Source organism: Rhipicephalus sanguineus, chromosome 7, assembly GCF_013339695.2.
Source record: "Rhipicephalus sanguineus isolate Rsan-2018 chromosome 7, BIME_Rsan_1.4, whole genome shotgun sequence".
NCBI classification, from domain to species: Eukaryota; Metazoa; Arthropoda; class Arachnida; order Ixodida; family Ixodidae; genus Rhipicephalus; species Rhipicephalus sanguineus.
Genome location: NC_051182.1, coordinates 96,503,564 through 96,559,105, shown reverse-complemented (window position 1 = coordinate 96,559,105; position 55,542 = coordinate 96,503,564). Strand labels below are relative to the sequence as shown.

Below are 55,542 nucleotides of genomic sequence, written 5' to 3'. Positions count from 1 at the left end.
TGGTCCAATTTTTTTTGTGTTTCTGTCTATATATCTTTAAACAAAGTTCTATTTTCCTGCAGAGGCCGACGGTGGCATAGTGGCACGTGCACTTTTCCCTAGGTAGAAAGTACACAAACTTCAATGAAATAAAAGTTAAACATAGTGTGCAATGACAGCTTGCGTTGCATCACTTGTATTGAGAATACTAAAAGTTTCAAGAACATACCACAGATGGCGTTACTAGCTGCCATTGATAGAGATACCGTGTATGCTACCTTGAGCTGGCAAGTTGCGCGTAGGTTCGGCTATCAACGTAGGCGTGCGCAGGGTTCTCCTTCAGGGGGGGGGGGCGGGGCGAAGGCGGACGAAGGTTCATCGCAGCGTCCCCCCCTCCTTATTAAATTATTGTATGGCGTAGACATTCCTCCCGCCTTTCTTAGGTGACTAGGGGAAGCGACTGCCCCCCTCTCCCCCCTCCCCGCCCCCTGCTCACGCCTATGGCTACCAAGCGGTGCGGCCAAGTCGCACTTCGTTTTTGCAGGCGACATGCCTAGCCTGTCGCCGACCAAGATGACGTCTACTTGCATTAGGAAGTGTTAATTTATTTCGCTGTAGCGTTGCCGTCGGGAAATACAAAAATTGGCGTGAGCATCACCTTCTCCGCAAGAGACAGTTGCTAGCGGCTATTAGAAAACAGACGCGCAACTATACTAAATAAAAGCGGCACGAACATGACCTCCAAGAGGTGGTCCTCACGAATTTTAATTGAAAATGTTCCAAAAGCCAGGTGAATTCATGATTCTAAAATATTTACTCCGACTTAACTCAACGGGTAATAACAAAAATTACACCATCTCCTACTAAAGGGAACTTTGTGGGGATGCGAAGCGGCGCATGGGTCGACTTAAAGTTCCGTTCATCACGGGCACCCTGCCCGATGTTAACGCGTCCTTGCAAGTGGAGCACACCAAGAATTCACTGTAGTTGCTGTTGCTGTTCGCCATCACGTGATTGCTGAGAAAGTGTAAGGGGGAGAGGCCACAGCGTCTTACCCAGCCCCTTACACAGGCCCGAACGTCCTAGCGCGTGCCAGCGCGTTCTGACTAGGATACAACGCGTTGGTTCATCACGCGTCTGCAGAATCTCGTTCCCCGACGCAATCACATAATTGTTGAGAGACTGTAAGGGAAAGAAGTCACAGCGTCTTACCCAGCCTCTTACACCGGCCCGAATGCGCTAGCGCGTGCAAGCACGCATGGTTCCCGAGAGCGGCGCGGCTGCATCACGTGGGAAAGGCCGCGGCTGCAGCGCGGGAGTGGAGAGAAGAGAAGGCAACCGAACACCTGCGTAAAGAAGGAGAGTGGGAGAGAGAGTAGGAGCATGCGCAGTGGAGCGCGGACGCCACCGCCGGACACAGCCCCGAGCAAAAGCTGCTTCGCATCTAAAATAACATAGACATTTAGCCACCTATGCAGGTGGCATGCTTAGTATGCACTGGCAACAAATGAGCGGAGGTCGCCCAGTCTACTACCGACCACAAACTTCCTTTTAAACGTCGGGTAGGGGGGCGCTTGTTGTTGCAAGCGGATGTGTCGCGACGGATGAACCACGATTTCAGAGCTTTCTTTTACACCAGCTTCATTCACGAGCCAGCGGCGTCGTATTGTTCAATTCGAAGGTATGCCCTGTCGTCCAGCAGAGTTCAACGAGCTCCGTTTTAGAACACGTGGAATGGCTGGCTTTAGCGGCATCCCCTCTATGTTCTTTAAGCCTCGTTGATCTTTTCCTGCCCTTATCGCCGATGTAAGGTCGATATTAAATAGCGCATTGTGCTCTGTAGACGGCACCGCTTTCATCGTTCGCAAGTGTGCAGTCTTTGGCCTTAGCGAACGCGCGCCCAAATGCGTAACGGGCCTCAAAAACGGTTCGTATACCTTGCATTCTGACTCGCATTTAAATAAATACCAAACACAAAAAAATAAAAACTTATGGTAGCTTCGCACTAGTGGTGCCAAGCTCGAAGGAGGAGCGGAACTAGGTGGCCTGTCTTTTTCTCTCTATTTTTTCCTTTCTTTCTCCCCTTTCTTTCTCTTTCACTGTGTTTCTTGTACCTGTTCTTTCTAGCTGTTGCTTTGTATTTCTTTGTTTCTATTTCTTTCTTCCTCTATCCATTTCTTTCTTTTTCTTGCGTTTTCTTTCTCTTTCTTTTATTTCTCTCTCTGCTTCTTTGCATGTCCTTATTTGTTTCTCTTTTCTTTCTCTTTTTGTCTATATCTCTGTTTTATTTATCTCTTTCTGTTGTCTGTTTCATTCTATCTCTTTCCCTCTGTTTCTTTGTTTCTCTTCATTTCTCTCTTTCTTGCTATTTCCGTCTTGCTCAGTTCTTTTACTATCTCATTCCCGTTTCACTTTCTTCACCTGTCTTTCTCTCTTTTTCTATGTCTTTTTCTGTCTTTCTATCTTTATATGTCGTTATTCACTTTCTTTCGATAGCTTTCTTTCTGTATTTCCTCCTCTCTTTTTCTATAATCTGTTTATCTTTCTTATATCTCTCTCTCTTTCACGTGTGTCACGTGCTTCACATTGCCGAGCAGGGTTTTTGTTCACCGCTCGAACCTGCTGCACTCGGTAGTGGGGTATGCCCAATTCCTGTGGCGCATACCCCCACCTGTGGTTTTCTACGAACACCAAAGTTTTCACTGCCGGCATACACAGCTCCGCTGTCAAAAAAGTGCCCGGATAGCCGAGTAGTTAAGACGCTGGTCTTCGGATCACGGGTACTCAAGTTCGAACCTCACCTCGCGAAGAAATTGTTTAACACGAAACATTTTATGCAGGGGTCCACCAAGATTCACTGATATCATTTCCGTCACGGACGTGACGTCGGTGACATAAACACGAGCAGATGACAAAAAAGCAGAAGGTTTCGGCGATTTGGATTAACGGATAACCTGAGAATCGCACTCACCTCTTGACCTGCGATGACTTACTCGGCCCACTGCGCCACCGACGAACATGCACGAGGCTTTAGAAGCACGCCTTATATACCTCACACCTTCCTCTCTCATTGATGATGGCGCGGCTGCGTCGCCGTCTAGACGCGGTGAAGTAATGTACTTCATCATGACATTAACGAGTGCCGACAGGGAGCGCTTGGGTAGTTTCAACGTAATGGATGTTGTTGAAAATAGAAGACAATGACGGCCACGCTCTGCGTGGCTACAATCATCATTAGGATGAGTTGGGATTAAAAGGGGGAAGAAGAAGGCCTCCATGCCGTCGGTCTCTGTTCTTCATATTTGGTGCCGTGAAACCCGGGACTACGATTCCCGCCTGAACTGAGACCGAATCGGCGACTCATGGATCGATGAGGCAGCGTCCGTCGCTTGGAGGTTCGCGAGGCGGGAGCCCTTCACGTGTACTTCGGCTCTGGTCTGCCCTTGCCCTTCAAGACGACGGCCCGAGGTTCGCAAGGCTAGGATGTCCTTGAAGAAAGAAGATTTACATCCTGTCAGCCCAGCCCTCGGAGCAGCTAATGGTATGTCTGCCCATCCACTACATTTTTGCTTCGGCGACAACTACGAGGCTCGCGAGGCCAGGACGATGAACTTTCGCTGCGATGACGCCAGTCCTGCAGGCCTAGCCCTCGAAGCTACCGAATGTTCCGTAGTCCATCCACAGTGCTCATGTGACGATAGTCATTTCAAGGGTCCCGAAGTCGAAATGCTGAAGCCTTTTAGTGAGAGTAGATGCGAAGGCCCTACCCTTGGAGCGGCTAGCGCCACGCCATCATCGTGGATATTGACGCGTAAGAACTATGGAATCACGACAGCGAACGAGACAGACATTATTGACGAGAACATGAAGCGACTCCAAGACATTCGGAAATCATTGCGAACAGCCATTGAACAAGTAATGAAAAAGAGTGACGTGGTACTTTCGTCCAGATCACCGAGAATTTGTGAGCTCAAGGAATTGCACTTAAACCTCGAATTAATGAGACAGGACTTAAAGAAAATAGACCGCCAGATTCATGACACTATACCTCTTGAAGACCTAGAAAGCGACGTCGAAAGTTGTGAAAATTTTGACTGCAACATCTTAAGGCTGGCATCAGACCTTCAACTGCTATTAGCGGAATTTGAGAATCGACCGTTGTGCGCACTCGCACAACTAACACAAAGTTCAGCGACAAGGTCTAAGCCGAGCTTGACTTACTCGCAGGGCGAGACAATAACCGTCGACGGCACTGGAGAAAAGACTGTCAGTTCAAGAAATTCTGCCACCAATGCCCAAAATGGCCTAAGCTACGAAGCTGTAATAACAACGAGTTTCAATAATGAAGCAATAGAACCAGCTGCGTCGGAGCAGGAAGCAATTGAAACATTTCCCAGAAATTCTGCCGAAAGTACAGTTTTAGGACCTGGCGCAATGTCGTCTCTCTGTTGTGGGAGCCCTGAAGGCATTTCTAGCTGTTTTGTTATTGGAGCTCACGACAGATCCGACTCCACTGCGACAGAATCGTCAAACGGGTGTCACGCAGACAAAGGGAAGAAACAAAGGAAAAGTCGAAGTGCACGAAAGGGAAAACACGCAAATGATGTTAAAGACGACTTATGGAAATCGCTATTAGCCATACGAACGAGGATCTTGGCTATCAGGACTACAAGCCTAAAGGAGAGAGTGCGTTTTTGATGGGAGGCAATCGAAGAGACGCAGCCATCATGCTCAATGCGTACAGGACAACAGAACCAAGCGAAAGCACCCGGCAGCTTGGAACGACACAATAACGCCATCGAAAGGAAAGGAATTCAAGGAAAGAAGGAAAAAACGGTCTTCACATGTGAATGCCAACGACTGCCTGAAACCAACAAGAGTAAGAGCACGCAAAGACTTCCACAGACATGACGTTATACCAAGAACGGGAGAGGCAGAGACTAACCGAACATGCAATCACAGACTGACCGTATATATGCAGCGCGGTCATGTCGGAAGAGCGACTCTAATTGGAAATCGCTTCAAGCAGCTTAAACATCGATGGAAGAGAAAAAGTCCTCGCTAACATCCAGAAAGATCTGACTTGGCTGCGCGACCCCGGACTGAACAAGGACGATTGCGAACTGCGTTTGATTGACTACACCGAACTGAATGATCGCCAAAGTACGTGCGGGACTAATCTGCGAACGCTAAGGGGGGTGAGTGCCGGACGCTGAGTGCATGGCGCAACGACCTATCGGCAGCTAGCGAACTAAAAGATGGCGCAACATGTTCAAGTGACGTGAATTCTAACTACCGCCCATTTATTGCTGTGGGTTGGCAGAGTTTTGTTGTATTGTGCCATCCTTTTCTGTTCGCTTATGTGCCATCCTTTCTTTTTCGTTTCTTTGTCGCGGGCGGGAAGATGTTGAAAATAGAAGACAATGACGGTCACGCTCTGCGTGGCTACAATCATCATTAGGATGAGTTGGGATTAAAAGGGGGAAGAAGAAGGCCTCCATGCCGTCGGTCTCTGTTCTTCATAGATGCTTTCAATGCATGATTGTAGGGAACTATACAGTCGGTGGAATGCGCCGTACGCGATGATTCGCTTTTCGCGTCGTCACCTCTGGCCTTAGTGACCTTTCCCTTTCTCGTCATGTGAGCGTGACGACTCGTCGACAGAGTAGTGCAGCTTCCACATGCACCAAGGGCGTTTTTCTGCCACCTACTGCTTCGGGTGCGATAGCACCGCCTAAGGAAACTGCTGCAATAAGCTGCACAGAAAGGCAATGACGTCGTCCGCTGAATGTCCTGCAGTGAGCCATTGGGTGTATCAAGAGAGACGCCAGCGGTTAGCGGAACGCCTTCCCGGGTTACCGGCTCTGCTTCTCGTGTTCCTGAAGCGCTGTGTGGTATATGCATGATCGCCGGCGTAGGTTGCCCTCTTAGTGGGGAGCGCACGCCTTGGCTTCTGTTTCGTCAAACGACGCTTTGAGTAAGTGCGTACCGATTACCAATGTTCATTGTGTGTTTGCTGATGCCATCTTTGCGCGGGATTCACCATAATCCTGTGCCCGGGTGTACGTTAAGTTGTTAACTATTTCAGCTTCCACAAGGGTTAAGTCAAGATCATAGACGTTAGTCCTCGGGATGGATATGTGCCTCTAGGCTCCAACGTGGGTGCATCGACGTCCAGCAGTGATATAGCTTTACTTACCCTTTGCAGTATCGCCCTGCCAAACCCGAGTACGTCTTGTCACTGGAGGCCTTGTATGCAGGTATTGTAGCCACTCACGAATTGCAACAGCTAACCACCAAGTACAAAACATTATCCCATATCACACATGATATATCGCATGGGTGGCCGCGAGCGACTAAGGGATGGAGGAACCGCTGCTGGCGTTTGTGACCGCAAGATAGTATTGTGGTGGGCACACAAGCTAGTGTACTAGGGAAGTCGGGTTGTGATACCATCTTCAGCAAAACGAAAGATGTTACAGCTTCTACACGAAACGCACCAGGGCTCATCGTCCATGAAATCGGTCGCACGGCCATTGCTTTGGTGGTTGGGTGTTGACAGGTACATAGAGAACGTGTCGGTACAGTGTAAAACTGTAAAAAGATGGTTGGTTGATCCCTCCGTCATAGGAATCGGTATAGGCACCGCACACTGACCAGATGGAGCTGCGTTGCTCACACTGCCCCGTCTCAAAGTCTTCGACATTCACCGTTAGGGGCACGCAGAAAATAGACGCGTGCTCGCGTCCCCCATGTATCCCGGCTATAGTGTACTAGAATAATTTATAATCCCGGCCACAATCCGCCGACAGATGCAGGGCGCGAAACGCGCGCGTCGCGTTCCAATTTCATTGAGGCCGTCTCAAGGCTGCTTTTTTTTATCCGCTAGGCTATGTATTCTGGCGCTGCAGTCAGAATGGCAAACTCGACTGAACGGTGCCTATAACACGAAAGTGAAACGTGTCGTCAATGAAGTAGTTTATTGTTTTATAGTGCATTGGTATATGAGAGCTTGTACAATGTCGACTGTTGTTTGGCAGATATAGCACCGCTTGATGTGGACACATCGCACTCACTCTGACGCCTAGTGGCACATCTCCGTACCGACGACAAACGCCCACGATCATGATTTAACCCTTGCGTTAGCCGAAGTTCTTAACATATACGTGAACTCCGCATATGGTGAATCCCGCGCAAAGATGGCATCAACAAGCACATAATAAACACTAATGCTCGATATGCACTCCTTCAAAGCGTCGTGAAATGCGAAGAGAAACGCTACGCGCGTCGTGTCTTCCCTCTAGCCAGGCCGTTACTTCTCACAGGGCGAGCAGCGAACGCGGGTGCGACAGCCAGGCGAGCGTCGGAGAGCTATTTGTCGATGTGGATGGATGCTATGAGCGAGCCTTGCGCTAAAGCCGCCACCTCATGGAGTAATAAAACGTTGACGAAATGAAACTTCTATTGGAAACGCGCCGAATGGGACAGACCAGAGCCGTATGGACAGACGTTGCCACGGCGCGTGTTTTCTTTTGTTTGTTTATTTGTTTGCGAGCCTGGTGGCACAGATGTCACGGCCCCGTTATAAATGGGACGCTCATAGCGTCCATCCATGCAAAGTCACTGTGAGAGGCAAGTGTGAAAGATAAAAGGCGCGTTCATATCGCCTCCGTAATGTGTTTGGCGGTAGCTCAGTGGACTAAACGCCTGCCAGCCACGGTCGCGGACCGAGAGGTCATGGGTTCGATTCCCGTCAACGGAACTTTTTCTTATCGATTTTTTTTCTTTGCCATCTGATGGCATTTATTTTGCTGGCGTACTTCCGTGACGGAAATACGTCATGGAAGTCTTGGTGGACCCCGGCATAAAACACTTTCGTGTTAAAACAACATGCAGAGTCCACCCATGCCGGCAGAAGCCCCGCCAGTAAGTTGGCCCGAAAGATGCCAGGTGGTCCCGGATCAACACCGATCTTGCAGGGCCAATAGCAGGATAGATGATACTTGTGACGGTTGATGCACACACTAAGTGGATTGAAGCGGTTCCTATAACGCATGCGAACACAGCTTGTCATGTTCACTGTTTGCGAAGCATGTTTTGCGGTTTCGGAGTACCGCACACCGTCATGCCTGATTATGATAAAGGCAATCGTATCACAAGTCAGGAGGTCGCCACATTCGTTGCAAGAAATAACATTCTGCATCTGCGGATAGCGCCATTCCATCCGCAGTCGAACGGAGACGCCGAAAGAGCGGTTATAAACGGGAAGGATGCGTCGCGCAAGATGACAGAACTGGCGCTGGAAGATAACCTATTGTAACTGTCGCTTAATTACAGGTGGACCCCCCAAAGGGAAGGAAAGTCTCCCTTGACTTGACTGGGCTGTCTCGCCACGCAGAAGTATATATGTGCGGAATTATGGCGCCAGCCCAAAGTGGACGCCAGGTCGCGTGCATTCTACGTCCGGAGTCAGGATGCTAAATGTGGAAACGCCAGGCGAAATAGTGCATCGCCATCTCGAACAAGCCCGTCACCGTCATGAAGGTACATTTGGAAGGCCGGCTTACGAAACCCCGGCTAGTGAAAAAAGGGACGGACGAGCTGACAAAACTAGTACTGCCACTTCAACTGGCGCGACCAGCGTAGGCTGAGTGATTATCTGGTGCCCTCAAGCACCAGATAATCACTCAGCAGACGAGGAAACGACCGCAGCTGAACAGCCATGGACGGGCCACCGTGAAGACCCAGGTCGATCACCGCAGCAGGTTCCTGACATCGACGCGACCGCAGAAGCGGCTGACGTTGCACAGCCTCCACTGAGGCTATCGAAACGAACTCGGTAACCGATACAGCGGTTCTAAATTAGGAGGGAAGGAATGTTATGTTTTCGTTGTTTGTTTCTGCGGACCAGCCAAGGCAGCGGTGCGCGTGCACGCTATTGCACCACCTTTCCTTGATTCTGCTCCTATCTGAGATATAGTCTGCTTTTCCCTTGCCCAATCCTTTTCACCACTGCACGATATATGTCGAAGTGGTTCGCCCAATAAATAGCTCCACGACAGGCTGCGGGGGCACCTCCTGGTGTTCACGGACGGGTCAGTCCGGGACAGCCCCCGCTCGGCCGCGGCTGCCTGTGTCGTACCAACGACTGGGACGACCATCCGGTGTCGCCTTCCCTTCCACGCCAGCTCCACTGCAGCAGAATTGGCTGGCCTTCACTTGGCAGCTGACTACCTCGCTGCTATGCCACCCCAGCTGCCCGTGGCGATCCTGTGCGACTCCCGGCCAGCCCTACAAGCGCTGCTGCAGCCAGACCAAGCCGGCATTACCGTGGCGTTACTGCACGCCAAGCTAACCGCCATCAAAACTAGCGGTGTGCGTCTGTCCCTTCACTGGCTTCCCTCGCACGTTGGGATAGCCGGTAACGAGGAGGCCGACGCCGCCGCTAAGGCAGCACACCACGGCGACACCCCAGTCACCAAGGCGATAGCCCTGTCGGACTACTCCCGGCAACGACTGCGGCAGCTGCTTCCAGCGGCCCACCCTGACACGCGCGTGGCAAGCGGCAAACCACCGCCACCCCTACCAGAGAACGGCCTGGAGAGACGCGAGCGGTGGCTACTGCTTCGCCTGCGGACCGGCAGTGCTTGGCCTGCGGCACGCATGTTTTCCAAGGGTCGCTGCTCATCGCCTGCGTGCCGCAGATGCGGTGACGACGAAACTTTGGACCATATAATTTGCGCCTGCCCTGCCCTGGCCGCTGAACGACGCTTGATGGTGCGCCGCTATCGCCTGCTTGGGCTCCTTGCCACAACGGTGGAGGACTTTCTCTTTCCTGCACGTTCAAAGCTGCAAGCCCTGCGAGCCTTCCTCGAGTTTGCGGCTTCTGCGGACCTCGCCACCTTATAGACGAGCCCTTTGGCTTCGTGCTCCCGCCTTCGTGGACAAGACACACTTGCCACGCTAATCACTCCTTCTATCTTCCTTTCTTCTATCATCTTTACTTCCCCTTCCCCATTCCTAAGGGCGCTGAGCCGTGCCCCCGCGACGGGAGGCAGAAAATAGCGCCCCTTTTCATTTCTTTCACGAATCACTCTCTCTCCAATAAACGCTCCAGCACAAGCTAGCGTGTCGTTTGTACTGCTGCCCGTCGCAGGTTACTACACTATCAATGCCTAAAAACACTTTAACCATCATGTTCGTGTCCCTCTCTAATCAGAGGAGGTCTTATGGAGTCACAAGGAGTTGACGACGACGCATCAAATCAACAAAAATCGATGTTTATTTCGGATTAAGTACTGCGCTGAACGGCAGAAATGAGCAGAAAACGCAAGAAACGTAGGAGTGACAGCAAAAGTTGCTTCACTGTTCTCACTTTGGCAGCTGCCACGCAGGCTGACGTGGCCGAGGTGAGAATTGAGCACCGATTGTGTCCCCGGAAAGCGACACGAAGTAGCGTACGTTGAAGGCGGAAGCCTCTCTGCGTTCACGTTTTGTTCATAAGCAGCTTGTTCAGCTCTCCGCACTTTATGCAAACGCGCAAGGAAACGTCTTCTTTCTCGTTCTACGTCGTATCATCACTCTTATAGGTCTCTCCTCCGATCATTTTAGTCAAGCTCTAGCCCGTTAGCCCGAGGCTACCCTGGTGAAATCGAGAAGTACCATAATGGCGAAAGTTGAGGGGAAGATGGAAGTCTGAAGAGATGAAAAATTATTGAACACGGGGTGACGCTGGAGCCAACGTTCCGACAGGCGGACATGCCTTCTTCAATTGCAGCCTTGAAGAAAACAAGCCCCTTTGTGGAAACGCTGGCTGCAGCATGACTCCGTGTTCAAGAACTTTTTATCTCTGAGAAGTAGGCTGACACATTTCCAAGCCATCTTCTTTATCACTTACACTCTCATTCGGTCGTGGCGGTAATTAGGTCCATAAAATAGGTCCCTAATAACCTGTTAAATGAACCAATATCTTTGCCGACCCGGCAGAAGATTAATGCAGCGAGGAATCAGCCTGCCATCCCGTTCCACAGCGCGGTCGCACATACTCAGTGAGTTGTGAATTAAATTACGTCACTTTCAGGCTTCCTTAGTCAAGTTTCTTTCCAATGGCAGCGCCTTCAGACGAAGTACATGGTTTTTTTCAAATCCTGGGAAACGCTGACAGCACGCACATACTGCTCGGTGGTGACACTGTCGCCTCCTTCCGAACTAAAGCTGCTGCCGCTTGAGACGTTGCAAGCGCTAGCAATGTGCTCCTTGGCGCGGAAAGCAGCCAAGTGGGCGTAGTACACCGGCGCTGGAATGCTCACACTTCTTGCGCAGCGCGCGTATGTGTGGCAGAGGTAGTAGCTGAGCTTCTGGAGCTCGTCAGAAGTAAAGTCTGCGTCATCATGGACAACGTAGTAGTGCGCGGGCCTGCTCGTTCCTTGTATCCCGGCGTGGCTGCAGAGGAAGAAGTCAAAGTCGACCGGATGGGTCACCACCGTGTCCACGGTCGTGCCGGGAGGAATATTTTTGTCTTTACCTACGCCATCTTCTGAGTTGACTGGCTTAAAGCGAGTATGGTGCCGCTTCTGGACAACGACAAACGTAACTGCAGGCTTGTACGAGCCGTCCGGGTTGAGCTTGAGGCAGGCCTCCCTGATGGCTGACAGTTCTTGGTTCCGCACGAATCCAAACTGGCCCTCGCTGACTCCGTCTCGGTAGAAGATGATCTTGCCTGGCTTATGTCCTGTCTCCCGAAAGAAAGCTATGAGGAGCTCTGTAACCATTGCCTGCGATAAATAAGGGGATGGATTAATGAATTAATCACATTACAATGCCCCGTTTCAGGACAAGTACTACATTCTGGTCATGACGGTTTGTTAGCAAGGCAAAAGGAAGAACGAAGACTGTATGGTAAGAAATATGACGAAGACTACGCCGCATCAAATAGCTTCATTTCCCTGCAATCGATGCCTTTGGGTTACTCCAACAGAACCTTCGTTATCGCCGAGTAAAGTCGCAAGGCGGGCTTGTTGATACGGCATTCTTGAATAACTATGATAGCACAAGGTGATGAGATATGAGAAGAACGCAGAGACACAAACACAACGCTACTTCTTTTTTTTCCTTTTTATTTTTTTTGGTAAAGGGCGACACATTTCCGCCAAGTCTCCTTCTCGGAAAATATTGCCCGAGACGGTACACCATCCCTATGTGCTAATGTGCTATGTGCTATGCGCTAATCAAGGCTTCCACGTAGTAGCGCAGTGTGTGTGTCTCTGTGTTCTTCTTGTGTCCCGTTACTTTGCGCTACCATAGTTATTCGTTATTGCTCCCGGACCTCATCGCATGAAAACAGTTTGAAAGTCAAAGGTCGCTAGACATAGTTGGCTGAGCTGTGCAAAATAAAAGTAGGGCAGGGACTGCACACTTTCGATGTGATTGCTAATAGAGTGTTTGAGAATCGGGGACCCAAGACGCTGGGCCCCCAAGCTGCGTTGGGCAGCCTGCTCTTGCGTTCGGATGATCAGCAGAGTTTGAGAATTGGGGCAACGCAGGCTGCGTTGGGACAAGCGCACGGGGTGCCACGCGTGACGAAATTAAAATCATGCGAGACGCGGGCCATACTGCGCCGTGGCCCGTGTTGCGTCTGTGTCTTCTCACTGGTGACCCAAGACGCATTGGGGGCCCACGCTAGTTCCCGATTTTTGCGTCTTGGGTCAACGCGAGCGCAAGAGCCCAAGAGTGCCTTGGGTCTGCGCATGCGCCCTGGCGGCTCGCAAGCTTCTTGGCTCCCCAATTCTCACACTCTCTAATATGGCAACCCTCGCTTTTTCTTTCCTTTTACGTGATATACGTCTTGATGTAGCAACCTACGCGACGTGACCAATGTCAGTGTATGAGGAATGCTTTCTGCGCGATAGTATCAGCCTATCATCCCCGCTATATAGCACCAATTTGACGTCGACACACACCTCAATATCACTAAGGCAGATTATCGTTATCACAACGTTCTGTTGACAGCGACTGCTTCTATTCATTTCGCTTAAATTGCATGTACACTTAACACAAAAAATATGTACACGTACTGACCTTCAAGTCCTCGATTATTTCCACTCGGGCCACTGCCTGTTCCTGCTGGATCTGGACACGAATGGAAGCCCGGTAGCGGGATGGGATGGCATTCATGCTCGCCACGCACGCAGCGATGGATGGCTTAACCCTGTTGGAAATAGTTGTAAAGCACGTGTTGCCACGTATTCCCATGACCCGGCATAAAATCGCACTTCACTAAATAGAACAGATGCCGCACAAGGAATGCCGCTTGAGTTTTTTGAACATCTGTAAGTGTAATCAATTCTAATAATAATGTTGAAGTTAGGAATGAGCCTGCTAGAGTTATTTTTTTTTTCGTGAAACCTAACACACCTCATTAGAGAGTTTGAGAATCGGGGACCCATGACGCTGGGCCCCCAAGCTGCGTTGGGGAGCCTGCTCTTGCGTTCGGATGATCAGCAGAGTTTGAGAATTGGGCCAACGCAGGCTGCGTTGGGTCAAGCGCATGGAGCGCCACGCGTGACAAAATAATTTAAAATCATGCGAGACGCGGGCCATACTGTTCCGTGGTCCGCGCTGCGTCTGTGTCTTCTCGCTGCCTTGACCCAAGACGCCTTGGGGCCCCACACTAGTTTTCAATTTTTGCGTCTCGGGTCAAGCGAGTGCAAGAGCCCAAGAGTGGATAGAGTTCTGCGCATGCGCCCTGGCGGCTCGCAAGCTTCTTGGGTCCCCAACCTCCCTGGGGCCCCAATTCTCAAACTCTCTAGTATGTTTGCGAATAGTGACAGCTTCGCGAAAGAATTTTCTCTCTCGCATATACGCACGTACCATGCACTGAAGGCGTTGCAGCGAACAAGGAAGCTTGCGGAGTTTATCAATGTGCGATGAGCGATGAAACGAAAAATGTTAGACATAGCGTCAAGAGACTGGAAGACAGTCGCTTAGATTTTAAACGCGAAAGGCTGTGACCAATAACCCTGCTCCCTTTGAGAGAAAAAAAATGAAGCTCGGAAAGCAATTTAGTTCATAAAGCAAATCACCGGTTGTCTGTTACAGAACTGGTGCCAAAGCAAAACTTCATTTGTGGATGGCATATACTGAATGGTGAAATAAAATTAATACGTAAGTGTTAGGTGGTGTGTTCATTTGCTAGAAAATACATAGATGCGTAATTCTAACGACCCCAGTGTTTCCTAGGCTGCGCTGAAAATGCGACGCTATGCACGAAAAAGCCATGTGCTGACGATATGGTGCCGCCACCTGGCAGTGGCCCTGGGAACAGCATCACGGGTGGCCGCGGATGAGACCAGAACTCATGTAGTATGGCTGGCAGAAGACTATCGTCTTTCGACGATATTTGCAGCGAAGCACACAGATACGCAGCCATTTTTTTTTTCAGTGTGCCGCCAACGTGCGGACAGACACTGTACCGCGTGGCCAGTGCCTCCCAGTGCGCTGTAAGACACTAGCCCACACTGAACACTATTCCCAGTTTCTTTCAGCGCAAAGGGCGGCACTGGCCACGCAGTACAGTTTGTCCCAGTGCCGCCCATTGCGCTGAAAGGCACTGGGAGGCACTGGAAACGCCGTTATTTTCGCTAGCGATGCGTAAATTAATTGCCTAAAGGACACCACGTATCCATGAAAGTGTCAAGCACTCCTTACCTAGCTGCTTATTGTGAAAACTGTGGTTTGTATTGAATGTTTTATGAAACAGAAATTATTTTTCAGCCTAAGGATCAAGTTGCTCGCGAGATAGCGGAATAATGACACGTCTGAAACAGAAGCCATGACTGCATTAGTCAAGCCACGATTACTCTGTAGGACAAGGTGTATGCTTTTATAGAGACGTCGTGTGATAACTAATAACTGAGATGATGTAATGTAACGTCTCAATGTGCTTGTATGGGCTTGAAAGCTTTTGGCTGCGTCCTGCTGTGCTACAAATGTACGATGATTTCTGTATCTTCTTTTAAAACAGTGAGCATCCGTTCTCCCGATGCCAATTTCGATAACCGCGACGCTCGTGGTTAATTTTCGGTCACTCTAAGTGAGGGCATTGCACTTCAAAATGTTTTTCTTAATGCGGCTAAGTACAGCTGATTAGGAACATCTCAGGCGCGGCAGCTTTTCCACGCTTTTTAGCTAGACACTGCCTTATATACCGCGTTCATTTACTCACTTGTCACCTGGTGCTGGATGGCTCACATCGGCACCAATGATGATTACTGGCTCGTCGAGGACACTTGGCATCTCCCCGTTCAGGAAACTGTTATTTGTGCCACCAAGTTTTGCATTGATCTTCAAGCACAGATTTCTTATCAATGAATCGCTGCACTTCGTCGTATTCGTGAAATTGAGTTCCTTGATGCACTGGGTGCGGATGCCAAGCTTGACTTCAGCCGCCTCTTTGATGGCCGCATAAGAAGCCTGCTGTCCGAGTACGACAACGACCAGCACAATGCCTCTGGATTTCATTTGCTCAAGGACTTGGAAGATTGGCCTACTGTCCCCGCTCACCACGCATACCGGATCACTTACTCTCATGCCCAGATTACCGCCGATCCTCTTAAGCATGCCTATGAGGTTGTCGATCTTTTGTGGATGGAGCCGGCAATTGACACCGAGAAGAGCCCAGCTTTCTATGGGTTTCGCATCATAGAGCTTACTGTTCTTTAAGTCCCACGCGCCATCACTGGGTTGCACTAGTGGCTGCGCGCCACCAAACTCCAGAGATGGCGCAGTCAGAACCCGGCCGGTAAGGCACGTCGGCTCGGTGCTGACTTGAATATCAAACTCATTCAGATATGTCGCGCTTCTTAGCACCATATCGTGAACTGAGTTTTGGATAACGTCAAAGCGTTTCTTGGGTGCTTGTGAAGTGTCCCGTATGATTTTGGTCGTCATCGAGCCACTCAGTTTTTTCCTGTACGGTTGTCCTTCCACGATGTGGCAGACTTCAAGTGGTAGATAGACGGGTCTCTTTGTGTCAGCCTGAATGCATGGCAAATTAGGGTAGCGAGTGAAGTTTGGATAATGCTTTCGAAAGTACGCTGCCACTGAAATTATACTTCCGTCTTCGAGTGCAAACCTCAGATCCTGAGCTGGTACTTGCGTGACTTTTCCGACACGATATTTTCGAGGGTATTTAAGGTGCAGCACCTTGACACGTACGCCTTTGAGCTCCTTAGACAGTTGCACGCACTCTGATGAGCTCAGGTTTCGGATGCTGTCCGGATGCAGCGGACCCTGAGGTCCAGACAGCAGTTTGCACATAAATTCGATCACAGGGATGGCTTCGTAGAAAGCCGTCGCAGAGCTGTCCACGTTGAGCAAGGGTTTCCACTGAGCCAGACGCACACTGGTGTGGTAACCGAACCACACCTCGTGACCTCCCCCGATGGGTCTCTTCATATTTGGTAGTGGTGCTTTGAACATAGATCGTCCTACAGGTGTTAGCGTTATGCAAGGACCGTGCCTCATGATGATGTCTAATGCCTGGATCACTTCTTGAGGTACTACGCGCGCTCGTTCCTCATACACCGCATGCAGTGCGTCTAAGTTCACTGTCGCTGCGTATTGAATGTGAACAATGAACATTTGCTCACGGTCATCTTCTGTGAATGGTACGTTGAATGTCCTTTCCCTGAATGGCAGCCTCCCTTCGTGTGTACAAGTTTTTTCGCCCGTCAAATGCAGGAAGGCATTTGTTAAGCTCGCCGCGATACTTAGCCACTAGATTTTCAATGACAAGCCGGTTGACACGTGTGCTGAGACATCGAATTTTTTTCTGGGCGGGGGCCCTGGCCTCTTCCTTCTTGGAAGGAGGAATGATTGTCACGTCGTAGTGGTAGACGTCCCCATCGGGCAACTGAATCGCAAAGTGATTTGCCAGAAGTTCAATCGGTTGCCCCATCTTTCCGTGCTTATCCGGCCGTACGGGAAATGTTGTCTAGCCGTGAACGACGGCTCTTTCCAGAGCAACGGGCAACGCTTCCTTCATAGAAGCCATGCCCAAAGGCTGCCCAGAAGCCCCAGGAAACACGCGTTGTAGCTGAAGCTCAGGTGCCACTTGCTCCGCGACAGGAGAAGGTGTTTCGTTTCCGCCATGCCCAAGGCCAGCGCTGCCTCGCTGTGGCCGCGCCTGCGTAGAAAGTTCACTTGTCACGCATTAATCGAGCGGTAAAATGAACAACAGTTAATTCGCTAGTAAAGAAGCAGGAGAAAATAAATGGCGCGCAGGATCCCTTCTACGCGACAAAGTGCTTTCACAGATCTAGAGCTGAATTTTTTTAGCAAAACTAATCCACGCGCATTCAATGTGAGCCCCCTGCTAATTTGGCACGAGTGCTGTCAGAGAAAAAAAATGCCTGGCCTGCGCGGAACGCGCAGCACACTCACAGTGAAAGCTGTAAGAGCGGCCTTTATAGATCCCGCTCTTAACTCCCTTGGAGCAACTAATGCGAGTACTCCATGCAGGGTATCCACTACGCCAAATATCATAAGTTTTGTGAAATAGGGAAGCATCCACTATGATATAAGCGAAGTGCCCGCTACACATGTGTAAGGCATTATGTGCACTCTGTTGATGCTGTGGCTGATGACGATGAAGAATTGTGGCTGAGCATCGTGTAGTGGGTGGAAAGCTTTGAACCTCACACTCGTTGCGCAATTAGCATTCTGTGACTGCTGGTTGTTATTTAACTCTTTCGACACGCTATATTTCATATGCGATTCCTCGCTAGAGGACCCGGGTTAAAGTTCTATCCTATCATGTATATCTTTAGAGCGCAGCTCTTAGACGTCCATTCCTGCATTGAGTGCTGTCGCTGTCGGCGTTGCCGTCGCCGTCGGTGGCGTAACGGATATAAATGAAAAAGTAACTGATATACATGAAAAACACAAAATGAAAAAAAAAATACCCAGGATTAAGGGGATTTGAACCCACGCCCTCTGCGTAGCAGTTAAATATTCTACCACACAGCAACGCTGGTGCTTCAAACTCCTTTGCAAAAAGACCCTATACAGGAGTCATGTCGGGCAAGGAATCTAATAACAACCAGTCGTCACACAATGCTAATTGCGAAACGAACGTGGGGTTCAATGCTTCCCAGGCGTAGCCAATGGGGGGGGGGGTTGGGGGGTTTCAACCTCCCCCCCCCCCCCCCGAAATTTCTCAAGTTTGCTTGCGTATATACACGCACACATACAACCGTACGCACGGACATACATACAGTATAGTTGAACCCCCCCCCTCCCCGAAAAAAAATTTCTGGCTACGCCCCTGGTGCTCAGCCATAGTTCTTCATTGTCTTCAGCCACATGCAGCATACACAAAATGCACATAATGTCATACAGATGTGTAGCAGATGCATCGCTTATCCACAGAAACACGAATAATGGTGCAGTATAGGTGGTGTTCTGCTTTATTAAAATTAATATTTATGACGTAGTCGATACCATGCAGAAAGCCAAACCTTCAAACACAGTTCGCCTTGCCCCAACACGAAGCTGCGCTCAGAATTCGCATTCCGCAGTATCGTAATCGTCGCTGAATTTTGTTTGCTCATTTCATTTTTCCTCTCTTCGCGCGATAGCGGCTATGTACACCGGCGGCGGTGGGGGACAACTACAGCACTGTTGTTGTGATCTCATAACAGCTTTCGCTGCAAAAAACTGAGGACCATCACACCATGTCACTGACAAGGAAAGCTGTTTAGCACACCACACAATGGCGACACTAAATTTCCGGCCCCAGCCAATCATACACCCTGCAAATAAATCCGGAATGTGCCTCTAGAGAGTTCCTTTTGAATTTAGCGTCCGTCGTTTAAAGTTTTCGATTAGAACAGCATGCGTCTTTTCGCCGCGGTATGGGTGGGCTTGTCTCGTTTGCACCGAATGCGCTTGGCAATTCACGCGCGACACGTATTGATGTTTGCCGCTCATCTCTTCCTGTGTTCATGTTTAGGGGACCAGTGGGAAGTAGTGGAGCCCAATTATTGTTGCGCACACGTTGATGGTTGCCGCCCTTGTTTTGCCTCCAACATTTTCAGGAGGCCAGTTGTGAGCAGTGAGGTTTCCCAAATTTCTGTAGCACATACGTTTTTGCCAGCGGAGGACTCCTTGATTTTTGATGGGCTATTTTTAGAGGGGTTTGCCCAATTTTTGAGGCACGTACGCTGGATGCTTTTGCACGCACACAAACGGATTCTCCCATAGCCATTTACAGCCTCAATGAAAAATTTGACTAGGGCGCAGTCACAAGCACTTTTACATTTCCGGAAAGTAACTCCCTATTAAGAATTGTTTGTAACATTAGTAACTATTTACGAATTTAATCAAGCAAAAGGCACTTTAGCAAGGCCGGCAGCTGGTCTGGTTGATACGATACCATTACTATTCGCTAATGTTACTATTTGCGTTGGGGATTACGTCCCAAAACCTCGATATGGTTATGAGGTACGCCGCAGTGGAGGGCTTCGAAAATAATCGACCATCGGGGGTTCTTGTACGCGCACATAATCTAAGGGCCAAACAACGAAACGTTCCTTTCCTCAGTAAAGAAGCCTTCATTTTGGTGAGGCCGCCTTATGTCACTCTGAAAGCGTCCTCACTGAGGAGCCCTCGGTGAAGGCTTCCTTGGCGCTTCCTCAGCTTAAGGTTGCTTTGGGGCTACCTTCGTGCTTCCTTAGGTCCGCTCCTGGCCCTGAACGAGCGCTTCATCTCACAGCTAGCCCACGTGATGAGCTAGACCACGTGATGCTTGTTTCCGAGGCAACTCTCCCACACCACCTCTGCGGGGAGACACGAGCGTGCGTGCACAGTGAAGCGCGTTTAGACTGACAGCATTTAAAGAGGCGGGCGTTTCAGTGTTGCTAGAACGCACCACGCTTGGCGCTCGACTACGGTGGCTTTTCACATTCAGTAATCGCAGTTGGAAGAAAGCGTACACGCGTCTCTATATTAACACTTAAATTTGGAAGTGGTGTGGTGACCCAACTTTTTTTACAGAATATACGCTGGTGAGCAAAGCTTACATTCGATAATCTCGAACGCAGGAGCGCGGCAACCATTCCTCCCGCGAGGACGGGTGAAGGGAGCTTTCAGAGTACGCTTGCTTCCTTCGTCGGTACTTGGCTGTAAGGAGGCCTCACGTAAGGTGAGGACGCGGTCGAAGGAAAGGAACGTTTCGTTGTTTGGCCCTAGGTGTACGGGCCTCAAGAATCTTCGCCTCCACCGAAAACATTATTGATCGAAGCAGCGTTTAACAACGAAGTCGAAGAAGGACGGAGACAACAAGCGCTTACTCGCAATTGAAAGGTTTAGTTGACAAAAAAAAAGGATGTCGAGCTCAAGCCACCTGCCCAGTCACCACATCATAACAACCTAGCCAACTTGTGAAAAAGAAAAGGGAAAATTTCACCAAAAAAATTCCGGGAAAAAACACGCTGCGCACTGTCAAGACTGCGCACTGCGAAATTGCAGGCAGAGTTTTCATTGCATATTATGTCATTTGTTGGCGCTTAACAGCCTTTAAGTTTCACAGTGATGGATTTCTTCTCTCGTTCGTCCTCTGAGCGTAGTTTGGCGCGCAAGCGGAGCTCATCCGCAGTCGAAGAGGCACTCATGTAATGTGAAAGCCCGCAGCATCGAGCGGCCGCTGCTGCGGGTTTGTCAAGCGGCCGATCGCATGACAAAGCTTGCTGAACCATGACACCTGGCTGCGCATTTGTTGGTGTGGAGCAGCTGATTTGCGATTATGTCACGTACAAGTATTTTGAATAATTTACATCCGAGTTCCAGCACATAAGGAACGACGCGGCCGCTAGGCTCACTTGATCGAATTTGACCCATTATTATTTGTTAGATACCAAAATAATGCAATGTTTTTTTATGCAGAATGATAGATGACGTCCTTGGCCTCAATCAGAGAAATTTTTAAAAAATAAAAAAATGACCTTTTTGAGAAAACTATTTTCAAAGTCCGGCGCTTTTGGTAAATTACTTACATTTCAGCTGAATTATCGAGTAAAATGGAGCGCGATAAAACCACGAAAATTATTTTAAAAGGGAGCGAAGGTATCAAACCTAATATGTACCAATTTCTATTATCCTCACTTTAACTTGTTTGGAGCAATAAATTCCTCAAACACAGGTTATTTGTGCGAGTTGCCAAATTTGTGATTTTTTTCTTCAAAAGTGCTTCGGTGAGCAAGGCAAATAATATACTCATAAAACTGTATTTTACTTGTTCTTTGAGGGGAATAAATATTGTGACCAAGAAGGCACCCCCTTTTCCCTACGTGCGCTCAAATTTCAGAGATCGCGAAATTGGCGGAGAAGTGTTCTTTGGGTATATTTGTATATATCTTTTTTCAGGTGAACAAAATTTTTTTTTCGCAAAAATAACTTCGAAACCGTTGTTCTGGGTGTAATGCTTAGACCTACAGCAAGTGTCATCAAAGTCGGGAATGGTGACCGGGGCCTCGTGTTCAATCTTATCTGGACACACCCAGTGTCTCCAGCGCTTCCTAGTGAGCGCTAGCGTCACAACGGCGAAGCCAGTGCCCCTGCCAGCTCTTTCCACCCAGCTCTTTCCCAGTGCGTTCGCTCAAGTCCCTGTGAGTCCGAGTGTGCACCAGCGTTCCCAATGCGATCCAGTGCCAAAAAAAAAAAAAAAACCTACTGGTATCACGTTGGGGGTACTTGCTCGGCGCTCGTTTCTACAATAGGGGAGTCGGAGACGAACTTTAGAAGTCCGCGGCATTTCCTCCTCAAAGGCGAAACGTGTGTATGTTGTGATTACGATTACGAAAAAAAGTACATGCACGAACCCTTTATAATAGTAGGCGACTTCAACGAAGACATTATGGACAGTGACTGGATTATGCCGTATAAGATGTCTCGATACGCTCTATGATGCATTTCATATCAACGGAAACAACCAACAACCATCCGACACATTTGCATAGACCTTGTCCTTGCCAACTTTAGATTAGATCCACTCGAAGAACCATGGGCTCTCCATTTCACATACCACAAAGCAGTAATAATGAAGGCAAAAGGAATGGAGAAGTCAAGACGATATACGATTTATTACAAGAGGATTAAAATAGAAGAGCATTTAAAGAGGAACCCAATGAATACATTTGCGTGTATATATACACTTGATGCCACCTAAATTACATTCGCAGTGGCAACACGCGGTGACATGACGGTACCATGCGCAGTGCTTCGTCACTCGCCATGATTCACATTAGCAGAGACGCGGTGATTTTTATCTTTTCTATTTTTATGGAGACATGTCACTCGCGCATTAGCGGACGTGGTGCTTTGCCTTGGTGCACGCCTTCAACAGTCACACTAAGGACGATGTGCTACTCAAATGGTTATTTAGTAAAATGGTAATCATTTTCCGAATATAAAATCATTTGAATACTGACTATGACAAACTGAGAACCACTGTATGTCGCGGAACAGCGCTTAAGTGCTAATTGTGGAAATTTTCGCCTAACTGCTCATAAAGTACCGCTGCCTCTGCGTGCATCTCGAGTCTGTACGTACACGCGAAACGAATGCACATGTTTGTGTAGGTGCACGCTAAAGCTCCCTTTAAACTCGGACATCTACGTACGCGACGTTAATATGCGAAAGAAGATTGCCCTCGAACATCTACGAACGCGTTGCTGCCAATGCAGACGCGTGCAGCTCGCGGCACAAATAACCAAGATTGTTCAACAGCACACGCTCATAGAATACACACACTTGCTTTCGCCACCTGAAGATACTCGTCACGCAGTTATCGGCGAATTTTTGGGGAACGAAACATCCGCGATGTATGGTTGAGCACTCAAAAGGACGTTTGTCATTTTTCTTGCGGCACGACAAACGCTGAACCGAAGTGGGAGCCGAAGGTGTTTACGATGGCCTCAGTGAGTCCATGACGCCGCCAAAACATTTATGCACGCGCAAACACACCTATGATCATAGGCGTGCGCAGGGCTCCCCATTAGGGGGGGCCAAAGGTTCATCGAGCGCCCCCCCATTTTATTAAGTCAATGTATGGGGCAGATTTTGCGCCCCCCCCCCCTCTTAAGTGATTAGGGAAGACGCCCCCCCCCCCCCCCCTGTGCGCACGCCTATGCCTATGATGCAAGAACAGAAGCTACAAGCTCCATCAGCTGACTGCAAACCACTTTATAAATATATAAGCTTGTGAAAACTTAAACAAACATACGGTGTTTCTGTGGCGTAGAAACAACTAAAATGTTTATTATTCTAGTGCTTAGTGGTGTGCTTTCGGCGCTTGTGGTTATGAGTTCGATTCCTGTGTCGTTCGCAACTTTTCTGCTGATGTCATATTTGTTTGTAAATGCATTGATGTGTATTTTCTAATAATACGCATGGATGATTAGTGCTGCAAATAGTCCGTGAAAATCTGTTACAGTGCCAAAAATAATTTTTTTTCGCAGCCGCTTTAGGGCCGCCTAGTGACACGACGCCACGTGTAAGCGCTGCAGGGCGTACCTAGGCAGGAAAAGTTTGTCCTAAAGGTCCACAAAAGCTGCGTCAAGGCTATTTTGATTGCTCTAGGAGCCATCTACGGTGTCGCATAACGAATTGGCTAGCAGCGGCTGTAATGTGAGCGGATTTCCTGCCTGCAGGCGTTGATTCTAGCGAGTATTTCACTAACAGTGTAGCGAAACGCTCCCAAACTTCACACCTTCGTTCGCATCTCTCCCTGACAGAGTGGTAAGGTTCTGATTCAATGTACCTGTTTTAGTTGCGAGCGCTCTACGTGTTTTGATTGCATGGATGTGTGCGCGTGTCAACGTGTCATTTTTTTGCGCTCGATTAATTTCATGCCAAAACTGTTTGAACATGCTAGGTTTACTCCCGCGGAGAAGTGCATTCACTCTATTGCAGAAAGAATACTGCACTCCATGAGGAGGCATTGGATCACTCTGTCCAGAGAGGGCTCTTCCGCCCTAGAAAAAGGAGTGCCCTCCGGGACAAGCGGAAACACTCAGAAAGTGTGTTCTGGGCTTGCATTTTTGACAGAAAAGCATACGGCGGCCAGCTAGCCTTCAGCACCCCAATTGCACATCGATAATGTTTGCATGTTTGTGCATTTTACCTGTGTTGGCTGTTCAGCCTGACAGCCTTCTGCAAGCACCTCCTGCGGTCTCCCTGGCTGAGGAAGTTCCGGGGGCTCATGCTGGCGACCTGAAAGCGCGCAAAAAGAAAAAAAGTAAGAAACAGGTCAATTCTCAGTTGCAACCACTTTACCACTCACTGGTAGAGATGCCTGAAAGAACTCCAGTGGATTATGGTGATGATTACCTCAAATAGCGGCTCAAATCAAATGAGGGGAATGGGCCAATGATCACGAGTAAGTGCATGACTGGAATACACTTTCGAAGGTAAATTAGGACAAGAAGAAACATAAAGAAAGGTAATTTAACACAGTTAAAAACAGTTGTGCTTCAGATTAAAGAAATGAATGTCAAAGAAGCGTCACCTGGATAAACAAATGAATTGGCGATATTGTCACGTGGTCGTGACGTCGACGAAGGCAGCAGTCAGCACGTCAGAGATGAAAATCTTTATTTGGCCGAACTTGTGGCCGGAAAACTGAAAGTCAAACTGATAGCGGTGAACAGAGCGTCGAATACACTGATAGCGGTGGACAGAACGTCGACCGTCGATCAACTGCTCATGGCTGGGACGCGCCATCTTTTATACATCACGCATCGAACTTTTATACATCACGCATCACTGGTGGTCGCGCAAGCTCCGGAATAATCTAGACTACACGCGTCCTGTGCGCAATCTTAACAAAGTGACTACTACAATCGCGAAGCTTCTCGAACACTGCTGCACGGTCAGCACCGAGCTTTGCTAACCGTCCTTGCTGGTCAAACCCGAATACATCAAAATAATACATGTAGTGGGCGTGGCTTTGCCCCCTGTGAAAAAGCATCGTCCTGATGCTTGTGACAGAACATAGAAAAACAAGTGCGTACACAAATAAATTCCAACAAGCGAAAAGTACAAGCAAAATTACAATAATAAAGCAAAAGGTACCGTCCTAAGGTTCGCTAACACGCATAAAACGGCTTAAGGCGCACGACATTGACGGCTTCAGATCGTGCACGACGCCTTTGAGAGCTCGTAATGCCGTCTGGGATAACCTCGTAATCTAGAGCGCCGAGACGTCGAAGCACCTTGTATGGGCCGAAGTATTGTCGAAGAAGCTTCTCGCTAAGTCCCCGACGGCGTATCGGCGTCCAAACCCACACACGGTCACCGGGTTGGTATTCCATGTGGCGTCGTCGAAGATTATAGTGGCGGCTGTCGACCCTCTGCTGGTTCTTGATATGCAGGCGGGCGAGCTGTCGAACTTCTTCGGCGCGTTGCAAATATAGGCAGCGACATCGAGATTGTCTTCGTCGGTGGCCGTTGGTAACATTGCGTCGAGCGTCGTTGCTGGGCTCCTTCCGCAGACCAACGTGTAAGGCGTCACCTGCGTCGTTTCCTGCACAGCGGTGTTGTATGCGAAGGTCACGTACGGAAGGATGGCATCCCACGTCTTGTGCTCGACGTCAACGTACATGGCCAGCATGTCGGCGGTGGTCTTGTTTAGCCGCTCGGTGAGGCCATTGGTCTGAGGGTGGTAGGCAGTAGTCCGGCGGTGGCTTGTCTGGCTGTACCTCAAGATCGCCTGAGATAGCTCCGCAGTAAACGCCGTACCTCTGTCTGTGACGAGGACCTCTGGGGCACCATGACGCAGAACGATGTCTTCAACGAAGAACTTCGCTACCTCGGCGGCACTGCCTCTATGTAGGGCCCTTGTTTCGGCGTAGTGGGTCAGGCAGCCGGTGGCTACGACGATCCACTTATTACCACTAGTCGACGCTGGGAACGGCCCCAGTAGGTCCATCCCGATCTGCTGGAACGGTCGCCGAGGTGGCTCGATTTGCTGAAGAAAGCCCGCTGCTCTTGTTGGCAGTCTCTTGCGTCGCTGACAGTCTCGGCATGTCCTGACGTAGCCAGTGACGTCGGCGGTAAGGCGCGGCCAGTAGTACTTTTCCTGTATTTTGGCCAGCGATCGGGAAACACCGAGGTGTCCTACTGTCGGGTCGTCGTGCAGGGCCTGGAGGACTTCTGGTCGCAATTCTGAAGGCACCACGAGAAGGTAGTTGGCTCGATGTGGTGAGAAGTTCTTCTTTTGAAGAACGCCGTTGCGTAAGAAAAACGACGCCAGTGCTCGCTTGAACACTTTCGGAACGACGGCGTTCTTGCCCTCGAGGTATTCCACAAGGCCTCTGAGTTCCGGGTCGGATCGCTGTTGTTCAGCGAAGTCGTCGGCACTTATGGTTCCCAAGAAGTAGTCATCATCCTGGTCGTCTTGCGGTGGCGGGTCCACGGGAGCACGAGACAGGCAGTCGGCGTCAGATTGTTTTCTTCCGGACTTGTAAACGACGGTAATATCGAATTCTTGAAGTCTCAAGCTCCAACGTGCGAGACGACCGGAAGGGTCCTTCAAGTTAGCTAGCCTACACAGGGCGTGGTGGTCGCTCACAACTTTGAAGGGCCTGCCGTAAAGGTAGGGGCGAAACTTTGATGTAGCCCAGATTATGGCAAGGCACCCCTTCTCTGTCGTAGAATAGTTAGCTTCCGCTTTTGATAGCGACCGGCTAGCATAGCTGATTACGCTTTCCAATCCGTCAGTCCTCTGCACAAGAACGGCGCCGAGTTTTACTAATCGGTGGCAGTAGCGAATGCTTGCTCGCGGAAACGCATACGTGTCTGTGGGTGGATTTTCAGCAGGAAATGTGGACCAAGATGTCTAGATTCCATGTAAAGCTATTTTCTTTTTGCCCTTCCCCAAGGATCAGAATGGCGCTCCGCCTGAGTCATCATCGGGATTGTCCGGATGCGAAGGATAAGCATGTCTAGATTCCTTCGAAAGATATTCTCTTTTTGCCCTTCCCCAAGGATCAGAATGGCGCTCTGCCTTAATAATCATCGGGATTGTCCGGATGCGAAGGACAGACATGTCTAGATTCCTTCGAAAGATATTCTCTTTTTGCCCTTCCCCAAGGATCAGAATGGCGCTCTGCCTTTGTCATCATTAGCATTATCCGGATGCGAAGGATAGGCATGTCTAGATTCCGTCGAAAGATATTCTCTTTCTGCCCTTCTCCAAGATCGGAATGACGCTCTGCCTTAGTCATCATCGGGATTGTCCGGATGCGAACGGTGCATGATAAAAATGTGGAATTAAATATAAACCAAGAGCTACTACCCCAAAAAAGGAATACCCTAAGGCAGGTCAGGATAGCACAGGGAAGCTTCACATGCCGTTCCCTACGGAGAGGTGTAAAAAAAACGGCCAAGACGCCTATATTTAACGATCAGTTCATTATGTACAGTGTCGGCCCTTGCGATGTACGGTGTACAGTCGCAATCTTTTTCAAAGTGAACACAGGAGCGCGTGGCTTTCTGTACTACTAGCGCCGTTAGGCGACACGTCACCGTACCGCGGCGCATGCGCGAGGAGGGTAGCTTTCCTTCGTGCGCATCACGTCACCGGAGTGCTCGTGTGTCATCTACTAGCTGTTTTCAGCCTCGGTGGTTATCTTATTAGGAAGGCAACTAAAATTTGGATGTTTTCAGTTACAACGGTGTGCTTCTTATGGTTGCCGTGTCACCTAGCTTTCGTCTTTTTCTTCCTCCCCTGTTCTTGTAGTCGTAAAGTGAACAGGCAAAGAAATACAAACATTCCAATTTGGGGCACGTTTCACAAAAGGTTCGTACGTTTAAGGAAGTGGTATGAGTAAACTGGAATGATTTTTGAAGTTATATTGCTATTTTGTCATGTCCCCCTAAAACGCACTGCTGTCATTCTAGAGGGCAGTGACGAGTACAGCGCTGTCAAAAAATTCTTATGCGCTCGATTATTCTCCCACCCTTCGCAAACGGCTACCTAGAAACTGTCCCGTAGTCTCCGCCTAAACAGGGTGTCGCACCGCGGCTCTTTTTATGTATATTCCCATGTATTTTCATAAGTGGTCATGCCGTTCAGAGGAGCACAGCGATCCTACCATTGTCTATGTGCTTTTTGACATCTTTCGCATTGTGTACCGGTGCGAGGTCATGCTTGAACACAACATTTGCGTCGGGAAAAGCGCCTAGCTACAGATCAACTGTGATCTTGAGAACGTCACCAAAAAAAATAACATAATACCAAGTGTATTCCTGAATTGTGTGGAACGTAATTTCAATCTCAACATTATCACCAATTTGAAGCACGTGGCTTTCTTACTGCTGTACGCGTGCAGCAGACGACACGCGCTTGCATGCCTGACGCAATGCGCGCGACGGCAGAATGCTCGCACGCCCGATTCACTGCGTATGAGCAATGCGTCTTGCTGCCGCCGCTTAACTGCGCTGGGAGCTCGGAAAGCCACGCGCGCTCGTGTTCACTCTCGAAAAGATTGCGACTGTACAGCGCACATGGTGCCCGCTTCGCTCCGCGGGTCGACGCCTTGTGGTGATTGCAGAATCGGAGATATTGCGTGTAAGGAGCATGCGTGGCCTAAGAAATGTACGAACCGGTGCGCGTTGCGATAAACGAGCGGTGATGCGGGTAGTTCATTTTGTTTTGCAGAGTGCGCACAGTGTCCGAGGGCTCTGTCTCACTAAGCCACAGGTTAATAGAAACACACACGTGGTTCAAAAACGTCTTCGATTTGTGACGTGACTGCAGATATGAGAAAAGTGCATAAGATTTCAGTGGTAATGTTAAGAGACAATAAAAGGTACACAGGTAGGTGGAATGAATTTGGAAATGGCCAAGCACTTCGGGTAAGTTCTTCGCCATCACCCCTCGAATGAGGATTGAAAAGAAGCCGTATATCAAGCATTCAGTAAGGGTGCTCAATTCGTGGTGAACTGATCACGCGTGCGTAAAAGCGTCCATCTGGGTCAAGGCATCGCGGTGCAGCGAGACGGTGATAGCCACAAGATTTAAAAGTCGTTCGCAACCTATGAAAAAAGTAAGCTCCACCTGTAGAACAGTGGTGCGGCTGGACGTGCTTGCGAAAGACAGATATGCTATCTGGTTTCCGCTGCAGCCTTAAATACTTTTTCTCGGCTAATGTGAATACTACGTATATCAAGAGCTAAATGTTCGTCGCTGCCAATTAGAACGTTACGTTTGATTGAGCAGCCGGTATGAGAATCACTGACAAAATTTACCAGGACTTTTATTTTATGTTTCCTACCTAAAACCGGCAACACGAAAGTGTGTCTATGAAAAAACGGCAGGCCTGCACTGAAACCGCAGCACAGTCACAGCGAAAGCAGAAAGAGCGGCGTTTCTAGAGCCCGCTGTAAGCTCTCTTGGGGCTGCAATACAAGTACACTAGAAAGGTACCCACTACGCCATAAATCACACTTTTTGTGAAGTTGGGAAGAACCTACTAAGCCATTATTCGTCATTCTGCGGAGAAGCGAGGCACCAGCTACACGTCTGTAAGGCATTATGTGCACTTTGTTGAAGCGACGACTGATGACGATGAAGAATTATGGCTCAGCCCTTTGTAATGGGTTGGAAGCTTTAAACGGCCCACCAGTTATGTAATTTGCATTGGGTGACGCCCGGTCGCTATTTCCCTCTCCCGTCATGCTGTATAACATACGATGACGTGAAAGAGAGACGGGGGGGGGCGAAGAACTTTACTGAGACCCCTAGGAAATGGATCATGCGCTAATGGGCTTCCTTGGCAACCAATACAAGTGCACTTGCGAGGAGCCCACTACGCTATAAATTATTGTAATTTTTGAGAAGTAGGACAGCAGGCACTGTGCCATTTTTCGTCATTCTACGGAGAACCGTGGTACCTGCTAAAGGCATGTAAGGCATTATGCGCACTTTGTTGATGCTGTGCCTGATGACGAAGAAGAATTATGACAGAGCCCTTTGTAATGGGTTGGAAGCAATCAACAACCTACTCGTTGCGCAATTCGCATTGTGTGACGCCTGGTTTACAGAACTCGCGTTGTGCGACGCTTGGTGCTTATTTACTCTTCTACCACGCTATATTGCATATGCTAATGTGGTTCCTTCCCGACATGAAGCCTGTATAGGACCTTTTTGCAAAGCAGTTTCAAGCACCGGCATGGCTCAGAGGTTGAATACTGGGCTCCCACGCAGAGGGCCCAGGTTCGAACCTCGTTCCATCCTGGAATTTTTTCTTATTTCGTTTTTTTTTCTTATTTGGAGCGATACTGGTTACGGACACCGGCGGCGGCGGCAGCGGCGGCGGCGGCGGACAACTACGGCGCCAAAAACGGCCGGTGAAATTTTCTCAAAATGCTTTCGCTGTAAAAGTCAACTATCTGAAACACTGTATTAGTGCCTGAAGTCACGAAAATGAGCAAGCGCTATAAGATGGAGCATTTTGTGCGAATTTTCTGCGGGAGGGACAACGATGGCCGTGGGCGGAACTAACATTTTAAAGACGATAGTCTTTCTTGGAATACTTAAACGGAGAAATTTTGGTCTGTCTTTCTGTTTGTCGGCACGTCCCTCGATTCAGCCACTCGGCCAAAATTGAACCACTTGCCCAAGGGCCAGCCATCTTGAACGGCTGACTAGGTTCATACTTGTGTACATTGTTGATCAAAAAACAAACATTACGCATATCTGAGGCGCAATATCACTAGGCAAGTATTAGGTGGTGTGTTCCTTTAATAGAAAATGCATACATACGTAATTCTAAAGACCCTAGTTTCTTAAGCTGCGCTGGAAATGCGACTGCGCGTTAAACTTGACTTCCTCCGTGCCCTCTGCACGAGCTCATTGTTGTGTTTCGGTTTCGGTTCTGTATTTCACTGTACGAATGCCATGGGGCGCCGCTCTGGCATTCCTTTTACCCAGGCGACGTGTAAATAAAAGAGTGTGTGGAGAGTACTCGTTGAGTGCGGACGTTTCTTATGCTTCAGCGCTTCGCACCAAACCGCGTGTTCGGGCTGGCTGGCGTCCCCACCGGTCTTCGCCTGCTGCTGCGCCGGGACTACCAGCCCGCAACACAGCACTGATGTTTCCCAACGTATTTCCAGATGGCGTCCATATCTCACGCAGCGCCTCTTCTATCGTCTTTAGACGACATTTGCAGCGAAACACGCAGATACGCGGCCAACTTTTTTGTTTGGCTGTAACCGACTTTAACCGACTGTAACCTAGTACGTCTACTTAGGACAGGTAGTAACCGCGGAGCGGAACCATGAGAGTGAAATAACTAGAAGAATAAGGATGGGATGGGGGTCATTCGGCAAGCATTATCAAATCATGAATGGTAGTCTACCATTATCTCTCAAGAGGAAGGTATATAACAGCTGTATCTTACCGGTACTTACCTACGGAGCAGAAACCTGGAGACTTACAAAGAGGGTTCAACCTAAATAGGTGGATAGCAAAACGGCGCGTCGTCTGCTACAGCACTTCCGGTTCACAGAACCTTCAAGGCTCAGCTCTTCGCTGCTTCAAATTGTGTGCGGTTCAGTGTAATCGGGGAGGAGGCAAGATAACCGGTAACAACCGCGTCGCAGAAAGTACGTGTTTTCTCGCCGATTACACTGAACGGCACACATCTTGAAACTGCGAAGAGCTGGGCATCGAACCGGAAGACGTCATTTTGCTATCCACCTATTGAGGACGATGCAGCGAGCGATGGAAAGTGATAGGTGTAACCTTAAGAGACAGGAAGAGAGCAGAGTGGGTCAGGGAACAAAGGGGGTTAAGGATATCATAGTTGAAATCAAGAAGAAGAAATATGGATATGGGCCGGGCACGTAGCAGGTCGCCAGGATAACCGGTGGTCATTAAGGGTAACTGACTGGATTCCAAGAGATGGCAAACGCGTGACGGGGAGACAGAAAATTAGGTGGGTAGATGAGATTAAGAAGTTTGTAGGCATAACGTGGCAACAGAAAGCACAGGACCGGGTTGATTGGCGGAACATGGGAGAGGCCTTTGCCCTGCAGTGAGTGTAGACAGGCTGATGATGATGATGAACCGACTTTAGTGAATGTTCCGTGAAATGAGGGCGCTTATCAACGTTGCCACGCATGAAAAGCGGTTCTGCGCATCCCCACAGACGATATCGGACCCGTAGCCGCCGCGAGGTATCACCCCGTAGAATGAAGTAGGTCGCTTGCGCGCTCTAAACAGAAGGGGGCGGCACTGTACATCATCATCAGTATTGACTAGAACACTCTCTTACAAACAAGTCTAGCCTAAGGGCTTTTTTTTAGTGCAGCCATACCCGTCCCTCTCTGCGTATCGAAACTCGTCGATGGAACTGCGCAGCGGAAGTACAGCGTTTTTTGCGTCACCTGTAACTAGTGCATTTTGGGTGGTTGCAGCAAAAATTAGACGCACGGACGCAGGAAAGAAACAGGATCAAAATAAATAATTAAACGCCACTTGTTAGTCAACAGTGTACTCTTGTGTCTTTGCTTTGTCCGTACGTCTAATCTTTGCTGCAGCCACCCAACATACAAGATCACCAACTAGCCCAGATGCAAACTATTCTAACTAATGCATGCTGCAGAGTCCTCTGCTACTCTGAAACCGTAAGGGTCCATGTTATTTGAAGATTGGAGATGGAATTTTGATATCTGTTCCAGTCTTTAAGTATGTAGTCGAGGGCATGCAGATTCCAGTGTCACGAAGAAGAAGCCTTAGCCAGGAAGAAGCTTAGCCAGGAAATGTGGGCGCGTATTCACAGACGCATCTTTCGCCAAAAATGTTCGCAAGGAAAAATGCCTACAAATACTGATGCTCGACATACCATTATTAAAAGTGGACGACCGATGCCAAACACCACATACGGACTACTAGATTTCAGCACATTAGTCATCACTGCACATCAAAAAAAAAAAAGGAGCTTTTCTTGCTGGACGTCTTGTTTTGATCGGAAACGACACATTTAGGAAGGGCTATGTAGTAGAAAAGTTATGACCACAATTCTGAATCTCAGGACCCTTTTCGCTACATTTTCATATATATTTAAATTCCTCCATGTTAACACACTGCGCGACTACATTTCTAAAAAAAATAGTTCTATTTGAATTACCGGGCGCAGTAAGTGGACGCAATGACGCTTAACTTCTAATAATTATTTATTTAGTCAGTTATTTACTTATTCATATTAGGCAAGAGGCCCCGGATAACAATTGAATGGAAGAGGCGGGAAGGTTACGGTAAAATGACATAAATAAGGCATATAATGAAACTTCATAGAAGGCACACCGAACAAATATGTACATTAAAAGGGGAAATGAGATACTGTATGCACCTGTAAAGACAAAAAACAAACAAACAAACAAACAAAAGACAGCGGTGCTATCCAAAGTCAAGGGACCACGTGGAGTTGTAATTGTTTGCGATGTTCAAAAGAATGTGTTATCGATAGAGTACCAACAGGAAAGTTGTTCCATACTGCGATGGCGCGCGGCATGCAGAATTACTGAATGATAGTGTCCGGCCAAAAACGCGCCTGAAAGTGAGATGTTTATGAATTCCACTAGATGTGCGTGGGTGAATTTAAGGCGAGAGACGACTAGACCAATAGTTAGTGTCGGTAGAAGAGGCATAGAAGGGGCAATGAAACGGTGGGAATACAAATTAGCGAGGCAAATAGTGCATTTAGTTTGAGCAATGCTCGATCGGCCATTCAAAGTACGTCATAAAGCGAGCAGTACGATACCAGAATATTCATTAATTACACTCGATATGAGCCCAGATCAAGCATATTCTAGTTTCGGGCGTACAAAGCTATGATAGGCCTGTTGCCAAATGGTAGATATAGAAGGAAAGAGATGTCCACGCATGAATCCTTGGGCAGTGCTAATTTAGTGCATGGTAATTTAGTGCTAATTTAATGCTGTTACGCAGGCACACTGCGTAGTTTGCATTCAGGCGGGGTGGAACAGACACACTATAAACTCGCAACAGGACATCATTAGGTCCAGGGTTCAAGACAACATGCGGCTTCAAAGTGCACGCTTGAAGCATGCAGCTCAGCAGTTGTTTCTCTAAGAACGTGAGCTTGAGCATGTTGGAAATGCATCTTAAGACCTATTGCGCACACAAGGGACCGGAACACAAAGATACAACGCGGACGCAGCGTTACTCCTTAGGCAAGTTAACTGTGCCGTAGGAGAAACGCTCCTGGAAAGAATGATGAAGAGTAATATATTTCGCTTATCGCACTTGCAAAATAAAGCGAAGCAAAAGTTAAAGCACATCAACCTGTTCCGCATTCGTTGGATCTCAGCACACACATATAATCCCCCTGCAGGGTGTTTGTACACATATGTCACCGTAGATTCCAAACGAAGTTTTTTACAGCGAAAGCTGTTATGAGACCATTTCACCGGCCGTTTTTGGCGCCGTAGTTGTCCGCCGCCGCCGCCGCCGCCGCCGGTGTCCGTAACCACTATCGCTCGAAATAAGAAAAAAAAAAACGAAACAAGACAAAAATTCCAGGATGGAACGAAGTTCGAACCTGGGCCCTCTGCGCGGGAGCCCCGTATTCAACCTCTGAGCCATGCCGGTGCTTGAAACTGCTTTGCAAAAAGGTCCCATACAGGCTTCATGTCGGGAAGGAACCACATTAACATATGCAATATAGCGTGGTAGAAGAGTAAAATAAGCACCAAGCGTCGCACAACGCGAATTCTGTAACAAGGCATCACACAATGCGAACTGCGCAACGAGTAGGTTGTTGAATGCTTCCAACCCATTACAAAGGACTCTGCCATAATTCTTTATCGTCATCAGGCACAGCATCAACAAAGTGCGCATAAGGTCTTACATGCATTTAATAGGTACGACGGCTGTCCGCAGAATGACGAAAAATGGCACAGTGCCTGGTGCCCTACTTCTCAAAAATTACAATGATTTATAGCGTAGTGGGTTCCTCGCAAGTGCACTTGTATTGGTTGCCAAGGAAGACAATAAGCGCATGATCCATTTCCTCGGGGTCTCAGTAAAATTACAATGATTTATAGCGTAGTGGGTTCCTCGCAAGTGCACTTGTATTGGTTGCCAAGGAAGCCCATAAGCGCATGATGCATTTCCTCGGGGTCTCAGTAAAATTACAATGATTATAGCGTAGTGGGTTCCTCGCAAGTGTACTTGTATTGGTTGCCAAGGAAGCCCATAAGCGCATGATCCATTTCCTCGGGGTCTCAGTAAAGTTCTTCGCCCCGCCCCGTCTCTTTCCCACGTCAACGTATGTTATACAGCACGACGGGAGAGGGAAATAGCGATCGGGCGTCACCCAATGCAAATTACACCCAACCCATTACAAAGGGCTGAGCCATAATTCATCGTAATCAGTCGTCGCGTCAACAAAGTGCACATACTGCCTTACAGACGTGTAGCTGGTGCCTCGCTTCCCCGCAGAATGACGAATAATGGCTTAGTAGGTGCTTCCCAAGTTCACAAAAATTGTGATTTATGGCGTAGTGGGTACCTTTCTAGTGAACTTGTATTAGTAGCCCCAAGGGAGCTTAGAAGGGCTCTTCCAGGTTTTGCTGTGACTGTGCTGCGGTTTCAGCGCAGGCCTGGCGTTCTTTTTTTGTCTCTAGCTGACCCTGCGTGCGTCGGCAAATTTCGATTGAATACAGCTGCGCTGCCGTAGAATTCGCGTTGACATCCGCAATGTTTCGGATTCACGATCAGCGGGTGGAGAGCGTTGCCCTGGAGAAAAGCAGCAGTGAAAATGACCGGAATTTTCGGAATAATGAACGCATGACTAAAGACTCTAGTCAAGAGCTCTATTAGTGGAATGTTGCGGTAGGCAAGGCAGGTTACATTCCCCCTTACATGTAGAACAATAACCCCATCCCCTCTCTCTCTTTAAAGAAAACTAGTCACAGTGAAAAACATAACATTTATTCTGAGCTTTCGGCCGGGGACTCGACCGGGGACCGGCCTATATATATACACACACACACATGTAGCGAGGGAGACATCTAACACCTAATCCCAGCATTTCGTAAGTTACCCAAAAACACGATGGGTGGATAATACGTGCCATAGGCCTTTAAAAACGTACTTAATAATTTGAAATCTAGGTTTGTGAAATTTTATGTGGCAATGAGACGAATAATTGTAACTGGTACAAATAGAGATAGAGGAGCGCCAAATCTCTCAACTGTTTTGGATCTGGTTATCTGAATTTAGGCACTACGCTTTAGAAATTGCATTAGAAACATTGATTTATCATGCGCCACTCGCGCAATGGCATTCACTGATTCAGCGCAAAGAAAAAGGACCAAGGAAAAAACCTGGAGAGAGCAGTGATGCTATTACACTGAGGCGCGTAAGTACACCTCAGCCGGACCCACAATCGCTCTAACCGCCATCGTACCGCATATTATGTGTGAAAGTGTGATTGAACACCTAAAAGGACGAATTTACATGTCTCGCGAGCTCCGATGCCACGTATGGAAAGAGACGTAGTATCCGTAGTTTTCTTTTACGCGAGAACGCTTGGACCAAACTGCATGATAATTCCGAAATTCGAAAAACAAGGCTGAGTCTTATATAGTAACTGTGGCGGTGGTAGCAACTTTATTCAGAACTCCGGCAAACTTGTGGCGTGGGCCTAGGCCGCCGCCGAGGAGGACCGGAGATCCTGTCTGTAGAAATATTTTTGTTCATGACCTGGAATTTTTAATGTTCTGAAACTGACATTCTTCAAGAATACAATACATTGCTTTTGCAACTCTTCAACGAAAAAGATATCGCAGCTCTTTAGACATCCATTAACAGTTATAAAGCGCGAAAAGTGACGCCTCTATATACCACTGATGTGATCATGTCACGAGGCTCACCATAGTTGCAAAAAATACCTGCTCAAAGCGGCGTCTATAGAGAAATATATATATATATATATATATATATATATATATATATATATATATATATATAATATATATATATATATATATATATGCTGTTGAAACGTATTACGAGGTGGAATTCCTAGAATCGCGATATTTTTTTTGATTTGGTGATTTGTAGAGCAGCAAGCCTCATAGTTTCGGCTTTGAATCCTTGTTAATTTCGACAGTTTTCATCCCAAATCTTCGGCGCGAATAAAAAAATAGGCGTGCTCCAAATCCTACAAGTTGAGTTTCCATTCGAAATGTAACAAATGCGATAAAATTTGGCGCACATGCTGGACAAAAAAAAAAAAACAATTTCCCTGTTCCCTTGTATTCATATAGGAGCCGGCCTTTCGAGAACAATGCTCCCGCTCTACAAAAAGAAAGACAACCTTCCAAGCATTAAATCATAATCCCGCGTCGCTTGAAAATGTTCTCTCAAATACATTATTATTCAGTAAAACAGACACATTGGTTGTCTCACAAAAACATTCCTGCTTGTTAAGGCATGTACGAGTATGCGCCGATCGAGCTTGCCGTTAAACACTGCACAAAGCAATTTAAGCCTCTTTTAAGGGCAAACTGGCATGTCCTCTAGCATTATGCCGCACTTTTAGAGCCTGCGCCTAGAGCTTTCGAATGAGGCGTTAAATTCACATTTACTGTTTGTGCGCCCGTGCGTGTTTCCAGCTGTAGCACAAGTTGCGGCACAATGGGCGAGCTGCACTAAGCAGATCGCAAGCGTCACGTCATGGCGTGATACATGTATCTCGTCATAAGATACATAACGAATGCTCGTGAATCGAGCTGATTTGAAGGAAACCTCACCTCTAGCGCGGCCTCTGCCACGTCCGGGACCCCCGCCACGCCTGTCGCCGCGATAACCTCCACTTCGGCCGGGACCACGCGTTGCCATGCTGCCGCGCGGCTGCTGATTCTGACAGCGCTGTTTAACGGTGCATTCAGACGACGGACCGAATCCGGATGTGGCGACGCGGATGGTACGTCACGTGCCCTCACATCAGCGATTTTTCTCTTCCCCGCCTCGTCCGCACGGCTCGCGGATGGATGAGCCCAACCTGTTCTTCACAGCGGGATTCTGGCGGCGAAACGCCACAGATTTAGCGGACAAACAGGCTGGCAACCAGTACACTATTCTTCTGCGCGAGCCGTAAGGGTGCTTCGGTAGGCAAAATGGCGCTGTCGCCGAAAGCGGTTGTCTCAAAACACAGGCCATATTTGAACACTGATTTTAAGGTCAATAGGCGAACCGATAGAAGGAAACATAATGTGCAGCAATTCAATGTGCACTGTCGGTACCTGTTATCCGCAAAGGAAAAATTAAAGCCGATATCGGCGCATCACTGCATCCTCCCATCGTATGCGGGGCGCCACGCGTGGCAGCAGCGATGTAAGTCTCCGGCAGCTCTCTGTAAAGAAGACTCTTCTTTAGATTCAGCCCTTCCACGAACGACACCGATTTCACCGATACAAATTACAGTCCTCAACAACACTCGACAAAGCTAGGCGAGCTTGGCGTTCTGTCGGTTTCTATGTTGGTGAATACTCTCAAACCGGTCTACTGCCAGCGGGCGCAGGTGAACGCGAAGTATGCGGTCCAGAGTAATCCGGCTGTTCTCTCTTAGGACACCGTCCGTCGTGTGGATGCGCCTGCAGGCTGATTATCCGCGGATTAGCCGTCCGCATCCACAACAGATCCGCATTCGGTCCATCGTCTGAATGCACCATCAGCGTGTCTGCGCGCGCTTCTCTCGCTCGCTGCGACTGCTCGCGCCATTTCTGGAGTACGACAACCCTATCCGTCATTGGCTGTCGCGGCGCGATTGCCGGCGCCGCCACAGCCGATGATGGATGGGGTTGTCGTACTCCAAGACGTCAGAAGCTGCTATACGCACGAGAGGTTGCACAAAGCTTCATTTCCCACCCGCAGAAAACACCTGCGTCTTTGTGCGCCCTTCGAAGACGTAATAACGTTGAGTTCGATAAAGGCGTCGGTGTCGAAAGAAAATGCGACCTCAATTAAAGTTAAGAGAAGACCTCTTTTTCTCTCATTCTTTTGTCGAACTTGGTCCCGTTGTCGCAACAATGGAAGTTTATCATCTCTCTGCATTATGAGTGAGTTGTCCATAAGTGAGAAAAGAATGGAGTGTGGTGAAACAAATGGTAGGGCACAGCTCAAGTCACAAAGAGGCTGCTGATATTGTGCGAAATAGACTACAACGACAATCGCGTCGGCGACAAAGGTCTAGGAAAACTACTGCTCAATCGGGACGAACACCGCGATATTCTACTCCAACAGACCGCCAGACTTCTCTTAAGCGACAGCTACCACCACTGCCGCCGCCACCACCTCCCAGTGCATGACAGTCGGAGAGCCGAAAAGATGCAGAGGCTTTGAAAGTGGAGGCGGATGACGCGTGGCCATCGCTATCACCACTGCGCGCTCATAACGATCCGGTGTAGAATCCCCCACAATGTACATCATCGCCCACATACAATTTCCACGACGAAAACCGACAAGCCCTCGCTGTGTTGAGGTCTGTCATAACCACAATGCGCACTCTCCTCAATGAGATGACAACTCCATCAGCTCAATGCACACTGCAAGTTCTGGACTCTTTGGAGTCGGTCCCTGCAAGCGTTTTTTTAAAATATCGGATTCCGGTCTACTTTTAGAGAACCGCAGAGGAACGGGTCTCAAACATTTCTCGGTCATGACTGTCTAAGTGTGCGCGGTGAACGCCGATTCGTGTGTGCGAGTATCACTATTCTCCCTCCTCCTTGCTTCCTTCATTGTTTTCTCCCTTTGCCCCCTCCGTGTAGGGTAGCAAACCGGGTACAACCTGGTTAACCTCCCCGCCTTTCCTTTGTTTCTCTCTCTTTTTGACAACTAACACTTATACGTCTGACCGCTTGAGCCGTTGTAAACGTTCTCGTTGTAAACGCTCGTTGTAAACGATCTCGTTGTAAACGGTCGAAAGGCCGAGCACGAGCCTCCATCCGACGTGTCCTGACGGGGCACAAAAGAAACACCTAAAAACGAAAACAACAAAATGCTAAGCAATCCAGCCGTATCATAACAGCCCTATAACATGATTCGTTTGTTTCTGCAGCGTAACATACCTCTCTAATACTCAGTCTAAGAATGAGGCGAAAAATCTATTCTGGGCGGTAAAAACATTGGGCTATTGCTGAACGCGAACGAAGCTACTGCAAGAAGTCTTGCTAGCCTCCACAGCGTTGCGCCTGATTTGTGGAACGGAGTATAGTGGTAGGAGCAGGTTATGAAACAGGTTCTGAGGTGGTACTGACAGTCTGCACTACTCTCGCACGTAATGGGAACGCTGGGCGAGCTTCGTGCAATAATGTGGTAATCAAGAGCGTATAGATCACCAGTTGGCTGCAGGCAACGCGTTTTAGTTGCCGACAATCGGCTCAAGCTGCTCACAGCGAAGCCCGCTGTGAACATTTAGATACGTGTCCCCGACCACCTGATGCAGAACTAGCGGTGACACTATCGATACTATCGGTAGTTGAGTCACTATCGAGCAATCGATGGTAAAAAAAAATATCGAGAGCGCTATCAATACCTAATTCGTTAATACCATCGGCAGTATAAAATCAACCTCGCTAACTTATTGGAGCATGAACTTGGTTCTCCGAGTGCGTAAAATATGGTGGAGCAGGAGGGCCAGGCTGAAGGGCAACAAAGTTGACATGCTAGGCTTCCTACACCAAAATGCTTAGCTGACACGTGTTATCGAAATTGAACTTCTCATTTGAAGTTAAAAAGAAATCGTTACACATGGTAGAACTACGAGGCTCCAAGTTTATATAGCATGTGGTGATTTCAAAATTATAATTATAATTATAATTTCAAAATTAGTCTAGCGGCTATTCGCTTTTTTCTCATCCCCTCCGTCCGCACTGAATTGGTGGGAATGTAAATTCTTCTTCTTCTTCTTCTTCTTCTTCTTCTTCTTCTTCTTATTATTATTATTATTCTTCTTCTTATATTATTATTATTATTATTATTATTATTATTATTATTATTATTATTATTATTATTATTATTATTATTGTTGTTGTTGTTGTGGTTGTTGTTGCAGTTGTATCAAGAAGTTTGTTAATTTTAAGATATAAGCGAATATGAATTTATTGATGGACATGTTCCGGTATTTTCACCTTGGAAATATTTTATTTCTTTCGCCAGAAAATTTCTCATAAATTAAACAAACAGAGTATTGCTGATAGACGGCTATCGCAAATGTTTTGGCAATGTCGCTGGCCAACAACAGCATAATTATTCACAGCCCCATCGATAGTATTAGCGGTAGGCATAACACTACTGATGCACTACCGACAATACTACTTATAGTTTATCGATAGTAGTACTATCGACGGTTCTTTACACTATCGATAGTTTAGAAGAAACTATCAAAGCCACCGGTAGTCAATTTACCAATAGTTTTGCATCACACCCACCTATCCAGAATACCACGGCTAAGGCACCGCCATCCGCAGCCCGATCTCATGGCGAATAGATCGCCGTTATTGGCACGGATAAGAGGTAGTGGTTTATCATATGACTGAAAAATGCAAGGAGAACAACCTTTGAGCAAAATAATAAAGAGCTTCACTCTTACCAAGGAACGGGAGCACCGAACCTCAGAGATAACCACGCAGACATCCAACGACAATCACGATAACACGTTTTGTAATGTTCACGAAGCCTGAAACGACCAGCCGCCCCGATAAGACGAGACGGAAGTACATCGGCGTTGCCGTGCTGTGGGTCATGACCACATCCACTTATAAAAACTTGAAAGTTAGTGTGAGCGTCTTGCTTTGAGACGGGGAATTGATGTGATGCCATCTGTTCTTCAGCCAAAATATCAGGGACTCGGCCGCGAAACAGATCAAGGGACCAGTCTTATAGATTTTCTATATTTCTTTTTTAGTGCGGGTGTCATCTCTCGTATCAGTGTGTTACATCGAGCCGCAACCATTTACCTGCCTCACTCTGGCGTCTGAGAGCATGGCGTTTTGGAGTCCTTAAAGACTTACGGCCTAGGGGATCTGAGGAAAAGTGATTATTTTGACGGCCTGGTATTTGGACCCTATTCAATACTACAATCTATGACAAATACGTATTGTTTTAGAACGTTATCCACTACGGAAAGAACATGTAGTGATATCTTGGATATGCGCTGAAGCGTAAACTTTTAACTGAAATAATACATACAACCAGCATTGGAACGGTAAAAATCTTGTCCCTAAAGACCAAAGGAGGTAAAACGCTACCGTTCAACACAGAAGACACCTGCTGAATGCTCCATACTAATCAAACATGAGGGCTGCGAGCATACAACAATATTGTAATTGTTGTTACTCGCAAAATTAACACAGTAGTTTTTATTATTTATGTTGATAGAAATTTAATTTAAAGTGCCTGTAGAGACTGCATAATTCTACTTTTAGCTCGCTTTTTGGATATTCCTCGCATAATGAGTCAATTGCATAACTGACTTATTTACAGATATGTCAGAATCCAGCGTAGTCCTCTCATTGTAATTTCGATACGTCTTCTTAAATAATATCGGTTTCCCCTGTGCATTGTCTGTCGCACTTCATTTATTAAATGTATGCCAAACTTTAAAAAAAAAAATGAGCGGGAACAACCTTATACTTCGACCTATTAAATGCCATTTTTAAATATTCATAATCAACATCGGTTAGTTAAGGTCATCAATATGACGAAAATAGTTTGAGACAATAAAGACCTCACAAAAATTTGGAAACACTTAAGCTTCGCCTTTAAGAGTTGAACGCGATAGCGATATCCTGCCCCTAGTGCGCACTTCGAACACTACGAGTGTTTACCAGAATGCGCGCACTAAGGTGTGTGCCTTATGTAATGGGTAGCATGCTTTAAACCAGGAGCAATTATGCGCGAGAAACTTTTTCGAAGTTGCGATGCACCCACTACGTGGTCTTAAAAGAATACGCGCAGTAATGTGTGTGCCTTTTGTAATGGGTGGCTGTCTTTAAACCACCAAGTCGTTATGATATTGACATGGTGTGACAGTTATGTCATTGTAGATTCGGATCCAAGTTCTCTTTTTTGTTTCTTGCGGATCCTGCGTGCGTCCCGCAAAGTTCGATCGGATACAGCTACGCGGTCGTAGCATTCGCGTTGACATCCGCAAAGTTTCGTATTCAGGAAAAGGGCGTGGAGAGCGTTGCCCTGGATAAAAGTGACAGTGAAAGTGGGCGGAATTTCCGGGATAATGAAGGCATGACAAAATATTTTACTCAAGAGCTATATGAATTGAACAATGCTTAGGCCAGGCAGGTAACACCCTCCCTCCTCCCACGTGTAAACCATACCGCCCCCCCAAATTTTTCCCAAGTTCTCTCTCTCTCATATATATATATATATATATATATATATATATATATATATATATATATATATATATATTATATATATATATATATATATATATATATATATATATATATATATATATATAGCGATAAAGAGACAGTGACACGGAATCCCACAATTTCGTAAGTTAACTCAAAGCAAGATGGGTGGATAAAACCTACTATCGGCCTTCACAAACGTATTTATTAATTTGAATTCTGGGTTTCTGATTTTTAATATGGCAGTCAGCCGAATAATTGTAACTCGTGCAAATGAAGCGTCAGATCGGTCAACCGTTTTGACCGAGCTTATTTGAATTTATGCGTTACGCTTTAGAAATTGCATTAGAAACATTGATTTATCATGCGCCACTCGCGCAATGGCATTCACTGATTCAGCGCAAAGAAAAAGGACCAAGGAAAAAACCTGGAGAGAGCAGTGATGCTATTACACTGAGGCGCGTAAGTACACCTCAGCCGGACCCACAATCGCTCTAACCGCCATCGTACCGCATATTATGTGTGAAAGTGTGATTGAACACCTAAAAGGACGAATTTACATGTCTCGCGAGCTCCGATGCCACGTATGGAAAGAGACGTAGTATCCGTAGTTTTCTTTTACGCGAGAACGCTTGGACCAAACTGCATGATAATTCCGAAATTCGAAAAAACAAGGCTGAGTCTTATATAGTAACTGTGGCGGTGGTAGCAACTTTATTCAGAACTCCGGCAAACTTGTGGCGTGGGCCTAGGCCGCCGCCGAGGAGGACCGGAGATCCTGTCTGTAGAAATATTTTTGTTCATGACCTGGAATTTTTTAATGTTCTGAAAACTGACATTCTTCAAGAATACAATACATTGCTTTTGCAACTCTTCAACGAAAAAGATATCGCAGCTCTTTAGACATCCATTAACAGTTATAAAGCGCGAAAAGTGACGCCTCTATATACCACTGATGTGATCATGTCACGAGGCTCACCATAGTTGCAAAAAATACCTGCTCAAACGCCCCGCCACGGTGGTCTAGTGGTTATGGCACTCGAGTGCTAACCCGAAGGTCGCGGGATCAAATCCCGGCCGCGGCGGCTGCATTTTCGATGGAGGCGAAAATGTTTGAGGCCCGTGTACTTAGATTTAGGTGCACGTTAAAGACCCCCGGGTGGTCAACATTTCCGGAGCCCTCCACTACGGCGTCTCTCATATCGTGGTTTTGGGCCGTTAAACCCCAAATACTATTATTATTGAGACCTGCTCAAACCGGCGTTGTTAGAGTATTATATATATTTTTTATGCTCTTGAAAGGTATTACAAAATGGAATTCATAGAATCGCGATATTTTTTTTTTATTTGATGATTTGCAGTGCTGGAAGCCTCATAGTTTCGGCTTTGAATCCTTGATGGTTTCGACGACTTTCAGAATTACTCTACGGCGTAAAATAAAAAATAGTACGCTCCAAAAGCTACAAGTTGTGTCTCCATTCCAAATGTAACAAATGCGATAAAATTTGGTGCACATGCTGGCCAACAAAAAACAAATACATTATTCCCTCAAATACATTATTATTCAGTAAAACAGACACAGTGGTTGTCTCACAAAATCATTCCTGCTTGTTAAGCCATGTACGAGTGTGAGCCGATCGAGCTTGCCGTTAAACACTGCAGAGAACAATTTAAGCCTCTTTTCAGAGCAAACTGGCACGTCCTCGAGCATTATGCGCCACTTGCAGAGCCTGTACCTAGAGCTTTCGTATGGGCCATTAAATTCACCTTTACTGTTTTGGCGCCCGTGCGTGTTTGCAGCTGTAGCACCAGTTGCTGCACGATGGGCGAACTGCACTAAGCAGATCGCAAGCGTCACGGCGCGCATGATACATATATCTCGTCGTACGATGCATAACCTACGCTCGTGGATCAAGCTGATTGGAAGGAAGTCTCACCTCTAGCGCGGCCTCTCCCACGTCCGGGACCCCCGCCACGCCTGTCGCCGCGATAACCTCCACCTCGGCCGGGACCACGCGTTGCCATGCTGCCGCGCGTCTGCTGATTCTGATAGCGCTGTTTAACGATGCATTCTGACGACGGACCGAAGCCGGATGTGGTGATGCGGATGGCGCGACACGTGACCTTACATCAGTGATTTTATTCCTCCGTGCCTCCTCCGCGATGTTCGCGGACGAGTGAGCTACCCTTTGTTTCACTGTGGGATTCTGGCGGCGGAACGCCGCAGCTTTAGCGGACAAACAGGCTGGCAACCAGTGCATTTTTCTTCTGCTCGAGCCGTACGGCTGTCTTCGCAGTTGATTTCACCTCTGCTGGCGCTTATTTCAGTTTATTTCAGGGGTCGTATTATAAGACGATCTCCTTTGACATATAAATCTCTTTTAATGCGCGCTGATTGGCAGGTTCGAAAGCAGCGTGTAACTTGTCGCTTTAATCCTAGCACACGCAGGGTGCTTCGGCAGGCGCTGTTGCCGAAAGCGGTTGTCTCAAAACACAGCCCAGGTATGAATACGCATTTTAAGGTCAAGATGGGAACCAATAGAAGGAAACATAATGTGCAGCGATGCAATGTCCTCTGTCGGTGCAGAATATACGCATAGAAAAAAAGAAACTGCCGACATCCGCGCATCACCGTATCCGTGTATGTCGTGTTTGTAGAGGTTCACAGTACCACAGGCACTCATTTCAGTTCTATTGAGGTTATGCGGTATTGATGTGCTTCGACCTGACTGGGACGACAATACCTACCGTGGACGAAGGAAATTCAAACCACAGTCGCAAGAGGTTGCCCTGTTCATCACACTCGATGTACCATAAGGTGCCTATGTTTCCATTAATGAAGCCGTCACTTACGTCGATATTGGCCGTGATCATGTACGGCTTGCCGATGTTCAGGTAAATTGAGGCCGCCAGGCTGTCCATTGCGCTTGCGTTCATGTTGGCCACCTTGGTGAGGGAATCTCTGCGTACGTGCTCGTTCATATATCCAGTTATGCTACCGCATGCGGGATGACATAACACGTCCGCAGCGTCGATACAGCGTGCATTATAGCGGTCGACGTTCGCATTGCTGTCGTATAGCCGTATGTCCTTAGGGCACTTAGCGGCGGCTTCTCCGCGTGTGACAAAGTGAATCTCAATGAATCTGACATCATTCTCGGTCAGCATCAGGCCATCGCCCGGCCTGATATGAAATGAAGAGAACACTGCGTCATCCTGGAGCGTGAACGAGTGGATGGCATTTGAGCGTCTTCCAGGAGTGTTCTGTCTTTAGCTTCCTCACTTGCCTTGCGTTTCAATGTGTATGTTCGCCGTTAATGTGTTGATTGAGACTCTGTATCACATGTGGTACATACCCGCATAACATGAACTGTGGTATGCAGGTATGTGGCACACGTGACTGAGCGAAAATATTTCGTGGCGTACGTGACAGGCGTTTTGCGTTATTCATGTCATGACGTGTGAATCGGGTTCGTCATAGACTGATCCTCTGCTATGCCAATTTTGGTATAAGTAATTGAGATGAAAAGGAGAGCGCCCATTCGTAGGCGGATAGATAGATAGATAGATAGATAGATAGATAGATAGATAGATAGATAGATAGATAGATAGATAGATAGATAGATAGATAGATAGATAGATAGATAGATAGATAGATAGATAGATAGAAACGGACAAAGTGCCTGAGGTTCGCTAGGAAATACTTCGCATTTAAAACAATCATCTCCTGCTCCCGGAATTCCGATGCATGAAACATTAAACTACAGATGTATGGAATGCAGTCATGCAGACACACTGCGTAACATTCTTTTAGACGGGGTGGAACAGGGACAATATATACCCACGATATGACATAGTTATGACCAGGGTTCAAGACAGCATGCGTCTTTAAACAGCCGTTTGAAGCACGCAGTTCAGCAGTTGTTTCTCTAAGTTAGCTGTGCAATAGGGGAAACATTCCTGGAAAAAATGATGAAGATCATTATATTTTGCTTATCCAACTTGCAAAGAAAGCGCAAAAAAATTTAGCGAAATCAACGCGTTCCGTCTTCGTTGAAGCACAACTTTAATCCCACTGCTATTTGTACACATGTCACTGTATTTCCGGACCATGTATTTTTTTCTTTCTCGCTGACGCTGTGCCTATCCCGCGTAGTTTGATTGGATATTGCTATGCTGCTGTAGAGTTCGCGCTGACATCGGCTAAATTTCGGATTCAGGAAGCGCGCGTTGCGAGCGTTACCCAAGATGAAAGCGGCAGTGAAAGTGGCCGGAATTCCCGTAGTATGGAACGCACGTAAAAAAAAAAAACTTGTCCAAGAGCTATATTAGTTTAATGTTGTGGTAGGCCAGGGAGCTAACATCACCCCCCTCCCCCCTCCCCTTACGTGTTACACGAAACCCTTCCACCACATTTTTTCTAATACGATGCTAATAATTTACACAAAGATGTTCATCACTACTCTTGACGCATATATCTATATTCGAGGATAATGTGTCGCCGCATCAGGGAGTAATAGCAAAAGCTAGGTGTTTCACGCAGAAGCGAAAAAAAGCCTTATTTTTTTCAAATAAATGTTCTTTTCACTTGCGCGTCACACACCTTGCTGTTGCTATATATATATATATATATGACTTGATATGTATGACACCATGACACTAGATTCTGTATATATATAGAATGAAAAGTCATGGTGAAAAACACTGTACTTATTTTTACGTTTAGACCGGAGAACCGGCCTCCCGCTCGAAACGTGAAAATAAGTATGTGACTGTGACCTTTCATTTATTTTCTTAACCTAATAGCCAGGAATTTGTTATTTATTTTATTTTTATTTTACACACTGCAGCCCTGTGAGATGGCTGTTTTAGGAGTGGGATTATACAATGCAGAAAGGGATGGAACAGACAACTGATACAAAAGCAGTAACAATAAAAACAATTTACAATAATAACGCTATAAGCTTCCGTTATACATAATCATTTTCAACAAGAGTAGTCACAAAATCATTCATCGGGAGTGAACAAATGCAGCCAGATATGGAATTCCATAATTATCTACTAGGGGGAAGGAAACTATACATAATTGTATGAGTGGGCGCTAAAAGTGTAGTAATATTGAGGTCCTGGTAATCAGTAACAGTCATGCGAGAACGCCAAAATTTTCACGGGTTATTTCTGAGTAGCGCCGATACCTGGACACCGTAGAAGTCCCTGGCGAGCTTTGTCTTCTGCTTAAATAACTCTTTGGTGGACGTGAATCTGGAATTGGTAATAGGGTAGTCACAGCATTTCCAGCGCCTGAAGCGCGTAACACGGCGAGATAACTGCAAATCGCGGAATATATATATATGCAGGGTGTTCCAGCTATCTTTAGCCAAAGGTCAAAAAATACAATATTAGAGGCAGGCGAGTTAAATCAGTTGCAAGTTGCTGCCAGACACCCTGCGCACAACAGACAATTTTTTGTTTTGTAATTAACTAATTTGTTAATTAGTATTATTAGAATAAATTGCTCAATATTTACTTTAGGCATGAAATGCGGCTTGAAAAATTCGACAGCATCTTCAGAAACCCCCCAATTGTATTGTTTGCAATAAAGAAAGTCTCACATACCATTTTTTTTCAAGCTGCAAAGAAAGCCCGCGAAATACAAAAGGAACCACGTGACTAGCGCATTCGCGCGCAGCGAAAATGCTGCCCTCAGCCATGGTTTCAGCGAACCAAATCACCTGCGGCCGCGACCCGCCGTCTCCGTTGCAGCGGTACGCCGATAAGTTAACGGTGGTTTCCTTGGCCCGCGCTCGCTACAACGCGCGCCAACTGGCTGACACGGGCCAAGAATCCAACAACCACTTATCGGCCTGCCGCTGCAGCGGAGCCGGCGAGTCCCGGCCGCAGCTGATTTCGTTCGTTCAAACTACGGTGAGGGCAGCATTTTCGGTGCGCGCAAATGCGTTAGTCACGTGGTTCTTTTTTTGTATTTCGCGGGCTTTCTTTGCAGCTTGGAAAAAAATGGTATACGTGAGACTTTCTTTATTAATTATCGCAAACAATGCAATTGGGGTTTCTGAAGACGCTCTCGAACTTGACAAGTCGTATTTCTTGCCTAAAGTCAATATTTAGCAATTTAGTTGAATAATCATAATTAACAAATTAGGTAATTACGAAAATAAAAATTGTCTGTAGTGCGCTAGGTGACTGCCAGTAATTTACAACTGATTGCACTCGCCTGCCTCTAGTATTGTATTTTTTAACCCTTGGCTGAAGATAGCGGGGACACCGGGAATATATATATATATATATATATATATATATATATATATATATATATATATATATATATATCTGAAAAATTCATTGCCGCAATTTTTTTAACGTTGCTAAATTGGCATGCTTCAAGAAATCAAACCGTTGTTTTTGCATCTCTTTACGAAAACAGATATGAAAGTTTTTAAAGCATCTACCAACGCTGGTAAATATCGACTAAGTTATAAAGTGGGCACGTTTGATGCCTGTATTTCCCGCCGATCTGATGGCGTCAGACGTTCACAAAAATCTTTAAAGGAAAACCAGCTCAAACCGGCGTCCTTAGAGACACATATATCAATTTTATGCCCTTAAAAAGTATTACAGGGTAAATTTCATCGAATCCTGATATTATGTTTAATTGATGACTTGCAGAGCTGCAAGCCTCATAGTTTTGGCTTTGAATCCTTGATGGTTTCGACGTTTTTCATAACCAGTCTACGGCGTAAAATGAAAAATAGGCACACTCCAAACCCTACAAGTTGAGTTTCTATTCCAAATGTAACAAACGCGATCAAATTTGGTGCAGCTGCTGGCATATAGGAGCCCGCCTTTCATAGGAGCACGCCTTTCAAGAACGATGTTCTCGCTGTACAAAGAGAAACACAAGCTTCGAAAACACAAATGAAAAATTTACGCTTAGCTTGGACATTTTCGCTCAAGCACATCAACATTCAGTCAAACCGATCCACTGATTGGCTCACAAAAGCATTCCTGCTTGTTAACCCATGTGGGAGCATGCGCCGATCGAGCTTGGAAATAAACGCTGCACAGAACAATTTAAGTCACTTTTCAGAGCGACTGCCATGTCCTATCGTATGATGGGTCACTTGTAGAGCCTATGCGTTGATCTTTGGAAGGGGCAAATAAATTAAGCTTTACAATTTGTGCGCGCGTGCGTGTTTCCAGCTGCAGCACCAGTGGCGCTACGATGGGCCAGCTGCACTGGGCATATCGCACACGCCACGTAATTACCAATACATACATTTCGTCGCATGACGCATAACGGACGCTCGTGAATCGAGCTGGTTTGAAAGGATGTCTTCCCTCTAGCGCGGCCGCTGCCGCGTCCCTGACCCCAGCCGCGCCTGTCGCCGCGATAGCGGCCGCCTCAGCCGAGACCGCACCTTGCCATGCTGCCGCGCGGCGGGTGATTGCTACAGATGCTTTATTTTCTTTTTTTCCGGAGCTGCGGCTGCCTGTCTCCCGCGCTGCGACCACCTGCGCCGCTGCTGGCACCGCCACCGCATATGACGATTGCGGTTGTACTCCACAACGTCAGGCGTTGCTATGCGGGAATGATGCCACCAAGTTTGCATTTCCTATGCGGAGAAAACTGCCGCATTTGTTCGCCGTTCGAAGCGGCATTAACGTTGAGCTCAATTAAGGTGTCCGTTAGAGGAGACCTGTTTTTCTCTCGTTCTTTTGTCGATATTGGTCCAATCGTTGCAGGAACGCAAGGTTATTTTCTCGTTGCAGTATGATTGAGTTTAAACACACACTCACACTCATACGTCTGACTTCTTGAAGAAGAAGCCATTTCAAAAAAAAAAAAAAGAACGCCAGGCCTGCGCGGAAAGCTCAGCACAGTCACAGCAAAAGCTGGAAGAGCGGCGGCTGCCTGTCTCCCGCGCTGCGACCACCTGCGCCGCTGCTGGCACCGCCACCACATATGACGATTGCGGTTGTACTCCACAACGTCCTTTTGTAACAGCCTTTTGTAATGGTTTCTAGAACCGGTTATAAACTCTCTTGTGGCTACTAATACAAGTACATTAGCAACGTACCCACTACGCCACAAATCATAATTTTTGGGAAGTTGCGAAGCACCCACCACGACATTTCTCGTCATTCTGCGGAGAAGCGAGGTACCATATATAAGGCATTATGTGCACTTAATTGGTTGATGCGACGGTTGATGATGAGGAAGAATTATGCCTGAGCCTGTTGTAATGGGTTAGAAGCTTTAAAAGACCCACTGCGTAATTCGCATTGTGTGACGCCCGGTCATTATTGAACTCTCCCGCCACGCTTTATAACATACGTTAACGTGAGAAAGAGAGAGAGAGAGAGAGAGAGAGAGAGAGGAGAGAGAGAGAGAGAGAGAGAGAGAGAGAGAGAGAGAATTGGCTTTATTGAGACCCTGAGGAAATGGATCATGGGAGTCTTATGGGCTTCCTTGGAAACCAATAGAAGTGCACTTGCGAGGAACCCACTACGCTATAAGTGATAATAATTTTTTGAAGTAGGGAAGCAGCCACTATTTCATTTTTCTTCATTCTGCGGAAAATCGTGGTACCCGCTAAACACATTTAAGGCATTATGTGCACTTTGTTGATGCTGTGGCTGATGACGATGAAGTATTATGGGAGAGCCCTTTGTAATGGTTTGGAAGCATTCAAGAACCCACTCGTTGCGGAATTCGCATTGTGTGACGCTTGGTTACAAAATTCGTGTCGTGTGACGCTTGGTTGTTATTTTACTCTTCTAACACACTACATTACGTATGTTAATGTGGTTTCTTTCCGACATGCAGCCTGTATAGGGTCTCTTTGCAAAGCAGTTTAAAGCACTGGCATGGCTCCGCGGTAGAACACTGGGCTCCCACGCTGAGGTGCCAGGTTCGAACCTCGTTCTATCCCGGAAATCTTTTCTTATTTGATTTTTTTTCTTATTTCGAGCAATAGTGGTTACGGACACCGGCGGCGGCGGCGGACAACTACGGCGCCAAAAACGGCCCTTGTGCTCTCATAACAGCTTTCGCTGTAAAACGCCAGGCCTGCGCAGAAGGCGCAGCACAGTCACAGCGAAAGCTGGAAGAGCGGCATTTCTAGAGCCCGTTATAAACTCTCTTGTGGCTACTAATACAAGTACACTAGCAACGTACCCACTACGCCACAAATCAAATTTTTTGTGAAGTTCGGAAGCGCCCACCCCGGCATTATTCGTCATTCTGCGGAGATGCGAGGCACCATCTGTAAGGCGTTATGTGCACTTTGTGAAAGCGACGGTTGATGACGATGAAGAATTATGACTGAACCCTTTGTAGGGTTGAAAGCTTTAAACGACCCCCTAGTTACGTAATTTGCATTGTGTGACGCCCGGTCCTTATTTAACTCTGCAACCGCGCTTTATAACGTACGTTAACGCGACAAAGAGAGAGAGAGAAAGAGGGAGAAGATTAACTTTATTGAGACCCTGAGGAAATGGACCATGGAAGCCTTATGGGCTTCCTTGGCGACCAATAGAAGTGCACTTGCGAGGAACCCACTACGCTATTAATCATCATATGCTGATGCTGTGGCTGACGACGATGAATAATTATGGCAGAGCCCTTTGTAATGGTTTGGAAGCATTCAACAGCCCATTCGTTGAGCAATTCGCATTGTATGACGCCTGGTTACAGAATTCAGTTTTGTGCGACGCCTGGCTGTTATTTTACTCTTCTGACACACTACATTACATATGTTAATGTGGTTTCTTCCCGACATTAAGCCTGTATAGGGTCTCTTTGCAAAGCAGTTTAGAGCACCGGGCAGCCCAGGCGCGTGTGCTTCCCAGCACTGGCTAAGATTTTGGTCATCGCTATTGCAGGAATAATCGCTTGCCACATGGAACCCCGTGCAAGCTGACCGAGCCGGCGTCTACGCAAGCTACGACGACGCAGCTAGCACAAAGCAGCAGCGCCAAAGCATCAAGAGCGACACCTCTGGCCAGCACCTGGTTATAAGAGCACGCCGTGACTGGATCTCGGCATAACTGCGGGCAGCCCAGGCACGTGTGCTTCCCAGCACTGGCTAAGATTTTGGTCCTCGCTATTGCAGGTACGTGACTCGTACATTAACACTTGTTTAGATCAGTGTCTGGGCTGCCCTGCGGTGTGCGCATTTTACAGAAATGGCGACAGTGAAAGAAGTTGCTAAGATGGTGGCGGAACTAAGTAGCAAGTTTGACGCATTCAGCTCGAAAGTGTGTGCAGATATGCAAGAAATTAACAGTTCCGTGTCGTTCATGAACACACAGTTCGAGTAATTTAAAGTCACACTTGAGAGAATGAAGCAAGAACAAACAACACTTAAGAATGAAAATGGTTACCTAAAAGAGCAACTACAAAGACACGAACTGAGCTTATTGAAATTAAGCAGTACAGTCGTCAACAGAACCTCGCAATCAAAGGTCTTCCCAGGAAGCCTAATGAAAAACTAGTTGATGCAATTGTAGCAGTTGGAAAGAAACTAGATGTTCCACTGACATGCGCAGATGTAGACGTAATTCACCGAGTCACGAGCAAGGATAAGGAAAGGCCAACGTGGTCGTGAAGTTTGTATCTCGCTCAGTCCGAGATAAACGTTTTGCAAGCTGCAAAAAGGCAAAGGCTTGTTCCGTCAGACTTCGGATATGAAGGAAATGCTGCAGTTTATATCAATGAACATTTGTGCATTGAAAACACGGTGCTTCTTGGCAAGGCCACTGCACGCAAAAGGAGAAAAAATGGAAGTCACCTGGGTCGCAAACGGAAAAAATTCTTGCAAGGAAAGCAGATAATTCTAGCGTTTCACATATTCAAACTGAAGAAGATCTACTGAAGATCTGTTAACCCTCCACAGTGATGGCTACGAATAATCAGTTATCGAGTGATAACAGTGAAACTTCTATTTGTTCTCTGATGCAATGCAACGTGCGCAGCTTGAACAGAATATTGATGCCTATGCTCTTTCCTAGATGTAAATTCTTTTTCGATTCAACTTTATAGCTGTTTCTGAGACCTGGCTTAAACCAAGTGAAGCCCAGAATATCCCAGGTTATTCATTCACTTCTACTGCTAGACAATCTTGTGCACGAGGAGGCGGCGTTGGCCTGTTTATGAGAGTAGGCACTAAATTCGACCTCGTCCCTCAGTTTTCTTACTCTTATCTCCAGGGAATTGACTTTCTCGTTGTGAAGTCAAGCTCCGTTTTTATTGCTGTTATCTATCGTGCTCCGAACCAAAACATGCAAACTTTTTATTGCAACATTTCGAGGCATTACTAGCATATTTTACCAGCATCACCAAAAATAATTATATGGGCGAACTTTAACCATTGATTCACCTGAAAAATGAAAACAATGAGTACTTTCATCTAGTTAATTCTTACGGTTTTCATAACGTCATTACAAGTCCCACCAGGGTGACTAGTACATCATCAACATCAATTGACCATATACTTTGCAATTTTGACACTACAACCAGTCAGTGCTACGTCTACCCCACAAGTGATCTCAGATCATTACCAACTGCCATTTTCTTTTCCCTCTGCTGAAAATAGTAGGAATATATCCACGATTACCGCAATAGGATCAATCTTTGCAGTTTGAAACAGAGATTATTAGAAATTGATGACAGTATACTAGACCTTAGTGACGCTCATCAGCAATATGCCACACTAAGTAACAAAATAACGGAAGCCATTACACAATCGAACACTCCCATGCAAAAAAAGGTATCACCAAAAGCCTATTTGCCCTTGGATGACCAACGATATTTTACAAATGGTAAAGAAAAAAGACTATTGGCACACAAAAGTTAACAAAATAAGGGCAACTCGTACTATGAAGAAAAATTTCGGTGGCTCGCAACATCGTACGCACCTTACCCGTAATCGTAAGAAACAGTATTATTCCGAGCTAATTACAAAAAAACTCCGGAAATTCAAAGATAACGTGGAAAATCATAAACTCTGTTATAAAACCCACCCCTAATCACATACGGTATGGCTGATGCCCACATAATGGGAATATCAGCAG

At 47.2% G+C, this 55,542-nt stretch overlaps 1 protein-coding gene across 1 annotated transcript; it reads right to left on the bottom strand.

Moving 5' to 3' along the window:
• Window positions 1-10,238: 10,238 nt before the first annotated feature.
• Window positions 10,239-46,431, bottom strand: LOC119398861 (protein argonaute-2-like). Its single transcript, XM_037665679.1, is given in 7 exon segments — window positions 10,239-11,753; window positions 13,057-13,186; window positions 15,203-16,680; window positions 16,682-16,972; window positions 17,035-17,164; window positions 24,161-24,249; window positions 46,198-46,431. Coding segments are annotated over 7 exon segments (3,009 nt in total). The 3' UTR covers window positions 10,239-11,096.
• Window positions 46,432-55,542: the final 9,111 nt, after the last annotated feature.